Genomic DNA, 72,089 nt, shown 5'->3' with positions numbered 1-72,089 from the left:
CATGTTGTCAACCAGTGGCATGAGATCAATAATTCTTGATTTAGTTGTCCCAACTGGAAGCCCAAGGTATGTGAAGGGTACTGATCCTACCTTACAGCCAATGAAGTCAACAAGGGCTTGGAGATGCTCTTGAGAAATGTTGACAGGCAGAAGGGCAGACTTATGATAATTCACTTGTAGCCCAGTGGATTGGGAGAAGAGCAACAGCATTTGCTTGAACTGCAGCAGTTGAGTTTCTTCAGCAGGGAGGATGATAAGGGTATCATCAGCATATTGGACTATAGGGAAATCCTTATCATGGCAAGGGATGGGCAGCTGAATCAGTCCATCCACCAACAGCTTGTTAACCATGGTCTGCAAAAAGTCTGCAGCAATTGCAAAAAGCAGTGGGGACATGGGATCTCCCTGCCTGACCCCTTTCTTGCACATAAATTTCCTTCCAGGCACTCCATTGACCAGGACAGAGGAAGAGCCAGAAGTTAGGAGCTGCTGTACCCAAAGTATCCATTTATCATTGAATCCTTTGTGTTTGAGAATCTGAAAGATAAACTCTTGTTCCACAGAATCAAAAGCCTTTTCAAAGTCCAGCTTAAGAATAACTATAGGCTTTTTGGATTTATGACATTGATGCAGGTATTCAAGAGTCCAGCCAACACAATCTTGTATGGTTCTAGAATTGATAAAGCCATACTGATTCTTGTGAATACACTTCATGATCTGCAACTGCAATCTATTGTCTATCATCTTAGACAAAAACTTAAGGCCCATCCCAGTGAGGGAGATAGGTCTGTAGTCTCCCACTTGCTCAGGTGATCTCTTTTTGGGAATCAGAGTAATATAAGAAGAAATCATGTTCTCCAGCTTAGCAGTACCAGCATGGAAGGCAGCAGCAAGTTGATAAAACTCAGGAAAAATAATAGACCAGCATTTCTTAAATAATAGGCCATTAAAGCCATCAGGTCGAGGAGCTTTGTCAATTAGCATTTCCTGAACAGTTTTATCCATTTCAGACTTAGAAAAAGGTTGTGTGAGGACATCAAGACCATCCACCTTCTGGATCAGAGACTGTAGATCAAAGGCCATGTTGATTCCAAGGGAAGTTCCCATTTTGTACTTGAAGGCTGCCCAAAAACACCCAGCAATTTGGTCATGATCAGATATAATGGATCCATCATTTAACTTAAGAGAGGCAATGGAGTTCCTCCTATATCTCTCAGTTGCCATAGCATGGAAAAATTTGGTGTTTTCCTCACCTACTTTGACAAATCTGATAGTGGCTCTCTTTCCAGTACAGGAACTGAAGGTGCAGGAGGTGCTCCAGTGCAAATTTACAATGCTCCTGAATTTAGCTTCAGGTCTGAAAAGGGGCCTTAATTCCTCAAGTTCATCCAAACATAACACAGCTTGGTTGCATCGAGAGATGAAAATTTTCAGCTGGGATAAGTTTGTCTGCCATCTCTTTAGAGCCTGCCTGAGATGTTTCAACTTATCCATAATGATGGCAGTAATGTGAGCCTTCTTAGAAGGAATGACCCGGGACTTTTGGACACAGTTCATGAAGCCCTCCATTTCAACCCAGAAGTTTTCAAATTGAAAGAGGTTGCACTTAGGGATGGAGGTGTTGACAGTGACCACACATGGAACATGATCAGAAGCTGTTTTTGCAAGGGGAACACTTATGTAAGAGGGTATGAAGAGATCCAATTGGCAGATGTGAAGAACCAGTCAAGTTGCTCAAGAAGGGGGGAATCTTGCATATTGGACCTAGTGAATGATCTGCCTTTAATGGGTAGTTCCAGTAAACCAAGATGACCAATGATCTCATTGAAGATGAACATATCGTTTACATCAGCCCGAGGGAGGTTTATTTTATCAGGTGATCGAATGAAATTAAAGTCTCCAAGTAGCAATCAGTTAGCATCAGCAGGTATATGAAGATTATACAGCCAGCTAACGAAGAGATCTCTAGCTTCACCCTGACAAGGACCATAGGCATTCACTAAGTCCAGGATTCTCCAGTATGATTTGAGGTGAATGAGATGATCAATCCAAAAGGTGTGCACTCCACCAAAGCACCAGTAAGAATGGATGAATTCCAGAGTGTGATAAGACCCCCGACTGCTCCCCGGGAAGGGGAGTAAGCAAATTGATCAAAACGTTTAGGATAGAAACACCTGACTGTGCGGAAATCTATGGACTGCATTTTAGTTTCCTGCAAGCACACTACAACAGCCAGGCTCTCATCAATCTTGTTACGAACCGTGTGTTGCCTATGATCAAAATGTAGGCCACGAACATTCCAACAAAGAACACGCCAACTTCTCATAGAACGACTATCCATAGGAAGATATATATAAAGAAAAAGCAGGGATATGTAATAGCCCTTGCAATCGAGGTTCAGTTAGCCATAAAATAGAGCAAACAGTAGTCTGACGAAACATGGAGCCAGTACAGCAACAATTTAACATAAATTGACTAAACATCTGCAGATGATGGCTTTGAATCAGCTAGATCTTCCATAAGACGATCCATGGTCAGCTTCTCAGGAGCGATGCCAAGCTGCTGACCGACAGTCTGAATCACCGGGATAGGAGTGGCAGGAGGAATCTATTCATCTTGATCAGCAGACTCATGCGCTGGAGAAGGCTTGGGCTTGGCTTTGGGCTTCCGCTTCTTTGGGACGTGCACTGGCAGCTCCTACAACACAGGCTTGAAACCATCCCTCTTGATGGAGCCTCGTGTGCATCGTCGAACAGAGGAGTCGACAACAGGCGTGGCCTTCTTACGGGCCCCTCTCTTCGTCACACTAGGTGATTGGAAGGAAAATGATTCCTCAGCAGATGAAGAGGGGCTGATAGGGATTACCTCTGCCGAAGAAAGCGGTGTGCATTCTGGCGCTGTTGGCGCCAGTTCTGGGTCAGAGCTATCAAAGGCCACTATCCAAGACCGTTTGGGGATCAGAATGGGCATCGCCATTGGCATATGTAACTGGCAAGGGACATGCATGGTGCTGGCTGCCCCCATGAGTGCTTCAAAAGATCGGGACCAGGAAAGTACCGGCGGTAGAGGAGGCCCGTAAAAAATCCTGACAACCCCAACAAAAATATTCTCAGACTGAACCTGCGGGGGCTTGTACGGGACGATCGCCAGGGGATTGTTGTCAAGCGCCTCGTCCTCCAACGGCACGACTTCCTCCGGCTCAGCAGCGTGAGCTTGGACATCAGCCGCCTCCTCAGCATCAGGAGCAGTAGGGTTAGCGGCCACCATTGCAACCATATTGGGAACAGGGGGATCAGGGTCAGCGACAACCTCCTCGATGTCACCCTAGGGTTGTGGGTCTAAGTCCACCAGCTCATGAACCGAGTCCGAAGAAGAGGGACTGGGCTGATCGATCACCATGGACTCCTGGTCTTGTGCAGGAGCAGTAGGTTGTGCTTCTGGGGCCACCTCGGGTTCTCATCCTCCTCCATCAGCAGCAGCAGCTGGTTGCCCCCAGCCCCCTCCATCAGCAGCATCAGGTACTATTGGTTCAGGTTCACGGGGGTGGCACTTCCTTCCATCCCATAGCAGGGTATGGGGGCAGTGCAAACAGGAGGTTGTCGTTGACAAGATGGCCGGGAAGCGGATGTGGGTTGCCATTGAGGGGCATTGGATCTTCATCGTGGGGCATCAGCTCAGCAGGCACCGCCCCCAGGATGTAAACAACTACAGACCAAGACACCTTCGCACCACCCCAAGCAACATACTCTGAAAAGTTGTTACTGCGAGGTACTAGACGATCATCTGGAAAAGATGCAAACACGATGGAGCGAACCAAGTAGGGATCATCGCTGACCCAATGATGGAACTCTTCGAAAGTGTTGACTGCAGCCCGAAGGTCGTTGGTGTTGCGGAAATCCAGAGGGACTCCCAGGAGCATCAGACACCCCTGTCGAAAACCCTCTTGGCCTCTGAAGCCAACTCCTTCATTGTGGCGCATGAAATGAACTACAGTATTGTGCGCAATGCCTGTGGAACCATTTGAACAGCAACAAAGCTTTCGGCCGCATCTCGAAGTTTGAACAGCCCCACGCCCTCGATCCATGGCTGTGCTGATCGAACATGAAGACCCAGATGATGAAGAAGAGCGACCACCTCTTGCCGTACCTGGACCATGATATCTGCCGGAGGTGCAGGGAGCACCTCAGCGATGACGTACTGCTCATGACGCCTGGTGATTGGGATAGTAGACGTGGTGTAGGTCCGAGGTAGCCGGTCAGGACCGCCGTCGATGATGTTGTGGCCCGGCGGGAGGAAGCGCTCCGGATCAAGCTAAAAGTTCGCCATTGTGGGAGGAAGCGGCAGCGTGAGAGGCGGTGTCTCGGAGGGAGTTCGAGGATGTGACGGCGATGAGACAGGGAGGAACTGTGCGGCATGCGGTGCGGTTTCTCCAAGAGTATCGGCAGTTCCCGAGATATCAACGACAGGGGAGGTGGTGGGTCTCTTGCATTGCCAAGTAAGACAATTATTACGCATAAAGGAAGCGCATCTAGATTGTGTGTGGCCCACATCTCTGTCAATGCATCCAGGCGAAGCCGTGCAGTTGGGAGCTGGATTCCCCGAGACTTGCAAATAGAGCAAGAGAAAATCTCTTTAACCATGCCATTAATAAGCTCATCAAAGGCCAGGTGGGCTTCTTCTGAGGAGAGAATATCCATCTTAGCATTGGACTCGGGCCCAGGTGAGGAAATAACCTCGGAAGGTTCATTAATGAGCGTAGAAGTCGGCCCAGTATCGAAATTCTCCACCGAAGTTTGATTCTCAGAATTCAACACCCCATGAATCTTGGCGGGATCAGCTGCAGCTCCGTCAGACAAGGAAGAATTTCCGTTACACTTGGTAATTTGAAAATCAAGCCCGGGAGATCCGGAGGATGACTCCTGTCGAGAAACAGTACCAAACTTAATATGCAGTGTCGCCACCGTCCACCGGAGTTCAGCCGATGGTGGAGCAGATATGATGACACGTTTGGGAGAAGGCACTGCATAACTGGCCTATTCAAGCGTGAGTAGCTCCTCATGAGAAACCGGACATCAATAACCCTTGCAAACCTCATATTGCTGGAGGGATGCGAATGTTAGCTTCTTACGAACAGATGATCCAGATTTGAGAGAGGATTTGAGAGGTCTGGAATGCATTGCCATCAAACCTAGTGAGGCTCTCCTCTTGGATGGACTCACAATAATCCATTCAGCATCACATTTTTCTTCCATATAGAAAATTCTGGCGATAGCTAGACGAATGCTGATGACAACAAACCTTACCTTGCAACGACACCAGGAGAATGCTGCTAGCACTCCCCGACAACGACACTAGAAGAATGTTGTTGATGGCCCACCAACGCATGGGTTCGCAGCAGTTTTCGAGGGTAGAGTATTCGACCCAAATTTGTTGATCGCCTATAGGAGGTGAAAGAATACTCTCGAGTATTAGCAGCTGAATTTGTCAGATTCAACCACACCTGAAAGATTAGTATCTGCAAGCACAGTAGTAACAGCAAAGTAATATGATAACAACGGTGTCAGAAATGATCTGTTGACGGCAGACTATTCCTAACGATTGTATCAATGGCGCCTCCATTGCCGCATTTGGAAGTTGTCAATTCCCGTCAACGGTCAGCGAAAAAGTATAGTAGCAGGTAGCAGCAGTGTAACGAGGAACAACAGTAGTGACAGCAGTAGCAAGTAGCAACAGTAGCAAGCGACAGTAGTAGTAACAGTAGTAGCAGCAACTGTAGAGCAAGACAAATAACAGCAGTAGCAATAGTAGTAACAGCAGTAGCAGGAGAGCAAGACAAGTAACAACAACAGTAGGACAAATCGTAGGCAATGGGTCGGTGATTTGTTTGGATGATATTCATCATGCAACAGCTATAACACGGAGAGATATGTGGCTAGCTCCCGTTCGTCAATGTGATGTAGGCATGCATTCTGTGTGTCGTCATACGTGCTTAGGGAAAAGAACTTGCATGACATCTATTGTCCATCCCTCCCGTGGCAGCGGGGTCCAAAAGGAAACTACGGGATATTAAGGTTCTCCTTTTAATAAAGAACCGGACCAACGCATTAGCACTTGGTGAACACATGAACTCCTCAAACTATGGTCATCACCGGGAGTGGTTCTGGTTATTGTCACTCTGGGGTTGCAGGATCATAACACAGAGTAGGTCACTACAACTTGCAAGATCGGATCTAAAACACACATATATTGGTGACAACATAATAATTTCAGATCTGAAATCATGGCACTCGGGCCCTAGTGACAAGAATTAAGCATGGCAAAGTAGTAGCAACATCAATCTCAGAACATAGTGGATACTAGGGATCAATCCCCATCAAAACTAACTCGATTACATGATAGATCTCATCCTACTCATCACCGCCCAGCGAGCCTATGAATAGATTACTCACGAACGACGAAGAGCTTCATGGAATTGGAGAGGGAAGAAGGTTGATGATGACGATCGCGACGATTTCCCCTCTCCAGAGCCCAAGACGGACTCCAGATCTGCCCTCCAGATGAAGAACAAGTGGTGGCGGCGCCTCCGTATCGAAAACGCGACGAAAACTTCTCTTTTTATTTTTTCTGGGACGAAAGGGATCTTATAGACCTGAGATTGGGGGCGGCGGAGCCGTGTGGGCCCCACAAGCCTGCCCACCGCCACCAGGGGGGTGGTGGCAGATCAGGGGCTTGTGGCCCACTGGCCCACCCCCTGAGGTGGAACTTGGCGCAGATATTTTTGATGTTTTCCAAAACTGCTCCCCGTAAATTTTCAGGACGTTTGGAGAACTTTGATTTCTGCACAAAAATAACACCAAGGCAATTCTACTGAAAACAGTGTCAGTCCAGGTTAGTTCCATTCAAATCATGCAAATTAGAGTCCAAAACAAGGGCAAAAGAGTTTGGAGAAGTAGATACGATGGAGACGTATCAACTCCCCTAAGCTTAATACCTTGCTTGTCCTCAAGCAACTCAGTTGACAAACTGAGAGAGAAAGAAAAACTTTGACAAACTCTGTTTGATCTTGTTGTTGCAACTATGTCTAACTCATAACCAGAATTTCAGCAAGATCACAAGTTAACCACATAAGCAAATGATACAAAGGTCTCACGGTAAACTAATATCAATGGCATAATCAGCTAACGAGCAAATAATAATGAGTTTCAAATACCAACACTTCAATCAAAACAAGCATGAAGCAATATGAATAGGTGGTATCTCGCTAGCTCTTTCTGAGACCGCAAAACATAAATGCAGAGCACTTTCAAAGATCAAGGGCTGACTAAACATTGTAATTCATAGCAACGAAGATCCAGTCATAGTCATACTCAATATCAATCAAAAGCAAAGCATAAAAATGACAGAGGTGCTCTCTAATTGGTGCTTATATAAGAGGAGGATGACTCGACAGGAAAATAAATAGACAGGCCCTTCGCAGAGGGAAGCATTGATTTGCAGAGGTGCCAGAGCTCAAGCTTTTGAAAACAGAGATAATAATTTTGGGTGGCATGCTTTCATTGTCAACGCAATGACCAAGAGTTCTCAATATCTTCCATGCTACTCATGTTATAGGCGGTTCCCAAACAGAAAAGTAAAGTTTTAACTCCCCCACCACCAATCAATGAAACTCCACGGCTAGCCGAATCCTCGGGTACCGTCCATACTAACATCAATCCACTGGGAGTCTTGTTTTACACTTATGTTTTCGATTTAAGCGTGGAACTGGGCATTCCAATTATCGGCCCCTTTCTCGTGAATGACTGTGAATAAACACATGTCGAGGATAACACTCCTAGCATGCAAGATACCAATAGCCCTTTGTCACCACATGAGCGGTTCGAGCTTGCAAAACAGATTATTTCTTGAAGGTTTAGAGAATGGCACATGCAAATTTACTTGGAACGGCAGGTAGATACCGCAAATAGGTAGGTATGGTGGACTCTCATGGAAAAACTTTTGGGTTTATGGAAGTGGATGCACAAGCAGCATTCCGCTTAGTACAAGTGAAGGCTAGCAAAAGACTGGGATGCGACCAACTAGAGAGCGACAACAGTCATCAAGATGCAATGAGTTTGACTAACATTGAATGCAAGCATGAACGGGATATAAATCACCATGGACACGAACATCATAGAGGCTATGTTGATATTGTTTCAACTACATGCATGAACATGTGCCAAGTCAAGCCACTTGAAACATTCAAAGGAGAATACCATCCTATCATACTACATCATAGTCATCTCAAAATATATGTTAGCATTCAAGACAAACCATTATAAGCTCTCAGCTAAATAAGCATGGCATCAGAAACTATGATCTCTAAGTTGTCATTGCAAACATGGTTCTCTCACAATAAAGCTAAATGTGGGTCGATAAGCTAGTCATATTTACAAAAACAAAATAGGTAGAGTTCATACCAGCTTTTCAGTCTCAGTCACTTCATCATGTATCATCATTGTTGCCTTTCATTTGCACGATCGAACGATGTGAACAATAATAAGCGCATTGGACTAAGCTGAATCTGCAGGCAAACACAAAGGAGAAGACAAAAGAATATGGCTCTTTGAAAGCTAAACAGGTAAGCATGCAAGAACCAATAAACATTGTAACCAATATCTTCTACCTTGACACAAAGAAAAAGAAAACTATTTACACGGGAAAGCTCCCAAGAAGCAAAAGAAGAAAGAAAAAAAAAATCTTTTTGGGTTTTCTCAACAAGACACAAAACAAGAAAACAAAAATAAACTAGCATGGATAATACAGTGGCAAAGTGTGAACACCGGCTAACAAAGTGAAAGCATAAGCATGAATGTAAAGTCGGTGAGAACATGTACTCCTCCAAGCTTAGGCTTTTGGCCTAGCTTGGTCTACTCCCAAGGTGGGAAATAACCAGCTCCTGGATACTCCAGAGCAGACTGTGGATGCGACTGCTGTGTGAGCTCCTCTGGCTCCCACTGATAAACTGGAGTCTGGTACTCGACTGGCGGCTCGGGCACGGGTGCCTGTGGTTGGGCCAAGCCCCAATATGCATAGATGTCCGCGGGCATAATAGTGTACCTGCCTACATGAAGATCAAACAAAGAAGGAGCAGGCAAAGTAATAGTCTCTCGAGTACCCTGACTAAACACCAGGTTATAAATCATCCGTCTACTAGCATCTCTATCCAGAAAATCATGGCGAACCATGCTGTCATAATCCAGATATCTCGCATGGAGAAGCATCTCTCCTTCCTCTCCCAGTCTAATGGGTATTTCAAAGTGTCTGGCAAGACGGGTAGCATAGATACCTCCATAGACAACACCTTTAGAACGGTTCAGGTTCAACCGTTGAGCTACTATAACGCCCAAGCTATAAGTCTTATCGTTATAAAGGCCTTCGCGCAAAACCGCAAGGTCTGGAGAACTAAGTGATCCGGCCTCCCCACGGCCAATCAAACATTTTCCCACAAATAGTGAGAAATACCGAAGCACAGGAAAATGTATGCTAGCAATTCTAGCGCGAGACACTCCTCTCTCCTCTCCAACAGCAATAGAACCAATGAAATCCTCCAAGTCCCATGGACGAGGGTCACGGATATCCCCAACGGAAGGTAATTTGCATACATTGCAAAAATCCTGCAACGTCATGCACTGGGGGACATCGTATATCATGAACTCAACCATGGGAGGATTGTGCCTCGGATAAAAATTGAAGCTTTGAACGAAAATATTGGTGAGGAGGAGATATTGTGGGCACTTATCTTCAACAAACGCAGTAAGACCTGCGTTCTCCACCAAGTAATAAAAGTCTTCATAAAGTCCGGCGGCGCGCAAAAATTCATCACTTGGCCACTCGCACGCTCGAACCTCTGTGACTCGAGGTACTACGTACTTGGGGTGATTCTTCTCATCCTCCTTGGGGTTACGGCTTGAAGAGCCTCTCAAGAACCTCCTCATCTTTTCCCTTTTCTAGCTCTAAAAATTCTGAAATTTTTAGGGACTTTGAAAGGAAAGTGAATAAAGATTAACCCAACTTGTAGCAACTACTCCTACTAGTGCCTAGAGAACGTATCACGCGCTAAAACTACTTGGGACCAGCTAAAATCGACATTTCTAGCTCAAGAACAGGGTCACCAAGGTAGCAAGAATACGCGAAGGATAAAGCACTAGAGCAAAAACTAATTGGACCAATGGAGGAGTCACTTACCAAGGAGTAATTTCCCCAAAACGGTTCGGAGAATGGTGCTTTGAGCAAGGAGACCGAAAATCACAGCCAAATCAGCAAGAACACGGGTTTGAGCTGCGAAACAATTTTTCGTGGAGGTGGAAGAAGAGGCTGGGAGCTGGATTGAGTGGAGGGGGTGCCTGTGGGCCCCACAAGCTTGCACCCCGCCACTAGGGGGTAGGTGGCAGTGGAAGGGTTTGTGGCCCACTGGTCTGGCCCTCAAGCCAGCTCTCAAGCCCGGAAAATTTCCAAAAATTCCAGAAAAAATCATACTAAATTTTCAGGACCATCAGAGAACTTTTATTTTCGAGGTATTTTTCTCCGGGACGCTAAAACTAAAAACAGGAAAAACTAAACTAATTCTATCATTTCTCTTCTAAGCAAAAGAAAATGAAAGCTCAAAACAGAGGTATGTGACTGCTTGATTCATCCGTTTCATGGTCATCGAAAGAAATCCGTCAATGGGATTGATCAAGTCCTCATGACAAAACTTTCTCGAATCGCAAGAGAGAACGGAGAATTTTCGAATAGCCACTAGGTCACCTCAATGGGGATATGTATATCCCCAACAAGCAAATCATACTTCATCTTGACACGAGGAATAGGGCATTCAAAGCTCCCAATAAGAATTGATGAAGTCTTTTCGATAACATTGTTGCAATGTACTGGATATCGTTTCTTCGGAAAGTGCAGTGTGTGCTCATTACTGCTGACATGGAAAGTGACATTGCCTTTGTTGCAATCTATAACAGCCCCTGCAGTGTTTAAAAAGGGTCTTCCAAGGATGATAGCCATGGCATCGTCCTCGGGAATATCCAAGATAACAAAGTTTGTTAAGATAGTGGTATTAGCAACCACAACAGGTACATCCTCGCAAACGCCGATAGGGAAAGCAGTTCATTTGTCGGCCATTTGCAGAGAAATTTTAGTGGGTGTCAACTTATCCAACTCAAGTCTACGATAAAGAGAGAGCGGCATAACACTAACACCGGCTCCAAGGTCACATAAGGCAGTTCTTACGTAGTTTCCTTTAATGGAGCAAGGTATAGTGGGCACTCTGGGATCACCAAGTTTCTTAGGAGTTCCACCTTTGAAAGTGTAATTGGCAAGCATGGTGGAGATCTCAAGATCTGGTATTTTCCGTTTATTAGTCACGAAATCTTTCATGTACTTGGCATATGGAGACATCTTGAGCATATCAATTAACCGCATCTGCAGAAAGACGGGTCTTATCATCTCAACGAAGCGCTCAAAATCCTCATCATCCTTTTTCTTGGATGGCTTAGGAGGAAAGGGCATAGGTCTCTGCACCCATGGCTCTCTTTCTTTACCATGCTTCCTAGCAGTAAAGTCATTCTTATCGTATCTCTTAGGTTGTGGATTATCAGGATGAACCGTAGGTTCAATCTCCACATCCTCATCATTGCTAGGTTGAGCATTATTATGAACATCACTGTCCATATTGTCACCAGGTTCATGTTCATCACCAGATTGTGTTTCTGCATCAGACGCAGAAATATCATTAGGTTCTTCAGGTGTGACAGTATTTGGTGAACCCGTGTGTAGGTTTCTATCATCCTTCTTCTTCTCCTTAGGATGACTAGGTGTATCAGCATTGATTCCTTGAGAATCTTGATCAATTATCTTAGGATGACCTTCAGGATACAAAGGTTCCTGAGTCATTTTGCCTCCTCTAGTAATGACTCTGACAGAGTTGTCATTTAATTCATTGAGCAGGTCATTCTGAGCTTTAAGTACTTGTTCTACCTGAGTAGTAATCATAGAGGCATGTTTACTCAGAAGCTTCAGAGCGTTGACATTTCTGTCTACACAAGCACTTAAATGGCTAAGCATACGAGTACTTTGTTCCAAATGTCTGCTAACATAATCATTGAAACTCTGTTTTTTGGCAACAAAGTTGTCAAATTCATCAAAGCATAGGCTAGCAGGTTTATCAAAAGGAATATCACTCTCATCAAACCTACGCAGAGAATTCACTTCCACTACCTGTATCGGGTTATCGAGACCATGGATCTCTTTGATTGGTGGTAGATTTTTGACATCTTCAGATCTAATGCCTTTCTCTTGCATAGATTTCTTGGCTTCTTGCATATCTTCGGGACTGAGGAATAGAATACCGCTTTTCTTCGGAGTTGGCTTAGGAGGTGGTTCGGGAATAGTCCAAGCATTATCGTTGATCAAGAGGTTATTCAGTAGGGTCTCATCTTGTTCTATAGTTCGTTCCCTAAAAACACAACCAACACAACTATCTAGGTGGTCTCTAGAGGCATCGGTAAGTCTGTTACAGAGGATATCAAGTATCTTGTTCTTCTTAAGAGGGTGATCAGGCAAAGCATTCTGTAGCTGGACGAGCCTCCCCCAAGCTTGTGGAAGACTCTCTTCTTGGAGTTGAGCAAAGTTGTATATTTCCTGCAAGGCAGCTTGCTTCTTATGGGCAGAGAAATATTTCTCACAGAAGTAATAGACCATTGATACGTCTCAAACGTATCTATAATTATTGATGGTTTCACGCTGTTATCTTGTCTTCTTTGTATGTTTTATGTACCTTTTTATATCTTTTTGCGACTAACTTATTAATTCAGTGCCAAGTGCGAGTTCCAGTTTTTTCCGTGTTTTTGACTCTTTTCAGATCTGATTTTGGAACGGAGTCCAAACGGAAGAAAACCCCGAAATGATTTTTTCCCGAACGGAAGAAGTCCAGGGGGCTTTTGTGCCAAGCCAGGTGGGCTCCAGGGAGCCCACAAGCCCCCACTCAGCCACCAGGGGGGAGGCGGCAGTGGGCAGACTTGTGGCCTCCCTGGCCGCCCCCTGACCTAGGTCTTTGGCCTATAAATTCCCAAATATTCTGCAAAAAATCAGGGGAGCCTCGAAAATACTTTTCCGCTGCCGCAAGCTTCCGTTTCCGCGAGATCTCATCTGGAGACCCTTCCCGGTACCCTGTGGGAGGGGACTTTGGAGTTGGAGGGCTTCTTCATCATCATCATCGCCCCTCCAATGACTCGTGAGTAGTTCACTTCGGACCTACGGGTCAGTAGTTAGTATCTAGATGGCTTCGTCTCTCTCTTGGATCTTCAATACAAAGTTCTCCATGATCTTCATGCAGATCTATCCGATGTAATCTTCTTTGGCGGTGTGTTTGTCGAGATCCGATGAATTGTAGACTTGTGATCAGATTATCTATGATATATATTTGAGTCTTTGCTGATTTCTTATATGCATGATTTGATATCCTTGTAAGTCTCTCCAAGTCTTGGGTTTTGTTTGGCCAACTAGATCTATGATTCTTGCAACGGGAGAAGTGCTTGGTTTTGGGTTCTGCCATGTAGTGACCTTTCCCAGTGACAGTAGGGGCAGCAAGGCACACATCAAGCAGTTGCCATCAAGGGTAAAAAGATGGGGGTTTTATCATTGGTTTGAGATTATCCCTCTACATCATGTCATCTTGCTTAAGGCATTACTCTGTTCTTATGGACTTAATACACTAGATGCATGCTGGATAGCGGTCGACATGTGAGTACTAGTAGTAGATGCAGAAAGTATCAGTCTACTTGTTTCGGACGTGATGCCTATAGAAATAATCATTGCACAGATATCGTCATGACTCTGCACAGTTCTATCAATTACTCGACAGTAATTTGTTCACCCACCGTCTACTTACTTTCATGAGAGAAGCCACTAGTAAACACTACGGCCCCCGGGTCTATTCACATCCATCGTTTACATCTCCGCTTTTACTTTGCTTTGTTACTTTGTTGCTTTCAGTTCTCACTTGGCAAACAATCTATAAGGGATTGACAACCCCTTCATAGTGTTGGGTGCAAGCTTTTGCGTTTGTGCAGGTCTTGAGATACTCTTCCGCCGGATTGATACCTTGGTTCTCAAACTGAGGGAAATACTTATCGTCGATGTGCTACATCACCCTTTCAGCTTCGAGGGAACACCAACGCAAGGCTCCAAGGCCACGGGGGAAATCCTTTGCATACTTGCCTAGGAAGTCCCTTAAGGCGTAGCCGTAGCTGAAGGATTCCTAGTGCCATTGACACAACTATTTCTGGCGACGTTGCAAGGGATACACAGCAAACATCAGAATTATTTCTGGCGCCGTTGCCGGGGAGGAGAAATCAAGATCTATCCAAGTAGGTCTCACAAACTCTTCTCTTGCATTTACTTTTGTTTCCAGTTGCCTCTCGTTTTCCTCTCCCCCACTTCACATTTGCCGTTTTCATTCGCCTTTCTCCTTCGCCGTTTTCTCTTGACCTTGCCGTTTTCCTTTGCCGGTTTCTTGCTTGCTTGTGTGCTTGTTTGTTTGTTGAAGACATCATGTCTGAAAACACCAAACTTTGCGACTTCTCGATCACTAATAATAATGATTTTATTAGTACTCCGATTGCTCCTGCCACTAGTGCGGAATCGTATGAAATCAACGCAGCTTTGCTGAATCTTGTTATGAAAGAGCAATTCTCTGGCCTTCCTAGTGAAGATGCCGCATCCCATCTCAATACCTTCATTGAGCTTTGTGATATGCAAAAGAAAAGAGATGTGGATAATGACGTGATTAAGTTGAAACTTTTTTCCTTTCTTGTTGCGAGATGGCGCAAAAACTTGGTCTTTGCCTAAAAATAGTATCGATTCTTGGGATAGATGCAAAGATGCTTACATATCCAAGTATTTTCCGCCGGTTAAGATCATCTCCTTACGTAACGATATCATGAATTTCAAGCAACTTGATCATGAACACGTTGCACAATCTTGGGAGAGGATGAAGCTTATGATTAGAAATTGTCCTACTCATGGCTTGAGTTTGTGGATGATTATACAAATCTTTTACGCTGGCTTGAATTTCGCTTCTCGCAATATCTTGGACTCTGCCTCAGGTGGAGCGTTCACGGAAATCACGTTAGGAGACGCTACAAAACTCCTAGACAATATCATGACCAACTACTCTCAGTGGCACACTGAAAGGTCGCTCGCTAGCAAAAAGGTGCATGCTATAGAAGAGATTAACTCGCTTAGTGCTAAGATGGACGAGTTGATGAATTTGGTTGCTAGTAGAAACGCTACCGTAGATCCTAATGACATGCCACTATCTTCTTTGATTGAGAGTAGGAACGCTAGTTTGGACGTGAATTTTGTTGGTAGGAACAATTTTGGCAACAACAATGCTTTTAGAGGAAACTATGTTCCTAGGCCTTTTCCTAGTAAGTCCTCTAACAATTATGGCAATTCCTATGGCAACACTTATGGAAATCACAACAAATTACCCTCTGATCTATAGAGTAATATCAAAGAGTTCATCAACTCTCAAAAGATTTTCAATGCGTCCATAGAGGAAAAACTACTCAAAATAGATGATTTGGCTAAAAGCGTTGATAGGATGTCTTGTGATATTGATGCTTTGAAAGATAGATGCGCTCCTCCCAAGATCAACTTGGATGAAACTTTGAAAGCTATGCGTATCTCCATGAACGAGAGCAAAGAAAGAACCGCCCAAATTCGCGCTAGATATGAATGGTTTAAAAGGGTGCGTTCTAGTGATGCAAATCACGAAGATCTTAAAGTGCTTGGTGTGTCTCCTCTTGAATCTTTGTTTTCGCATGTCAAACCTACTTATGGAGGGGCTGGATATGAATCCACTTTGGTTGAAAAATGTCCCAATGATTCGGAGTCCACATATCTTGATGATAAAGGTGTGGAGAGTGGAGTAGAAGAAGTCAAAAAAATTGGTAGTAATGAAACTCCCACTTTGGATTTCAAGGAATTCAATTATGATAATTGCTCCTTGTTTGAATGCATTTCTTTGATGCAATCCATTGCAAACTCTCCACTTGCTTATAGCCAAAGCAAAGCCTTTACCACGCATATCGTAGATGCTATGATGAAATCTCTTGAAGAGAAGCTCGAACTAGAAGTCTCTATACCTAGAAAACTTCATGATGAGTGGGAACCTACTATCAAAATCAAGATAAAAAACTATGAGTCAATGCTTTGTGTGATTTGGGTGCTAGTGTTTCCGCGATTCCAAAGTCTTTATGTGATATTCTTGGTTTTCATGAGATTGAAGAGTGTTCTCTTAATTCGCATCTTGCGGATTCTACCGTCAAGAAGCCCATGGGGAGGATTGATGATGTTCTTATTGTTGCAAACTATGTACCCGTGGATTTCATTGTACTTGACATAGATTACAATCCTTCATGTCCCATTATTCTTGGTAGACCTTTCCTAAGGACTATTGGTGCTATCATCGATATGAAGGAAGGGAATATTAGATTTCAATTTCCCTTAAAGAAGAGCATGGAGCACTTTCCTAGAAAGAAAATAATATTGCCTTATGAATCTATGATGAGGGCTACCTATAGTTTGAGCACCAAAGGTGACTATACGTGATTCCATCACTTTCGCCTAGCTAAGGGCGTTAAACAAAAGCGCTTGTTGGGAGGCAACCCAACGAATCTATCCTTTTTATTTCTGTTTTGTGTTTTTCACACTCTCATAATTCTGTTATGATTGTGTTTTTTGTGTTTCTTTTTGTGTTTGTGCCAAGCAAAACCGTTATGATTAGTCTTGGGGATGATCGTTTGGTCATGCTGGGAAAGACAGAAACTTTCTGCTCACGAAAAGAATTTTCATTTTTTTTCTGTAAGAGCTTTTGAGTTGATTCTTTATTCTGCTGATTGCTACGCAAATTCTTCAGACTATCGTAGTTTTACAGAATTTTTGAAGTAACACAGGTATACGAAACATACAGATTGCTAAAGACTGGTCTGCTGTTAACAGATTCTGTTTTTTGTTGTGTTGGTTGCTTATTTTGATGAAACTATGGATAGTATCGGGGGTATTAGCCATGGAAGATTGAAAGTACAGTAACCCAACATCAGCACAAGTAGAATTTAAGTTTGCTACAGTAAAGGAAGTGGTGGTTTGCTTTCTTGTACTAATGTTATCACGGGTTTCTGTTTAAGTTTCGTGTTGTGAAGTTTTCAAGTTTTGGGTGAAGTTCTTATGGACAAAAAGATAAAGAGTGGAAAGAGCTCAAGCTTGGGGATGCTCAAGGCACCCCAAGAGATTCAAGGATGTCGTAAAAGCCTAAGCTTGGGGATGCCCCGGGAAGGCATCCCCTCTCTCGTCTTCAATCCATCGGTAACGTTACTTGGGGCTATATTTTTATTCACCACATGTTATGTGTTTTTGCTTGGAGCGCCTTGTATCATAGGAGTCTTTTATTTTTTTTGTGTCACAATAATCCTTGCTCCACACCTAGAGAGAGAGAGACATGCACACACCATGATTTTGTCGAGCTTCACTTATATCTTTTGGTAGACAATTTAGTTCACATGTGCTTCACTTATATCTTTTGAACTAGATATTTTTACTCTATGTGCTTCACTTATATCTTTTAGAGCACGGCGGTGCGTGGCTTGGTAGTTGATCTATACTTTGAAAGTAGTCTCAAAAGGGGTAGTTATCCAAAGGGATACGAAAACTTCCACCTTCATGTGCATTGAATAGTTAGAGAAGTTTGATTCATCTCAATTAGTTTTGAGTTGTGGTTATGGTAATATTGAAGTCATGATAGTAAGGTGTTGTGGATCTAGAAATACTTGTGTTGAAGTTAGTGATTCCCGTACCATGCACGTATGGTGAACCGCTATGTGATGAAGTCTGAGCACGATTAGTATATTGATTGTCATCCTTTGCGTGGCGGTCGGGATCACGCGATGGTTTATACCTACCAACCCTTCCACTAGGAGTATGAGTTGAATGCTTTGTTTCGATTACTAATAAAACTTTTGCAACAAGTATATGAGTTCTTCATGACTAATGTTGAGTCCATGGTTTAGATGCACTTCCACCTTCCACCATCATTATCTTCTTAGTGCCGTGCAACTTTCGCCGGTGCACAAAACCCACCATTAGCCTCCCTCAAAACAGCCACCATACCTACCTACTATGGCTTTTTCAAAGTCATTCCGAGATATATTGCCATGCAATTACCACCATGATATGTGCCACCACATCTACATTGCCATTGCATGATCGTAAGATAGCTAGCATGATGTTTCCATTGATGTCTATGCCATGCTAGATCATTGCCACGGTACACTACCGAAGGCATTCCTTATAGAGTCATAGTTGCTCTAAGTTTTGAGTTGAAAGTGTGATGATCATCATTATTGGAGCATTGTCCCATGTGAGGAAATAAAAGAGGCCAAAGAAGCCCATAAAAAAGAGGCCAAAGATCCCACCAAAATAAAAAAAAAATGAGTGAAAAAGAGAGAAGGGACAATGCTACCACTTTTTCCACACTTGTGCATTTTGAGAACCATGATCTTCATGATTGAGAGTCTCTCGTTTTGTCATCACCATATAGCTAGTGGGAAATTCTCATTATATAACTTGGCTTGTATATTCCAATGATAGGCTTCCTCAAAATTGCCTTAGGTCTTCGTGAGCAAGCAAGTTGGATGCACACCCACTAGTTTTCTTTAAGAGCTTTCACATACTTGTAGCTCTAGTGCATCATTTGTATGGCAATCCCTACTCATTCACATTGATATCTATTGATGAGCATATCCACATCTCATTGATATGCCTAGTTAATGTGACTATCTTCTCCTTTTTGTCTTGCAACCTCCACCACATTCCACACCATCTATAGTGTTATAACCATGGCTAACGCTCATGTATTGCGTGAGAGTTGAAAATGTTTGAGAAAGTAAAAGTGTGAAACAATTACTTGGCCAATATCGGGGTTGTGCATGATTTAAATTCGTTGTGCAATGATGATAGAGCATAGCCAGACTATATGCTTTTGTAGGGATAACTTTGTTTTGGCCTTGTTATTTTGAAAGTTCATGATTACTTTGCTAGTTTGCTTGAATTATTATTGTTTCCACGTCAATAGCAAACTATTGTTTTGAATCTAATGGATCTGAACATTCACGTCACATAAGGGGAATTACAAAGGACACCTATGCTAGGTAGCATGAAAGCATCAAAAATTCATTCTTATCACTTCCCTACTCGAGGACGAGCAGGAGTTAAGCTTGGGGATGCTTGATACGTCTCAAACGTATCTATAATTTCTGATGGTTTCACGCTGTTATCTTGTCTTCTTTGTATGTTTTATGTACCTTTTTATATCTTTTTGGGACTAACTTATTAATTCACTGCCAAGTGCCAGTTCCTGTTTTTTTCGTGTTTTTTGACTCTTTTCAGATCGATTTTGGAACGGAGTCCAAACGGAAGAAAAACCTCAAAATGATATTTTTTCCGAACGGAAGAAGTTCAGGGGGATTTTGGGCCAAGCCAGGTGGGCTCCACGGAGCCCACAAGCCCCCACTCCGCCACTAGGGGGAGGCAGCGGTGGGTAGGCTTGTGGCCTCCCTGGCCGCCCCCTGACCTAGGTCTTTGGCCTATAAATTCCCAAATATTCCACAAAAAATCAGGGGAGCCTCGAAAATACTTTTCCGCCGCCGCAAGCTTCCGTTTCCGCGAGATCTCATCTAGAGACCCTTCCCGGCACCCTGCCGGAGGGGACTTTGGAGTTGGAGGGCTTCTTCATCATCATCATCGCCCCTCCAATGACTCGTGAGTAGTTCACTTCAGACCTACGGGTCCGTAGTTAGTAGCTAGATGGCTTCTTCTCTCTCTTGGATCTTCAATACAAAGTTCTCCATGATCTTCATGCAGATCTATCCGATGTAATCTGCTTTGGCGGTGTGTTTGTCGAGATCCGATGAATTGTGGACTTGTGATCAGATTATCTATGATATATATTTGAGTCTTTGCTCATTTCTTATATGCATGATTTGATATCCTTGTAAGTCTCTCCGAGTCTTGGGTTTTGTTTGGCCAACTAGATCTATGATTCTTGCAATGGGAGAAGTGCTTGGTTTTGGGTTCTGCCATGTGGTGACCTTTCCCAGCGACAGTAGGGGCAGCAAGGCACACATCAAGCAATTGCCATCAAGGGTAAAAAGATGGGGTTTTATCATTGGTTTTAGATTATCCCTCTACATCATGTCATCTTGCTTAAGGCGTTACTCTGTTCTTATGGACTTAATACACTAGATGCATGCTGGATAGCGGTCGACGTGTGGAGTAATAGTAGTAGATGCAGAAAGTATCGGTCTACTTGTTTCGGACGTGATGCCTATAGAAATAATCATTGCATAGATATCGTCATGACTCTGCATAGTTCTATCAATTGCTCGACAGTAATTTGTTCACCCACCGTCAACTTGCTTTCATGAGAGAAGCCACTAGTAAACACTATGGCCCCCGGGTCTATTCACATCCATCATTTACATCTCCGCTTTTACTTTGCTTTGTTACTTTGTTGCTTTCAGTTCTCACTTGGCAAACAATCTATAAGGGATTGATAACCCCTTCATAGTGTTGGGTGCAAGCTTTTGTGTTTGTGCAAGATCTTGAGATACTCTTCCGCTGGATTGATACCTTGGTTCTAAACTGAGGGAAATACTTACCCTCGCTGTGCTACATCACCCTTTCCGCTTCGAGGGAACACCAACGCAAGGCTCCAAGGCCACGGGGGAAATCCTTTGCATACTTGCCTAGGAAGTCCCTTAAGGCGTAGCCGTAGCTGAAGGATTCCTGGTGCCGTCGACACAACTATTTCTGGCGCCGTTGCAAGGGATACACAGCAAACATCAACCATCTCTTGGGGACTACGCACACATCCAGGAGCAAGAGAGGTGAACCAGACTTTAGCGTCATCCTTTAGAGAGAAAGGAAACGGCTTAAGGATATAGTAGTGGCGGATCTTCTCCTCACTAGTGAAAAGGTTGGCTATTTCGGATAGTTTATCAAGATGGTCTATGACCGTCTCACACTCATAACCGTGAAAAGGATCAGATACGACTAGAGAGATTATCTCAGGGTCGACGGAGAATTCATAATCCTTATCGGTGACAAAGATAGGCGAAGTGGCAAACTTCGGGTTATTTTTCATCCTAGCTTCCCAAGATTTTTCCTTCCACTTGAGAAGTAATTTCTCAGCGTCATAGGCATCCTTACACGCAAGAAAATCCTCAACTATCTCTCCCTCCATAACGTAACCCTCAGGTATATCAGGCAATTTATTTCTAGGAGAGCTAGATCTAGCAGGAGCAAAAGCAGGTTCTATCTCAATAGTATCGGTAGTTTCAGAAGCATCACAAGCATTGGCAGTAACTCTAGCAATATGAGCATCAAGGAACACCCCTAGTGGAACATCGGGCAAAGGAGTATCTCTAGCAGTATCAAGCATAGCATCATCAGGAAAAATAGCATCTCTAGCATCATCAGGCAAAGCAGTATCAAGCATAGCATCTCTAGCAGTATCAGGCATAGTATCAAGCATAGCATCTCTAGCAGTATCAGGCATAGTATCAAGCATACTATCATCAGGCATAGTATCAAGCATAGTATCTCTAGCAGTAGTATCACAAGCATCATCAAGCACAGGCGACATATCATGATTTCTAGCAGGAGGTGATGTCGCAAACTTACTCATAACTGAAGGTGAATCAAGTGCAGAGCTAGATGGCAATTCCTTACCTCCCCTCGTAGTTGAGGGCAAGACTTTGGTCTTCGGATCCTTCAGATTCTTCATAGTGATCAGTAGATATAAATCCCAAGTGACTCAGAGAATTTAGCAATACCTCCCCGGCAACGGCGCCAGAAAAATGCTGATTCCAATCTCTCGCGATAGCTAGACGAATGCTGATGACAACAAACCTTCCCTTGCAACGGCACCAGGAGAGTGCTGCTAGCACTCCCCAGCAACGGCACTAGAAGAATGTTGTTGATGGCCCACCAGCGCGTGGGTTCGCAGCAGTTTTCGAGGGTAGAGTATTCGACCCAAATTTGTTGATCGCCTATAGGAGGTGAGAGAATACTCTCGAGTATTAGCAGTTGAATTTGTCAGATTCAACCACACCTGAAAGATTAGTATCTACAAGCACAGTAGTAACAACAAAGTAATATGATAACAACTGTGTCAGAAACGATCTGTTGACGGCAGACTATTTCTAACGATTGTATCAATGGCGCCTCCATTGCCGCGTTGACAGAAGTTGTGAATTCCCGTCAACGGTCAGCGAAAAAGTATAGTAGCAGGTAGCAGCAGTGTAACGAGTAACAGCAGTGGCAAGGAACAACAGTAGTGACAGCAGTAGCAAGTAGCAACAGTAGCAAGCGACAGTAGTAGCAACAGTAGTAGCAGCAGCAGCAGAGAAAGACAAGTAACAACAGTAGCAACAGTAGTAGCAGTAGTAGCAGCAGAGCAAGACAAGTAACCACAGCAGTAGGACAAACTCGTAGGCAATGTGTCGGTGATTTGTTTGGATGATATTCATCATGCAACAACTATAACACGGAGAGATATGTGGCTAGCTCCTGTTCGTCAATGTGATGTAGGCATGCATTCTGTGTGTCGTCATACGTGCTTATGGAAAAGAACTTGCATGACATCTATTGTCCATCCCTCCCGTGGCAGCGGGGTCCAAAAGGAAACTACGGGATATTAAGGTTCTCCTTTTAATAAAGAACCGGACCAACGCATTAGCACTTGGTGAACACATAAACTCCTCAAACTATGGTCATCACCGGAAGTGGTTCCGGTTATTGTCACTCCGGGGTTGCCGGATCATAACACATAGTAGGTAACTACAACTTGCAAGATCGGATCTAAAACACACATATATTGGTGACAACATAATAATTTCAGATCTGAAATCATGGCACTCAGGCCCTAGTGACAAGCATTAAGCATGGCAAAGTAGTAGCAACATCAATCTCAGAACATAGTGGATACTAGGGATCAATCCCCATTAAAACTAACTCGATTACATGATAGATCTCATCCTACTCATCACCGCCCAGCGAGCCTATGAATAGATTACTCACGAACGACGAAGAGCTTCATGGAATTGGAGAGGGAAGAAGGTTGATGATGACGATGGCGACAATTTCCCCTCTCCGGAGCCCAACACGGACTCCAGATCTGCCCTCCAGATGAAGAACAGGTGGTGGCGGCGCCTCCGTATCGAAAACGCGATGAAAACTTCTCTTGTTATTTTTTTTGGGACGAAATGGATCTTATAGACCTGAGATTGGGGGCGGCAGAGCCGTGTGGGCCCCACAAGCCTGCCCACCGCCACAAGGGGGTGGCGGAGCAGGGGCTTGTGGCCCACTGGCCCACCCCGTGAGGTGGAACTTGGCGTAGATATTTCTGATATTTTCCAAAACTGCTCCCCGTAAATTTTCAGGACGTTTGGAGAACTTTGATTTATGCACAAAATTAACACCAAGGCAATTCTGCTGAAAACAGCGTCAGTCCAGGTTAGTTCCATTCAAATCATGCAAATTAGAGTCCAAAACAAGGGCAAAAGAGTTTGGAAAAGTAGATACGATGGAGATGTATCAACCACCATTACCCCATAGATGGAAGAAGCACTTAAAATTTGAACACTTATATGAACGAAAATCTAGAATATGAAAGCCAACTTGCATGCAGGACACTTTGAAAGAGAAAACCGAGTCTGTAATCTAAGAGACACGAAACTCAATGGCAGAGCCCCCAATCGCAGATTCCAGCGCTGCAGCGACAGTATCCTCAGAGAGACGGAAAACATGACGACCAAAGGAAACCACCATGATGAATGGGCGGCGGTGCTTCATAGGATGCACCGGAAGGCCAAAATGACGATAATCCTCATCGGCAAAGGCCAAACCAGGAGAAAAGTCCGGATCCAACATGGAACCACCCATGCAAGCCATGCACGACCACGTGAGGGGGGTCGGGAGGGTTCACCTGAGTAGATGAATGGCGAGGAAGGAGAAAACGCCGGCTAGAACTCCATATCGCCATGGGATCGCGGAGGTGGGAGGTGGGAGGTGGGAGTCTCCATCTTCCTGCGGCGCTAGAAATTAGGGAGTTGGTCTAATCCTAATCATCATTGCAAACATCGCATAGACAATGGCTAATGTGAGAACCACAACTACACATGCTATTTCCTTCTTGTCTCTTGCTTTCATGTATTGCCTATGATTGATTCTTTCTTGCTTCATCGTATTGACTGTACACTCCAGATGAGTCAGTTTCTTCTTCAGCTTTACGTTATCTTATGCGAGTTTGGTGATAACACTCCGAGCCCTATCATGCCATTCTTCATCTAGCCGGTTAACAAAGGCACAATCCTCATATCCCTGCCAATGTTAAATAGTATTCACAATGAGCAGCGGCATTAACTCATAAAATGATGAACTTAGCACTAACCTGTAAGGGGCAAGTGAGAAGTCATTTACCAATGTCGAATCCATGCATACACGTCGAGCAGTAGTATGTCTGTGCACAGAACTCAGCTTTTGGTACTTCTCGATGGCGCAAAACTCAGAGTCGAACTCATGCTACGGTATTCTGTAGTAATACTCCGGATCCGGGGCTGTCTGCTTTCCTGGAGGGGGTCATTCAGGATGGATTGAGAAGCGAGCTACTTTGGACGTGCTAAAAATATCGAGATAGATTGGAACCTGACAGGATGATGCGGATTCGTAGTTCACCTCCCTTCTGATGACCTTAAGCAAGTGCTCGGCAGTGTCCGCCGTCGAGGCGGCGCTGCCGAGAGCGGCGATACGAGCAGGAGGAGCCGCGCTGAAACCAGCAGCACCACTCATTCACATTCCCCCGATGTGAGCGCCACGTGAGGGAATTTGGAGGCTATCTAGGGATTTGGGGGGAAATTGGAAACTGGGGGAATTGTTATCGGGAACTACTTATCACACTATGTTGTATATAACGCAAGGTTTATACATGTCGTTTGTGTTAGGTATTACAACTTCACACGCAATTTCTGCACCAAACCATGTGAGAAGACAACGTAGGTGAGACACGGTCGCTGTGACATAACCGTATGTGATGTACTACCCTATACATATGGGGATGCAATGATTGATTTACAATAATACTGGTAAACGTCCGCTCTACGGATACCCGTAAGAAAATAGTCGTTCTGCAGATAGAGATGGCGGCGGCGGCCGAGGTAGCGTCTACCAGATAATAGGTCAATCCTTGGTCAGTGGGCGGTGGCAGCATCATAGGAGGCCAATCCTCGGTTTACGGCGGGAGATAGGAGGATCTCAACCATCAAGGTCGACGGCGACATGATTAGAGCACCTCTATCGTTGTTGATGGCGGGATAGTGGAGGTGGAACTTCACGCGGTTGCCCTACTAAGCTTTGCTCCTCGATCTTGTTGTCTTTGTGTGCCACCGCATCACGCTTCTCTATCAGCTCGGTGGAGGTCGCCATGCAGCTAATTAATTAAGTATTTTTTGTTGAGTGGCTTAATTAAGGTATTCAATTCACAAGGGTAGTGTTGTACTACTCTGCATATAAATTGACTGGCTATTAAATTTTGTCATCGCACGGCAGGATAACAATATGTAGCACCCTCAGTAATTATGAAAATAAAATCTTGTGATTTAAGCACGCATCTTTGGGCATCAGTTAATACGTGTGTTAATTACACTGTTTTTTTTTGTTACCCTTCGTGTGGTGGAGATGGAACGATCTGAATGGATGAAGAATCGGAGAAGCTCATATTTTGTCAGTGGGGTGACGGAGTTCACCAATTTGGGTGGAAGTACTACAAAGAAGGGCATTGGTAATGATGATTACATCATGTGTCCATGCAGTCGTTGTGCCAATACAGAGTCGCATAAAGTTACACTTGTCGAGTACCACTTAGTCACTCGGGGATTCATGGATGGATATACATGTTGGACCAGACACGACGAAGAGTAGGTCACGTATGAATATACCCAGGGCTGCGAGATGCCAAACCCCGGTGAGAGTCACATGTATGTTGAATATATCATCAGGGTTGAGGCATCAAGCTAACAATGGAACACCGGAAAGCCGAAAATCTCATTGGAAAATCAAGACGGCGACCAAGACGACATCGATGACTGAAAGCACAATTGCTCCCTAGGGTGGTTTTGATAATTGATCAGAACATATGCATCATTGGACTAATGTGTTTTCCAAGTATATTTAAGAAAAGTTCAAAAGATGATATCGCTTAAGGTTTATTATGGAGATACCCCTTGATGCAAGAAAGGAATAATATTTTCTCAAGCTTCAAGCTAGAAGACTCTTCATTTTATATTTTTGAGAAATCAATTTTGAGTCGATAGGAAAGCCAATACTATTAAAGGGGGTTAGGTAGTAAAATGAACTGATTGCTCAAATACTCAAAGTTAGCCACCAAACCACTTAGTCATTTTTCCCACATATCCACTCGGTCAAGTTCCACATTCAAAAATTTGGTGTCTCCAATATTGCCACATCGGATCCACCCAGTTTGAACCTCACACACAACCCTAGCCATTCCCACTAAATCGGTGCAAACAAAACTACATCGGTGCTACCGAGTTTAGTGTGACCAACATTCTGTTGCCAAGATACACAAAATTGGAATTTCCGATTTTGAGTATCGGTGCTATCAAGTTTGGTCATCTGACCGTTAGTCACCTTTTCGGTGCCACCGAGTCTATATATCGGTCTCATCGAGATTCAAAAGTTCACACTTTTAGTACTAGTCGGTACCACCGAGTTGTCCACTTCCGTGTCACGGAGTTTGCACTTTTGTGTGTAACGGTTGGATTTTGGCTGCTACCTATATATACCCCTTCACCCACCTCTCATTCGTGGGAGAAGCACTCAGAACACACTCTTCATTTTGACATCCATTTTCTGAGAGAGAACCACCTACTCATGTGTTGAGACAAAGATATTCCAATCTTATCATTTGAAACTTGATCTCTAGCCTCCCCAAACTTCTTTCCACCAAATCAACCTCTCCTACCCATTCATATTCTGTGAGAGAGTGATTTGTGTTGAGGAGACTATCTTTAGAAGCACAAGAGCAAGGGTTTCATTGATCTACCCCATCTATTACCTTTTGGAGGGTGGTGCCTCCTATATTGCTTAGGTGTCTCTTGGGAACCTCCTACTTCGTGTTGTGGAGTTGAACCAAGATGTTTGTAAGGAGAAGGATGTCACCTACTTCATGGAGATCTACCGTGAGTGAGGCTAGTCCTGTGTGGACGAAAGTCGTGGTGGAATAGACAAGGCCTCTTCTTTGTGGACCCCTTGTGGGTGGAGCCCTCCATGGACTCTCGCAACCGTTACCCTTCGTGGGTTGAAGTCTCAACTAAGATGGTTGTACGATAGCTCAACGTATCAGAACCATGCCAAAAATCGTTGTGTCAACCTCATGCATTTGATCTCCCTACCTTACTCCTCTACTTTACACTTGCATGTTTACTTTCTGTTGTTATACTATTAGAACTGCATGTGTAGGGTGTACTTGACTTGTTATAACTGTCGTAGCTGCCTCTCAAGTAAAATTGGGAAAAGGCAAAAAAATTAATTTGTCAAGTAGTCTAATCACCCCCCCCCCCTCTAGACATACTTTCGATCCTACAACGACCTTGACATGCCTAATTTTGCTGCTATGATTGCAAATTTCGGGAGCCCTCAAAAATATATGATTGGGTACAAGGATATGCCAACCATTGGTGTGGACTCCAAAAATGATTTGTAGCTTGGTTGCAAAAAGAAATATTCCAAGTTGACTGCCACACTGGTGCTTCTCAGATTTAAAGCAGCAAACGATCTATCAAACAATAGCTTCATAGAGTTGTTAGATTTTCTCAAAGAAATTCTTTCAGAAGATAAGGTGCTCCCCAAAAGAAAAAATGAAGCAAAGATAATTGTTTGCCCATTGGAACTTGAAGTACAGAAGATACACGCGCGTGTGAATGATTGTATATTGCACCATGGTGAGTACAAAGATTTGTGTGCATGTCCCATATGCAAGCATGCACAATACGAGCGCGGGAGAGCAATGGACAAGTACAATTGGATGACAAGATCAAGAAAAGAATCTCATTCAAGGATGTTTGATACTTGCCTTTAGTTCCAAGGTTGAGGCGTTTGTTTGCAAACCCTATAGTGGCAAAGAGGTTGCGGTTGCATCATGATGAGAAAACTGTGGATAAATATATCAGGTACCCAAAAGATGGGCTCAGTGGTCATTAATCTACAACAAGTTTGAAGACTTTGCCAAGGATCCTTGAAGTATCCTTTGGCGATATGAGCACCAAACACAGCACATGGTCGGTGCTTGTGTGCATATATAACCTTGCTCCTTGGTTGTGTATGAAGAAAAAATACATCACGATGTCAATGATTATCCAAGGCCCGAAGCAATCTGGAAATGACATCAACATTTACTTTCAGCTACTCTTAGAAGAACTACTGACACTGTGGGTAAAAGAGCATGCTATAAAATGTTATGATGTTTACAAAAAGGAGTTTTCGATCTGTATGTGATGCTTCTGCACACCATTCAAGATATTCCGACATTCGGCAACACATCAGGGAAGAAAACAAAGGGAGATGTAGGGAATGTCACATGCATGGATAGGACAGCTAGCATATTCCTTCCCAACTTGCACAAAACCGTGTATTTGCATCATTGTACGTTCTTACAGAAAAGTGACCCATACCAAAAGATGAAATCTAAATTTTATGGTACCACAGAGGTAGGTTTGGGCCCAAGACCTTATGTGGGGGAGTGGATCCACAACATGGCTAAACAAATTAATGGTGTGCTTGGCAAGAAACACACTTTGACGGTGAAACAAACACCCAGGAATCAAGTGTTCAATTGGAAATCGGTATTCTGGGAATTAGCATACTGGGAGATTCTACGTGTACGTCACTGCATCGATGTCACGCACATAGAGAAGAACGTATGTGAAAGCATCATTGGTACTCTGCTCAAGATTAATGGTAAAACAAAGGATGGTGATGGTGCACGACTCGATATGCTTGGTTATCAATCAAAATGAAAGAGTGAAGCATAACATGACAACAAGTTCCTCCACGCTCTCCAGGGTTACAATTTCAGTACAAAAGAAGCTATAGAGTTATTCAACTATTTGTTGTTAGTTAAGACACCCTCTTCCTACTCCAAAAACATCAGAAGTCTCGTGGATGTGAGCTCAGGTAAAATGAAGTTGGGACACATGAAGTCACATGATTGCCACGTATTGTTGACACAAATCCTCCCGGTGGCCATCATAAATCTGATGGACATAGATATAAGAAACACACTCATTGAGCTGTGTGATTTCTTTAACAAACTATGGCAAAAAGTTGTAGACCTTGAGGACTTGGATTATATGCAAGAGGATATTGCAAGAATATTGTCTAGCCCAAAGATGTTTTTCCCATCGCCATATTTTGATGTCATGGTCCATCTCACTGTGCACCTTGTCGATGAGATAAAGTATTGTGGTCATGTGTTTCTTCACAACTTGTATCCCTTCGAGCGGTTCATGGGAATACTGAAGCGCTATTATCGGAACCGAAGACATCAAGAGGAAATCATCCTACAAGGTTATACTGCGGAGGTGGTGGTTGAGTTTTTCACCGAATACATGACACAAAGACCTATAGGTTTGCCCCTCTCTCGCCATGAGGGAAGGCTGAAGCCAGTCCTTGCTCAAATGCAAAAGGCTGCACCCGGAGATTTGGCCGACAAAGCCCAATTGACGGTACTGCTTAAGAGCCAAGTTCTCAGCGCTTATGCTGACGAACACTTGGCAGAGATATGCCAAAGCTTCTTACAAATGGTGTATCCATCAGATATCAAGACGAAGGAGCACAATAAGTAATACGCCAGATGGCTGGGGAACTATTTAGCACAAGGATCCATGGATGACATTGCTACGTGGTTGGCACAAAAGCCATGACCCACAATGTAGATGTACCAAGCGTATGACATAAATGGCTACATGTTCTACACTGAGGAATGTGATGCGAAGACCTCATCTTAGAACATATTTGTTCGATTAGAATGCATGAGTGTAGACGAAGCTGATAAAAGGGTATACTATGGAACAATCAAAGAGATTTGGGAGCTTAACTATGTGAAAGTTAAGGTATGATACGTCTCCAACGTATCTATAATTTTTGATGGTTTCATGCTATTATCTTGTCAAACTTTGGATGTTTTGTATGGCTTTTATATATTTTTTGCGAATAACCTATTAACTCAGTGCCAAGTGCATGTTCCTGTTTTTTCAATGTTTTTGACCCCATTCAAAGGAGGATTTTGAACGGAGTCCAAACGGAATGAAACTGTCAAAAAGATTTTTCCGGAACAGAAAAAGATCGAGAAGCCGGAGAATCAGGGCACGGGCCCACCAGGGAACCCACAAGCCCTCATGGCACGGCCAGGGGGGCGCGGCCCTCTGGCTTGTGGGCTCCCTGAGGCTCCTTTTCCCAAGTTTTTGCGCCTATATATTCCCTAAAAATCCCAAAAAAATCATGAGATCATCGAAAGTACTTTTCCGCCGCCGCAAGGTTTTGTCTCCGCAAGATCCCATCTGGGGCACGTTCTGGTGCCCTGTCGGAGGGGGGATTCGGATACGGAGGGCTTCTTCATCAACACCATGACCTCTCCGATGATGCGTGAGTAGTTCACCATGGACCTACGGGTCCATAGCTAGTAACTAGATGGCTTCTTCTCTCTCTTGAATCTTCAATACAAAGTTCTCCATGATCTACATGGAGATCTATCCAATGTAATCTTCTTTTGCGGTGTGTTTGTCGAGATCCGATGAATTGTGGATTTATGATCAGATTACCTATGAATCTTATTTGAGTTTCTTCTGATCTATCTTACGCATGATTTCATATCCTTGTAATTCTCTTCGAGTTGTGGGTTTTGTCTGGCCAACTAGATCTATGATTCTTGCAATGAGAGAAGTGCTTGGTTTTGGGTTCATACCGTGCGGTGGCCTCACCCAGTGATAGAAGGGGTAGCGAGGCATGCATCGTGTTGTTTCCATCAAGGGTAAAAAGATGGGGTTTTCATCATTGGTTTGAGATTATCCCTCTACATCATGTCATCTTGCTTAAGGCGTTACTCTGTTCGTCATGAACTCAATACACTATATGCATGCTGGATAGCGGTCGATGTGTGGAGTAATAGTAGTAGATGCAGAAAGTATCGGTCTACTTGTCTCGGACGTGATGCCTATATGTATGATCATTGCCTTAGATATCGTCATGACTTTGCGCGGTTCTATCAATTGCTCGACAGTAATTTGTTCACCCACCGTAATACTTGCTATTTTGAGAGAAACCTCTAGTGAACACTATCGCCCCCGGGTCTACTCCACACCATATTTTCAGCCTTACACTTTTTACTTCGTTGCACTTTCCGCCTTCATATCTCACTTTGCAATCAATCTTGAAGGGATTGACAACCCCTTTAAAGTGTTGGGTGCAAGCTCTTTTATGTTTGCGCAGGTACTCTGGACTTGACGAGATTCTCCTACTGGATTGATACCTTGGTTCTCAAACTGAGGGAAATAATTACTGCTCCCGTGCTGCATCACCCTTTCCTCTTCAAGGGAAAAACCAACGCAAGTCGAGACTCTGTCAACGTGTCAATTTCTGGCGTTGTTGTATGTTGCCGTAGCAGAAGAATTTCTGGCGCCGTTGCCAGGGAGGATCAAGTCAAGAACTCATCCAAGTAAGTGTCGCAAACTCATCTCTTGATTTTACTTTTTTGCCTCTCGTTTTCCTCTCCCCCACTTCTGAAAATCAAAAATTTACAAAAAAATATTTGCCTTTTTCATTTGCCTTTTTCGTCCGCCCTTTCTTTTGCTTGCCTTTCCTTTGCTTGTGTGCTATGTATCTTCAATATGCTTGCATCTTCGCTTGCTGAAAATCTAGTGATATGGATCCTCATCCAGTTGCTAATCTCTTTAAGAGATCCAATTATGTTGATCCAATTGCAAGTGAGTTGAGTGCACTTGACTATCTTTACGGAGTTTTGCTTGAGATGCGTGAATCTGAAAATTGTGAGGAAGATATTTATGAAGTGATTCACGAGGGCTCCTTGGATGAAAAGCATGATTGCAATGGTTTCACTACAAATTATATTAGTGACAATCATGCTAAAAATATGGAAAACCCTAAGCTTGGGGATGCTAGTTTTGCTATGTCCACTACTGATTGCAATGATCATGATTGGGGTGATGATTTTTCTTATGATCTTGAAAAATTGTCTAAGCCTCGTGATGAATATGATATTTGCAATATTATTGAAAATGGGTTTGGAGAAGTCCTCACTTTAGTTCATGATAATCCCACTATTTTTGAAGAGCGTCAACTTTGCATGCATGTGGATCATGAAAAGAATATCCTATGTGATAGTTACATTGTTGAATTCGAATATTATCCCGCATGTATATGCTATGAGCGAGGAAAATATTGTGGTAGAAACTTTCATGTTACCAAATTACCTCTCGTTTTGTTGAGATTGATATTGCCTCTTTCTTCTTCCTTGCATATGGTAACTATTGGTTGTCTCGACAATCTGTTTTCCTATAAATTGCCTATGCATAGGAAGTATGTTAGACTTAGATGTGATTTTCACATGCTTTATGATGCTATTGTTGTGCTTCAATTCTTTTCTTTTGTGTGAGCATACTTGAATTATCAATGCCTAGCTAAGGGCGTTAAACAATAGCGCTTGTTGGGAGGCAACCCAATGAATTTAGCTTTTGCTTCCTTTTCTGTTGCATCCACACTATCATAATTCTGTTATGATTGTGTCTTTTGTGTTTATTTTTGTGTTTGAGCCAAGCAAAACCTTTATGACTAGTCTTTGTGATGGTTGTTTGATCGTGGTGGAAAAAGACAGAAACTTTTCGCTCACGAGATGATTTTTCATTTTTATTAAGAAAGAGATTTTAAGTTGATTCTTTTTGCTGCTGGTTGATATGCCTTTTTCTCATGCAGTCGTAATTTTTCAGAATTTTTGAGCTACCAAAAGTATACGAAGTATACAGATTGGTACAGACTGGTCTGTTTTTGACAGTTTCTGTTTTTGTTGAGTTGGTTGCTTGTTTTGATGAAACTATGGTTAGTATAGGGGGGTACTAGACATGGAAAAGTGAGAATACAGTAGCCCAATACAAATATAGATAGAATTCAAGTTTGCTACAGTACCAAAAGAGATGGTAGTTTGTTTTCTTCTGCTAATGTTATCACGAGTTTCTGTTTAAGTTTTGTGTTGTGAAGTTTTCAGGTTTTGGGTGATGCTATCATGGACAAAGAGATAAGGAGTGGAAAGAGCTCAAGCTTGGGGAAGGCATCCCAAGACAAATTCAAGGACATCAAAAAGCCTAAGCTTGGGGATGCTTCGGGAAGGCATCCCCTCTTTTGTCTTCAATCCATCGGTAACATTACTTGGAGCTATATTTTTATTCACCACATGATATGTGTTTTTCTTGGAGCGTCTTGTATCGTAGGAGTCTTTTCCTTTTGTTGTGTCACAATCATCCTTGCTGCACACCTTTTTGAGAGAGAGAGACATGCACTCATCGTGATTTTGCTAGAATGCTCATAGTGCTTCAGTTATATCTTTTGAGCTAGATAATTTTTCTCTATGTGCTTCACTTATATCTTTTAGAGCACGGCGGTGCGTGACTTGGTAGTTGGCTTATGCTATGAAAGTAGTCCCAAAGGTGATAGGTACCCGAAGAGGATACAAAAACCTCCATCTTCATGTGCATTGAGTAGAAAGAGAAGTCTTGATTCCTCTCAATTAGTTTTGAGACGTGGATTCGTTAATATTAAGAGTTATGTTAGTAGGGTGTTGTGAATCTAGAAATACTTGTGTTGAAGTTAGTGATTCCCGTAGCATGCATGTATGGTGAACCGCTATGTTAGGAAGTCGGAGCATAATTGATCTATTGATTGTCATCCTTTGTGTTGAGGTCGGGATCGCGCGATGGTTAACACCTACCAACCCTTCCCCTAGGCGTATGAATTTAGCACTTTGTTTTGATTACTAATAAAAACTTTCGCAACAAGTATGTGAGTTCTTCATGACTAATGTGAGTCCATGGTATAGATGCACTTTCACCTTCCACCATTGCTAGCCTCCCTAGTGCCGCGCAACTTTCGTCGGTACACAAACCCACCATATGCCTTCCTCAAAACAGCCACCATACCTACCTACTATGGCATTTTCATAGCCATTCTGAGTTATATTGCCATGCAACTCCCACCGTTCCGTCTCATGACTTGTGTCGTCACTCTCATAATGCCAGCATTATTCAGGTGCACATGGATCCCTCTTAGTCAGGTAAATGTTGATGGTTACAGGAAGACATGTGTTAATAAGACAACAATGGCATATCACGCAGACCCGTTCATTCTTGCCAGCGATGCTACCCAGATTTTCTATGTCAAAGACCCCTTGCATAAGAACTGCCATGTAGTGATGCATGTGAAGAGGATGGTACTGGGCGTCAAGGATGTTGCTGATGAGGACGAGTACAAGGAATTTGCTGAGTTGCCAGCCAAGGGATGACGCACCATCCAAACAGAGAAGCGTAAAATCATTAGAAAACCTAAGTTCATTCGAGATCAACCTAATGATCCCAGTTCCCCCATGGACATGGGAATTAAGTCACAATACTAGTTATTGTGCCTAACCTGCAACTTAATTTGTTTAATTTAGGCTTGTCGCATGTATTGAATTTGTGAGTTATGCCCGGTCTTCAGTTGATGTAAGAACCCTTAATATGTTGACCTTTATATGCTATCAGCTCACACAATGAATTTGAACTATTTATTATTATTATACCCTACAGGTAGCACACTCAATTAATATCACTCCAGTATGTATCAACAGAAGATATGCAAACTGGCTTGCAAATAGCACACGGTTCATTCATCAAAGTCATGGACAATTGGGGGAGACCTGGATTAAGGGGTCCTCGGGGCGCTGGCCCATGGACCGAATCATGAGAGTCCGGATAGTTGACAACTTCGTACACGGGATGGAAGGCTCTGAGAACTGGCGTGTACTCCAAGCTTAGAAGGACTAGGTCGTCTCATCTATCCCCGACTAATAGTTGGTAACTTGTAAACCCTAGGGTCCCTGGTGTCTATATAAACCACAGACTCCTATCCGTCTAGAGGAGGCTGGATCATCTAGGGTTTAGCATATACGATCTCGAGGTACATCAACTCTGTAATCATCTTCATCAATACAATCAAGCAGGACGTAGGGTATTACCTCCATAGGAGGGCCTGAACATGGGTAAACTGTTGTCTCCCCCTTCTTCCTACAACCCGTCGATCCAAGGTCCATAGTTCGGGACCCCCTACCCGATATCTGCTGGTTTTGACACAGACATTGGTGCTTTCATTGGGAGTTCCACTACAAGATCAACAAAAGGTTCGATAGCACATTTGGTGATCAGCGAGGAGGTCCACAACACGGACTTGTTCGTCCCTGGACAAATCTTCACGTTCGGAAGCATCATCCTGCACACTGATCTGGCCGGCCACCTCGGTCAGATAAGAAATTTTGCGCCCGGTCAGGAAGTGAGGTTCGGGAGCCTAGAGTTCACCGCCGACCCCCGGGGAGACCTTGTGTTAATAAGGCTTTTTGCTCCATTGAAGGAGCACACGGACCTTGACGCTTTGTCCTCCGAGGCCGTGAACCCAATCATCAAGACAAGCTTCATCCTTGATCCGGCCTTAAAGCTCGACAAGCTCGGGGCGTCCAAACTCACGTCAACCGAGTTCTCCCCAAGTGTGATCTCAAGTACCGCCAAGGGATCAGGGACACCAGCTGCCCCCAAGCACTCAAGCGGTGCAAGCACTGCCGAAACCCAACATTGCGCAGATTGCTCGACCGCATCCAAGCTTTGGGCATGACTAATGGTCAGGGCACAATCTATGACGGGATCGGGATCAGACCTGACAACAGGGAAATCCACATCTTGCCCATCACGCATCTAGTTAGTACTATCGAATGCCCACTCGAGGGCTCGTCATACCAATCATCGGAACTAAGAACGGTGCACATCCCAGTCGCCAACTGCCCGAACAAATTCAACGACTCGGAGCTTCTATCCAGCTCCGAGAATGATCCAGGGCTGATGGCTGGTTCGGTACGCGAACCCGTCAAGGATGCAGCAACCGAACTCGCGAGAGCACACCAAACGGGAATCCAAAAGTAAAACCCACCCGCCACCCAACCTAAACATCGGTTGAGAACATGGTTCTGTTCAAACCCGTCTGTGGTAACTCAAAGACCGCGTGAGTCGGTGCACCACTTTTGGGCGAGATTCCTCCTTCTTCAAAAGAAGGAAGGAAGCAGCGAATATGAGATAATAGGTGTCTTCTGGATACATTGTCGGGACGAGGGCATTCTCAATACCCTAGCCCGTCGCCAGGTTCAAACCTTCGCGGAACTATAGAACCTGGTACTCAAGTACTGTGCCATGGAGAGCACGTGGGAAATGCAAAAGATGTGCATCGAGCCTTATTACATCGAGCACAACACGCGAATTCGGATAAGGCAGTCACCCCCATTTATGGGACAAGCTACCTCCGAGCATGCGGAAAATACAAATAAGTCAAAACCAAGGGACAAGTCGATCCTCAACACACTACTGGACAAGCCATGCCCTCATACACTTTGTCCCACCGGACACACTTTCCACACACAGCCTTCGAGCATGTTGGGTTGTTCGACAAGTCGCGAAAAGTGGGGAAATAATCCTCCACACATCAAGACACGAAGGGCCTGGGGCACTGTCGAGCAATAGTACGGAGGTCCTCACGATCTACAAAACATTCTCCTCAGCAAACTGGAGAAAGTGAACCTGTCGAGAGTTCAATCAAATCAACCATGTAGTGGAGACAAACCCCTCGTCAAACAAACCTATTACCTTTGACCAAGATCACGAGCCGGCAATGAACACTGGCTAGACACCTGCCGCCCTAGCCCTGAACCCCATCATAGATGGCTTCCAACTAAGCAAAGTACTCATGGTCGGGGGCAGCGACCTTAACCTCATTTATGAGGATACGCTGGATAAAATGAAGTTTGACCAATCATGGATCAGGCAAAGGTCAATCACCTTCCGAGGCATTGTCCCGGGCAAAGAGGCACGCTGCATAGGACGAATTACACTCGACATCATATTTGGTACCCCCGATAACTACCAATCCGAGGAGCTCCTGTTCAACATCGTGTCATTCCACACTGGATACCATGCCCTATTAGGACGGGAGGCCTTTACAAGATTCCACGCCATACCACACTACGAGTATACGAAGTTGAACATGCCAGGGCCAAATGGTATAATCACAATAGAAAGTGATCCCCACATGGCGCTCCGAGCCGAAAATAAGATGACATCCCTAGCCTTGGAGGTACTGGCCGAAACCCAGGTCGCTGAAGAACTAACAGCCCTGCGGGCCATGGTGGACAAAGATGACGTAGTCCTCGGAAAATGACCAAAATCTACGTCTTTCAAGCCCGCGAACGAAACTATCAAATTCCAGGTACACCCAATGGACCCCAATAAAACCGCATCCATTGGAGCTCACCTCGAACCCGGAGTAGATGAAGCACTACACATCTTCCTATGCGAGAATTGGAAAATATTTGCCTGGCATCCTTCAAATATGCCACGGATCCCCAAGGGGTTGACCGAGCATAGCATGAACATAATAGCAGGTTTTAAGTCGGTTAAACAAACCCTGCGATGATTTTCTGAACCTAAGCGTCAAGCCATGGATGAAGAACTAGCCAAATTATTGGAGGTCGGGTTCATCATGGACATCAAACACCCTCACTGGTTGGCAAATCTGGTCATGGTACCAAAGAAGTATAAATCCTCGCGGCTATGCATCGATTTTAAAGACCTTAACAAAGCATGCCCAAAGGACCCTTTCCCTTTACCCTGAATATATCAAATCATCGATGCAACAGCTGGACACGACTCCCTATGCTTCTGCGATGCCTACTCCAGATACCATCAGATCAAAATGAACGAATTCGATCAGGCAACAACTGCCCTCATAACCCCATATGGGCCATTCTACTTTAACACAATGCCTTTCGGGTTAAAAAATGAAGGTGCCACTTACGAGCGCATGATCTAGACATGTCTGGAAAAACAAATTGGCAAAACCAAGGAGGCATACGTGGACGATGTAGTCGTTAAGACCCGCCACGTCAGCCAACTGGTAGATGATCTCACAGAAACATTTGTCAGTCTACGGGCATACGACATACGGCTTAATCCGGATAAATGCGTCTTCAAGTCCCAGTCGGCAAACTCCATCGGTTTATAGTGTCACAGCGCAGAATCGAGGCCAATCCGGCCAAAATCCAAACTCTGTACGAACTCGCTATCCCAATAGAGCTACAAGACGTCCAAAAATTTGGAGGTTGCATGGCGGCTTTAAGCCGGTTCATCGCACGCCTCGGCGAGAAGGACCTCCCGCTCTACAGGTTGCTGAAGAAGACTAAAAACTTCAAATGGACCGAGGAGGCCGCGACAGCCCTTGAGGAAATCAAAACGCTACCGGCCAGTAACCCTATACTCGTCGCACCTTACCGAGGGGAACCAATGCTGCTATACATCGCAACCACTAATCAAGTGGTCAGCGCACTCCTCGCCGTAGAACGAGGAGCCGAGGGTCACCAGTTATGGATACAAAGACCTGTCTACTACGTATCTGACGTACTTACCCCATGCAAGACCAAATACCCACACTACCAGAAAATCGCTTACACACTGTTCATGGCGTCATCTAAACTGAGACACTATTATGAGGAGTGCGCCGTCACAGTGACATCGGAAGTGCCCCTGAACGATATAATTAACAACAAGGATACCACCGGCCGGATTGCCAAGTGGGCCATTGAGCTCCTACCGTTTGAGATCACCTATAAGCTGCGAATATCTATCAAATCTCAAGTGTTGGTCTACTTCGTTATCGAATGGACGGAGGCCGAACTCCCCAAAGAGTATAGCACCTATGCTCATTGGATCATGTACTTTCACGGATCCAAAACTGTTGTCGGTCTAGGAGCCGGGGTAATCCTCACATCTCCTACCAGGGAGAATGTCTGGTACATGCTACAGATCATGTACACCGACACTAACAATGGAGCCGAATACGAAGCATTGTTGCATGGTCTTTGGATGGCAGTCTCAATGGGTATACAATGGCTTGAGGTACGAGGAGTGTAACACCCCGGACACACCCGCCGGCGGTCGTTACTCCTGGCGAGATCTAGACTGGCCCCACATATCAATACTAGTCTGGGAGTTCTGTTCGAATGGGCTACCGGAAAAGAAGGAATTCCTTATATATATGAGTAGTCTATCATCCCTAATAAGCCAGGCTATCACATACACCACCACTCAGAGGAACCAACGTCCTCGTCGGGCCACAGGATTCCCTCTTGGTACAAACGTCTGTGCATCCAGTCCAGTACATGTACCATGCCGTGTGCCACGACTGGTCACAAACGTCATGAACAACATGACCGCAAACCTGTCCGCAAACATCCATGTAACCGCGAGGGTCGGCTCTGATACCAAACTTGTAACGCCCCGGACACACCCGCCGGCGGGCGTTACTCCTGGCGAGATCTAGACTGGCCCCACATATCAATACTAGTCTTTTCTGCGCACTTTGTGCTCACTCATGCGCACCCGGGACCAACTTCCCGGTCGGTCACCCATCCTAGAACTACTCCAAGCTAAGCACGCTTAACCTGGGAGTTTTGTTCAAATGAGCTCTCAGAAAAGAAGGAATTCCTTATTGATATGAGTAGTCTATCATCCCTAATAAGCCAGGCTATCACAAGGAGACTTCAACCTCGCTATATCACAAATTAACGACGAATTCAACGCAAAAAAACCCGAAGATGGAAGCATACAGAGACGCCGTACTCAAGATATCGGCACGATTCGAGGGACTGTAATTCCACCACATCTCAAGAGACATAAATCAAGCTGCGAACATTCTCGCTCACTTAGGCGCGGAACACGACCCCGTCCCCAATAACATATACCTGGAAAGGCTCTTTAAACCATCTATGGTATGGCAGGATGAGTCTTGGAGCAGAATAGCCGACGGTGCCGAGAAAACCATACCCCCCCCCCCCCCGCCATAGCCCAGCAAGACGATCAACTCATCGGCGGGCCTTCCATTGAGGAAACATCCTCAGCACATGAGGTCATGGCAGTAATCGTTGCATGGACTGAACCATTCCTTGCCTCATTATTATGCAAGGAGCTTCCCGAGGACCAAACTGAGGCATGGCGCATTATCCACCAATCTAAGGCCTATAAGGTCCATTAGGGTGAGCTATATAAAAATAGCACCATCAGAATACTTCAATGGTGCATATCCGAAGACGAAGGGAAGCAATTGTTGGATGACGTACACTCACGCATGTGCAGCCATCATGCAACATTCCAGGCCTTGGTCAGCAAGGCTTTCCGAGCTGGTTTCTTTTGGCCCACAACTCGAGAAGACGCCCAAGCACTTTTCCAGCACTGCACGGGATGCGAACTCTTCGCGAATCAAAGCCATATGCCCCCCATAGCCCTTTGTACGATCCCGATCACTTGGTCCTTTGCGGTCTAAGGTCTGGACATGGTCGGCCCACTTAAAGGGAGGACCAAGAAATGGAAATATTTCCTGGTGATGGTCGATAAATTCGCCAAGTGGATCGAGGCAGAGCCGATCAGTTCCGCGAAGGCCAAGCCGGTCATCGATTTCATATGTGGTCTCGTACACCGTTATGGTATCCCGCGCAACATAATAACCGACAGTGGATCCAGTTTCACCGCCCAAGAGGTGAAGGATTGGTGTGCTAATCTAGGCATAAAGCTCGATTACGCCTTAGTTTACCACCCACAAACTAATGGATAGGTCGAACGAGATAATGGGCTCATCATGAGTGGTATTAAACCACGTCTGTTATGCTCTCTTACAGAGTCCGACTGTCATTGGGTGGAGGAACTCGATTCTGTACTATGGGGCTTGCATACCACCCCGAACCGTTCCACAGGATACACACCATTTTTATGGTATACAGAGCCAAAGTGGTCCTTCCCTATGATATCGTCCACGACGCACGCCGTGTGCGTATCTACGAGGAAAAGGAAGCTGACCTAGATCGGCAAGATGACCTGGACGCCTTAGAAGGTGAGCGTGACATTGCTCAGGCCCGATCAACCTTTTACTAGTAGCAAGCTGGGCGCTACCAAAGCAGAGAAGTTTGGGCCAAGACATACAATGCGGGCGAACTAGTGCTTTGCCTCGTAGAAAAGCAAAAGCATAAACTTCACCCAAAATGAGAAGGCTCCTTCATAATCGACACGATTTTAATAGGAGGAGCTTATCATCTGCGCATTCCAGGAAACAATCACGTGGAGCCAAACCCATGGGACGCAGCTCGCCTTCGGCATTTCTACGGCTAGACCATAATAGTTACCTGTGTATTTTTCCCTTTCTCTGTCTTTTTCGAACATTTTCTGTTTCTTTTTTCGTTGTAGGATCTTCCTAGATCATCTTCAGGTGAGTTCGGCTTAACCGAACACTGTTGTTTTCCTGAATACTCATGTAAAATCAAATATTCAAATATAACACCTGGGGGCTTCGTAACGAAGCAACCGGATATGCTTAAAGAATACATGTCCCGTATAAACCTTGACTCAAAGTAAATTCGTGCTATGGTATGCATCAATTGGACTTAAGATCTTTGCAAAGCTGGCTTACCTCGCTCCTATGCTTACTCTCTATGTTCCCGACCTATTCGGCTATAGAGTAAAAGGAGCACCTCTGTGATTGATACGGCCAGTTCGCCTGGACTCGTACCTCAGACGGGTGAAACCGAAAGATGGCGGTCTTAATATACAACTTGGTCGGCATCGAACGAGGTTAATTTAATTGGCAGTCCTCGCCATCGCAAATTCATGTTAATCGGAAATACATTATCAACAATTATAGATTATGTAGCAATGCGAAAAAGGAACCCATAAAGGAACGATGTTTCTTATGCTTCATCGAAATATAACATAATACCCTCATACCGTCTTGTATGTTCGTACCACATGGCTGGATTGCCTTGTTCTCGGAAATTGATTCCTGCTATCATCGGGAATAAAGTATGAAACACTCTCGGGTTATTTTAACATGGGAGGTAGAAGCCGATGGTCGATTTATGACAAACGCTACAAATTTGAAGGTAAGTTTGTTGGTACACAAGATATAAACATTACACATGGTTACCCCCTTCGTTGGTCCAGATCATCTATTATAGTATCCAATGCACAGTCTTCCTGCGATAGATGGGCAGTCGACATCACTTTGTCTTACACCAGATGTAGAGGTATCTTCGTGCCATTAAGTCCTACTCGACCAACTTGGGCCATGTGCTCGGGATCAAGACAGGAAAAGCGGGTCTTCACCATGGCCCATGCTTCCCGAGCTCCTTCTCGGCAGATTGAAATCTTCCATAGCTCGAAATGGCTCCTGACTCTTTTGAATAGTTCGGATAGTTCAGCCATCCCGTGTGGCGTAGTTTGGTCCGGCCATAAAGCTTGAATCATATTCCACATGGCTTTTTGAGCCCGCTCGTGAATAGCGGAAAGCTCTTGTAGCATATTCTCCCTAAAGGAATTGGCTTATATCATGGGACGCCCGGTCAAGATACCTTTAAAAAAATGACGGAAGTCTTTTAGTATACTGTCATCAGAGAGTGATTTATTAAACAAACAGGTCAGGGATTTTTACTTACAATGTAAACCACTCTTTAAATGTTGATTCTTGTTGTTGCTATGTGCTAGTTGAGCTCTTAACGCTTCAATCTCTTCGGCTTGATTTTTCTTCTCCTCCTTGAGATGGTTGTTTTCTTGGTGGCATCTTGCTAATACGCGATGACCGGCTTCAAGCTAGGATTCGGCATACCTTGGAGAATCACGAGCTGAGTCTAGATCCTTCTGTGTATGGCTTATGGATTCGCCTGATATATCAAAAAATCCTATGATAAGTAAGCGACCCTATGTAATTCGCAACACCATCGACCAAATAACCCTTACCACGAGCTTCCCTGGTAAGTTTCTTTACATTCTCGAGCTGTGTCCTGCTAGCTTGAAGTTCGACTTGCATTCATTGCATATCCTCGGACAATTTGATATTCTACTGCTTCAAAGCCTGGAAAAGCAAAATCAACGGTCAGGTCGAGCCTTAACTCAGTCGTTCCGACCAAATTAAGGCTCGGGGGCTACTAGGGCTGAACTTCGGTTCAATTACCAAAAATCAACGAATACCTATAGTTTGGCTGACGTCTGCAAGGCCACTACTTTGAGGTTGTTCCGTGCAGCGCCAAGATAAGCATTGGTCGAGTTTAGAGCATTAAACTCTTGCTCCGAGAAGATAGGGTGTCGTAAGGACTCCTTGCACTACCGATGATTCATGGTGCTCTCAATTTCAAAGTTTTTCGTTGAAACGTCATCGGCAGGTCCGGGCGCCGGGCAAGTGTTCAGAGCCCCGGTGTTGGTCAGATACCATGGGTTGGGCTGGCTTTCCAATACCTCGTCCATGTTTTCGGACGAGGAGGGTCGCGCTCGTTTTCTACGATTATCGGCAAAAGTATTGTAAGTACACCAAAGAAGCCGCTGTTATTGTAAAGGCAAATGGTGAGTATGTGCACCTGGCTAAAGGGATGGTCAAGGTATTGCCTGCCACCTCCTGTTCGGGAACTTGTTCCTCAGTCAATGTAACCCTGGCTGGGGGGGGGCACTGGACGCTGTCCTCGTGGAATCGAGGGTCGCTGTCCCGAGCAAAGTTCTCGGGCTGGGGACAGGGCATTTCACTGTTTTGATCCAACACCTCCTATCCTCAAGCAAAGGGTCAAGGGGTTTACGTCTATCGGTAACGAGATAACTATAAATGTGTCCATACTTACCCATGGAATGGGGTTATACGACGCAAAGCCTTCCCTGAAGGCTAGATGGGTGAAATCTTCCTTTTCCCACTTGAAAAAATCAGCCAGAATAACTGCTAAGACTTCTCAAGTATGCGGACCTTGCCGCTTGGAGCGCGTCGAGTCATTCGTCCCGTTGTATTCCACAAAGTGTATATGTGTTGCTGAAGTTGTTGGACGCACCTCGTGATTACGGTGGCCATCACTTGTACGATGGTCACACCACCGTGATACAACATTTTTACCTTGGCAGCTAGGTGCTTCACTTCCGAGCTCTCCTCCTCGGGCGAACTCTTCAGACGCCAACAGAATTATTTCTTCAAATGAGCCACAGAGTACTTGAGAAGGCCTTCCTGAACTAGCTCAAATAAAGGAACATCGCCGATATAGAACCACTCTGAAAACCATTCGTCGTTCTCCTCATTCGGTGTACCGACTGGGTATCCGACGGCTACTATACGCCACACCTCGGCCCCGCCTACTTCCTGGATGGATGTGCCATCGGTCCGGGGGACAATGAAGAAGTATTTTCTCCACAAATCGAAGTGAGGTTGGCAACCTAAAAATATGTCACACAAGGCTACGAAGCCTGGGATGTGGAGAATAGAACCTGGGGTCAGATTATGGAGCTGCAACCCGTAAAACTCCAACAAACCCCTCACAAACGGGTGAATGGGAAATCCAGACCCACGCAGCAGGAAAGAAGTAAAATAGATCCTATCGCCTCTTTGCGGGGCAGGGGATTTTTCTGCGAGGGCCTCACCATTATAGGCGGTTAGTCCGGCGTGCGTAGGCGCGAGATCAGCTGAGGGAAGATACCCTTGTACTTCAAGGTCTCGCAACCAAAGGTGGGAAACGGAGCAACTAGCCCAATTGCTAGGTTGAGGGCCAAAGGGACGAGAGGAGGAGCCCTCCATGGATCTAAGTGCTAGGATTCTGGGGTTCCTTGGCAGCACTTGTGGAGGAGGGAATGGCGATAAGGCCTTAGACCTGAGTCCCCGTTTATATATAAGAAAGGTCACCTCCCCCCACGTTTGTAAGAGACGGTTCCGCTGAATTGTTGGGATGTGTGCTTACTTTAAGAGTCATGGTGACCAATGATTATTATTAAAATTTAAGGGCAGGATTGAAAGCTATGGGTCCCGCGACGCTTCGATATTCATGGATTCGCCGAAGACTAGTTCGCCATGTTACAACTCGGAGGAGGAACTCGCCTTTCAAGCCAACTACCAGAGACGTGTGGAAGTTGCCGAAGACTATACACAATGGCGTGGAAGGCTAGTTCGGGGGCTACTGATGGAGTCCTGGATTAAGGGGTCCTTGGGGCGCCGGCCCATGGACCGAATCATCAGAGTCCGGATAGTTGTCAATTTCGTACACAGGAAGGAAGGCTCCAAGGACTAGCATGTACTCCAAGCTTAGAAGGACTAGGTGGGCTCACCTATCCCCGACTAATAGTCGGTAACTTGTAAACCCTAGGGTCTCTGGTGTCTATATAAATCAGAGACCCCTATCCGTATAGAGGAGGCTGAATCATCTAGGGTTTAACATATACGATCTCGAGGTGGATCAACTCTATAATCATCTTCATCAATACAATCAAGAATGACATAGGGTATTACCTCCGTAGGAGGGCCCGAACCTGGGTACACCATTGTATCCCCCTTCTTCCTACAACCCATCGATCCAAGGTCCATAGTTCGGGACCCCCTACACGAGATATGTCGGTTTTGACACCGACACCGATGCCCCCACTCCCCTTGTTGTGCACGCAATGTGAGTCGTGCGTTCTGATTGGCCAAAACCCAAACCTCATGGATCGTACGTCTGCACTGTTGGATGCTCCCAATTCGAACGACGATCCCCATCCCTTTCATCAGCACATGCAGTTGTGGTCGGATTTGATTTATATGCACAATATTCATGTTAAATTCAAAAAATGTCTTAAATATAGCAAACGATACCTGAAATGCGCCAGAAAATCAAACCCATGGTATAATGGTGATTGCGTACCGTGGAAATTTTTATGAGGCCAAATGATGAAGTCACCAGCCACTCAAATTTGAATTGACACGTCTCCTTTTGGAAACCATGATCCTTCTTGTGAGATGCTCCAGTTTCCATGGAGCGATCATCAAAACTTCTGCCAAACTTTATCATTTTTTCCATGAGGTCGTGAGAGCACACCACGGTGACACATCGATTTTTTTTTGTCCGGACTCCATCTGAATTTCCTGTATTTAAAATATCAAATAGGACTACGCCGGTTGCCGCACCTCATACCCTAAAATGTTTCAAACTTCTCCCCGCTTCTCGGACAATGGATGAAAACTCGCAAAGCGACACAAAAATGATTTTTACGCCTTCTTTGCTCACACCCACATGTAGTTGTAGGAGAGTTTTGATTTTATATGCATTAAATGCAACGGAAATGTAAAAATGGCTTAAATATAGCAGACGAGACCTGAAATGGGCCAGAAAATAAAACCTAGGGTATATCAATGCTTGTTTACCGTGAATTTCATTTTGAGGCAGAACGATGAAGTCACTAACGATTGGAGTCTGAAGTGCCGCTTCTCCTTTTGGAAACTATTATCCTTATTATGAGATGCTCCAATTTTGAAGGTGCGAGCGTCAAAACTAATGTCAAACTTTACCAAAAAAATTCCATGGGGTCGTAAGAGCACGCCACGGTGACACATCGATTTTCATGATTTCATGTTTCTATATGCATTTTCTGTAATTAAAATACGAACAAGGTCTATGCCTCTCGCCGCACCCTTCATCCAAAATGTTTGAAAAACAATTCTGCTTCTTGAACAATGAATGAAAACTCGCAAAGCGACACACAAATGATCTTGCTAAAACCCATGACCATATATGTATATATAGGGTGGCTCTATTCTAATAACTTTCTTAAGAGTCTTATTCTCATAACACGTCTTATTCTAAGGCTGCCTGTAATGAAAGTATCATAGGTAGTATCATGCATGCCAACTAGGCAATTTTGATGAGGTGGCATATAATTAAATGAAGAAAGAGAGGGTTGAGTATCATATCATGATACCGTATCATATTAAATGATATGTTACTATGTGTCTTGCATGATAATAAATAAACTACTATATAATATTAACATATGATACTATACATTATAGATGTGGTATCATAGACTAGTATCATACTGGTATATGATGCTATTCATTACAACTTACAACCAGACTAACGCCACTTCCTCCTTCCGCAGAACCGCACACAGCAGCAACCCAAAAAGCATCAGAAAATAACCCCTCCCCGCCCACCTTCTTCCTCCCGCACCACACCCCACCCACACCTCCACATTCTCCCAATGACCATAACACACTCCTCTCCCCCCGGTGCCCACTTTTTTCCCGGCCCAACCACCTCCCGGCCGCCCTACCTTCCTCCTACCATGGCAGTGCCGTGCCGCACCCACCTAACCTCCCTGTGCCTCACCTTCCTTCCCGGAAGGCGTGCTAGCCGCCGCCGCACCCATCCCGCGCAGCCACGCAGACCCGATGCATGTCACCGTGCCAGCGACCACAACCCCCTCCAAAATCAGTCGGGCGCATGCCGGAAGTGTCGAGCTACGGCCGGATCCATGGAGGCAACCGGAATCACATCGTCCCCGAGAGATGGCTGCATCAGGCCTGTTGGATTCTGGTGCCGTGCATCGCCCACTTTCCTCTCTCCCCTCACGGGATTTGGCTCCATGGTGGTCGGCGGCACCACCCCGCCACCACCTTCCCCAACCCCGGCACCCACCACAACCTGTCGGGTCCCTCGACCAAATCACCACGCCACCTCGCGCGATTCATAACCATGGGTAACACGAATCCCCTATCACCCCAATCTCTCAACTCATTGGGGGTCATGTCGCCACCGTGTGTTGCCTCGCCGGCAAGCTCCGGCCACCAAGACAACATCGATGCGTGGCCATGTGAAGGGCCCCTATGGTGCTCAACGAACCAGTACAGTGGCCGTCCACAACGGGCCAGCGGCCTCTTCATGGTCGGTAGCACAAATGACCTCTGACAGCGTGCTACAGCGCACCCTCGGCGTGCAGTTCGCCAGATTCAGACACACGGTCCGGTTATGCTTGTTGCACTGCTCGACAGTAGGGCCCTAGTAAAGGAGATGTGCCGAACACCGCGGCTCTGGTGAGGGATGGGATCGATCCGGGGAAAGAACCCCGGATCCATTCTCAGTCAATGTTATCTTGCTCCGCTGCTCGCCGGTGGATGTGCACTCAACTATTGCAGTTCGTTTGTTTTTCCTTGAAGCTCACTATATTTTGTTTTGCAGTTAACCGTGGAATATAATATATGCAAAAGTTCCTGCATAGCGTCGGCCCGTTCGGCAAGTCGTGTCATGCAGTACGCTCGCGTGAATGGAGCTTCACTAGGTTCCTGAGCCCATGAGCGGTGGCTCCCCATGATTTTAATGCTTGCGGCCACTCCATGCACTCAAGAAACTATTTTTTTTTCAGATTTGGCTGCCAGTTTACCTGCAGTTTGGTGCAGCCGGGTGCATGGAAGATTAGTTCGTTTCAAAATTTGAACATAGTTTGGCTCCTTTTTTGCAGTCTATTATTTCAGTTTGTTGCATTTTCATATTCCTTATGCAGCTCACTATGTGATCATGTGTGACAACAAAATGTGATAATGAAAAATGAATTAAAAGAGTATGTGGTTCACTTGGTCAAAGAGGATACAAAAATAACTCAAAAGAAGCTCACTTCTTGTTACATGTAATTTACTTGCTCTGTCCATGCGATCCACTTACTTTCAATGTGAACTGCAGAAAAATGTTAAATCAATAAAAAGAAAAGTAATGTGGTTCACTTCTTCATATTGTTGCGGTTTACTTAAGCCCGATGTGAAGCGCACTTCACTCCATCGTTTGAGAAAATACATGTCTGATAAAAGAAAAACCAAAACCATGCAGTTTGCTTTCCCGTTCGATGCAGTGCGGTCTTCAATCCGATACAATGTGTTCTTCTGTCTGATGTGGTTCACGCGTCGATTTGGGTGTCATGAAAGTTGTTCTTAATCCTTAATGAATTAGAGAGAGTGTTCTACCTGAAAAATATGTGCCTCGTCAATATCTTTCCAACGCAGTATCATTTGCTTCGTTCCGACAAGCGGTTTGGAGAAATTTACGAAAATACGCTCGCTACAACTCGTAGACAGCGGCACTGTTTTCAAAATTTGTTTAAACCCATGAGAAAATTCAACAAATGACCAAATATAAAAGTTGCTCCTATTCCACAGTTTTTCAACGCCGTATCACATGCCCCGTTCCAACAAACGGTTTAAAAATGCAGCAAAATACGTACTGAAAAAATCGAATTTTTTGAAAAACAGAATTTCATTTTTTGGTAAATTTGAAATTACTCTCAAATCGTAAGGAATTAGAGAGAGAAATATACATAAAAAAGATGCGTATCAATGATATCTTTTCAACGCCATATTGTTTGCTTCATTTCGAACAGTGGTTTAGAAAAAATAGAAATTACTCTCATATCGTAAGGAATTAGAGAGAGAAATATACATAAAAAAGATGCGTATCAATGATATCTTTTCAACGCCATATCGTTTGCTTCATTTCGAACAGTGGTTTAGAAAAAAATAGTGAAAATATGCTCTCTGCAGACCATCATGCGGCCACTGTTTTCGAAAATGCTCTCAAACTGCGAGGAATCTCGAAAAGTGTACAACATGACGAAATGGAGAATATTCTGTAGCAATCGAACGATATATTATATGCCTCATTTCGACGAACGGTTTAAAAACTAGAGTGAAAACGGTGTCGGAAAAAACGCGTGCAGTTTTTTGCGACGGGAAGTGCACTCGCGTCAGTACTGTACTGTTGTTGCTTCAACAAATGACATGCATTTGCATTGAGCGTGCAGTTTGGAATTGTTATTAGAATAACTATTCTGCTAATATTAGCAGAATAGGTCGGTTTAACAAATGATTGCACGCGTTTTTGACAGTATTTTCGCTCTAGTTTTAAAACCGTATGTCGGAATGAGACGTATAATATACCGTTGGATTGCTATGAAAATTCTCAAATTATGTTGAACACTTTTTGAGATTCCTCTGTGTTTGAGAGCAATTTCCAAAACAGTGGGCGCATGACGGCATGCACGAGCGTATTTTCACGATTTTTTCTAAATCTCTCGTCGGAATGAAGCAAACGATATGGCGTTGAAAAGATATCATAGAGTTGTATCTTATTCATGTAGATTACACTCTATGATTCCTTAAGGTTTGAGAGTAATTTCAAATTTACATAAAAACGGAATTCTGTATTTTGAAATTTTTCGTTTTTAGGACTGTTTTCGCTGCAGTTTTTAAACCCTTCCTCGGAACGAGGCGTATGATATGGCATTGAAAAGCCGTGGAATATACACAACTTTCATATGCTGGCCATTTTTTAGATTCCATGCGGTTTTGAATGAATTTTCAAAACGATGTGGCTGCCTACAAGTTGCAGCAAGCGTATTTTCAAAGAAAAAAAAATCCAAAACCGCTTATCAGAATGATGCAAATGATACGCCGTTGGAAAGATATTGACGAGGCGCATCCTTTTCATCTACAACACTCTCTCTAATTCCTTACAGTTTAAGAGCATCTTCGAAATTACCGAAATGCGGATACTCTCTTTTTCGCTACACCAAATTCGAGGCGTGAACCGCATCAGACTGAAAAGCGTACTGCTTCACGCTGAAGACCGCACTGCATCCAACGGGCATGTAAACTACATGATTTTATTTTTCGGGTCCAAATTTTCTCAGATGGGGAAGTGTAGAGCACTTCACATCGGAGATAAGTGAACCGAGACACAATCGAGAAGTGAACCATATGAGTCTTTTTTATTGCAAGGAAATAAACCGCGTTCTTTTATACCTACAATGAACTTCAACACTATTAGAAATGAACCGTGAAGGCGAGTAAGCTATACTGCATTGACGCATCTATACTACATGGTCAAAGCTAGTAAACTGTAATATTTTTCTGTTTTAGTGAATTCCATGTTTCTATACACCATTTTCTCTCCGTGTGGCCTTTTTTCAATCTTTCTCTTTTACCGAAATGAGCTACTGAAGAAGCGAATCACATGGTCGATTAAAATGAACCGCAATAGAATTCGGGATGAACTTCTTTTGTACACAATATCATATACACACACGCATGAAAAACAACACAACCATATTTCTTTCACACACATTAATATTTCTCTTACACATCCATGTCATCTTTTGTCCCGCACCTAAACCCATCCCCTCAAGTTGTACACAAGAGTATTGCATGGCCAATGGCAGGTGAACACACAAATTAGCCATCCTCGCTAACTGTACTTCACAGCGCAGTGCATCGAATATCTTGCCCAAATCAAAAGAGCGAGCTGCACAAAACCAATTATGGGCGCCATGAACTACAAGTGGATAGTAGCAAAACTACATCACCATCTTTGCGCCGTGCTACACTTCATCACCACCTGAGACGAACTTCACTCTTGAGAAGATCCCCACAGCCGAATCTCGTTGGGTCCAATGATTTTTTGAGGCGCCGCCACACAAGGAGAGTTTGGTGGGGCAGGCGACTAGCCAGAGGGGTAGATTGGAGCGGCGGGGTAGGCAGTGTTGAAGGGGAGCCATCGGTACTAGAGATCTGCGATGGCTGATTCGAGGCTCGGGCATAGAGATGAAGGAGTTGGAGTTGGAGAGGCTCGGGCGGGGGAGAAGAAGGGGGGCCCGAGAGAATAGTTGTCGCGTCGGACCTCACCGTGGGGACTTGTGGAAGTCAGCACCACTGCAGCTGTCCAAGAGCCGCCGCATGAGGAAAGGAGAGAGGGGCGCGCTGGTGGCCAGCAGGAGAAGCCATCAGTGCGACGTCGGTCGACGGAGAAGAGTGGAGGGGACTCGCCGACGCTGTTGTGGAGGGGCAGCATGACCAGGGCGCTCCAATCTGAGGCCGGTTGGCTAGATCGAGGGTGGTTGTGCGGCGTCGGTGCGTCGGTAGGTGACCGGACCCAGGGTGGTGCCATGGCGGTTTGCTGGATGGTGCGGCACTGGGGGAGGGGGCGACGCTTTTGTTGTAGGTGGTTGGCCGGGGTAGGAAGAAGGTGTGGAGAGGGGTGGGTGGCACGATAAGGGGTGGGGTGGCCACGCGCGGGGTGGGGCGGGGCTCCGGCGGTGGGTTGTGAGGCGGGCTCTGGCAGATCGGGGTTGGAGGCAGGAGGAAGAAGGTGGAGTTGAACAGGAGGGGTTGGAGGGGATGGATGGGTCGTGTTGTGGTGGGCCGGGTTTTTTTATGCACCACGGGTGGGTTTGAGCAGTGGGTTCGCATGATGAATTTTTGAAGTACAAAACTATTAGCAGAATAAGTCCAAGTGTTAGTAGAATAAGGTCTTAAGGGGTGTTAGCACAATAGACCCATCCTATATATATGTACAGCTCGTCAATATGCTAATATTAGCAGAATAGTTATTCTACACAAACTTCTCAACTACACACTCAACGTTAGTGCACTGCATCCGTATCAAACGAAACACTACAATGTCACTAGAAAAACCTGCACGCGGTTTTTCGATACTGTTTTGGCTCCAGTTTTGAAAACGTTTTTCACAATGAGGCGTATAATATATCATTGGATTTCTACACGAAATCCCCAACTCCGTCATATTGAACATTTTTCTAGATTCGTCGCGGTTCGAGAGCAGTTTTGAAAATGGTGGGCGCATGACGGATTGCAGCTAGCGTATTTTTGTGATTTTTTTCTAAATCCCTCGTCGGAATGAATCAAACAATATGGCGTTGGAAATATATCATCGAGCCGCATCTTTTTCATGTAGATTCATCTCTTTAATTCCTTACGTGTTGAGAGTAACTTTATATTTACTAAAAAATGGAATTCTGTTTTTTCAAAAAATTCAATTTTTTTGTTACTGTTTTTGCTGCATTTTTTTAACCTTTATCCGAACGAGGCGTGTGATACGGAGTTGAAAGGCTGTGAAGTAGGCGCAACTTTCATATGTTGATCATTTGTTGAGATTCCTCGCGGTTTTAAATGAATTTTAAAATCGGCGTGGCTGCCTACTAGTTGCAGCGAGGGTATTTTCAAAAAAAATTCCAAACCGCTCGTCGGAACGATGCAAATGATATGGCATTGGAAACATATTGACGAGGTGAATCTTTTTCTTGCAGAACACCCTGTGTAATTCCGTACGGTTTAAGAGCAGTTATAAATTTATCGAAACATGAACACTCTATTTTTCACGACACCAAAATCGACGCGTGTACAGCATCAGATAGAAGAGCGCACTGCTTTTTGACAGAAAAACGCACTGCATCCAATGGACAAGTGCACTGCACAATTTTTTTTTCTATTTGACATGAATTTTTCAAGACGAGGGAGTGGACCAAACTTCACGTTGGGCGTAAGTGAACCTCAACTCTACCAAGAAGTGCGCTGCAATTTTTTTGTAATTTTTGCAACAATTTATTACGCGAGATGAATAACATTAGACGGCCCGCAGTGCTTGAGAAAAAAATGCACTGCATGAAACGGCCAATAGAGCTGCTTGATTTCTTAAGATTTTTTTAGCAATACAACAACAAACTCAACACAGAAACAACGAACAATGAACTGCAGTACGGAAATGCTCTCAAAATAACCAACGTTCAATTTTTTTTGTCTATGCATTTTTTAAAATTGCAAAGGCTGCCAATACAAGCGGCGAGGATGCTGGAGTTGAAAGGTATAAACACCGAAACATACAACAAGATAAACATGTCTATCCAAAATATACACAGAAAACACCGGCATGTTGCACCGATCTCCATGGACTACACGCACATGGGATCAACACTTCACGCCCTCGCCCAACAGACTGCGACATGTCATGTCATGGACTGCACAAGCGGGGCGCCCAGCGGGTGTGGAGCTGTCGAAGCCGTAGTGAAATAGAAGCCCATCCTAGTGGTTATTGGCATTTGGGGTGGGCTGCCTTACTGCTGTCGTCGCCAACACGGCCACGAACTGCACGCACATGAGCATTGAATATGCTTCTAATGTCGACGCGCCCACAAACTGCACCAACATACAACCCAACTAGAGAACCTCCTGCCATGCGCATCCATACAACAACGTCACATGGCTTAAACTGAATTGTGTGCCAATCAGTCCTCTCACGTGTTTGCGTACTGCACTGATGAACCAAATGACCTGCAACGATGGCAAGCTACACTGCTCACCTTCAATGGAGACCAACACTGAAAAGTGAACAGCCTTAAGAAGAAACGGGGAGTTGTGCCCATGAGAAAATTATATCGACATAACAAACTGCATGGGGGCGGACTTGGTGTTCAGCGAGGCATGTTGCTTACCATCCCGACATGAGGTGGAGCTCCCCATGTCCTCCCTCCGCCTATTGGGCTCGGATTCATCGACGGGGGCTGCTTACTGATACGTCTCCAACGTATCTATAATTTTTGATTTTTCCATGCTATTATATTATCTGTTTTGGATGTTTTATATGCATTAATATGCTATTTTATATTATTTTTGGGACTAACCTATTAATCTAGAGCCTAGTGCCAGTTTCTGTTTTTTCCATGTTTTTGAGTATTGCACATAATGAATATTAAACAGAGTCCAAACGGAATAAAATCTCCGGAATGATTTTTCTTGGACCAGAAGAAACTCAGAAGACTTGGAGTAGGGGATAGGGCACCTGCCGGGAGGCCACAAGCCTGCAGAGCGCGCCCTAGGGGGGCACGCCCCCTGGCTTGTGGGTCCCGTGCAGGTCTCCTAACCCTATTCTTTGGCCTTTAAATTTCCAAATATTCCACCATCGCTAAAAAGAGCCACGAAAATACTTTTCCGCCGCCGGGAGCCTCTATTCCCGTGAGATCCAATCTTGGAGCCTTTTTCGGTAATCTGTCGGAGAGGGAATTGATCACGGAGGGCATCTACATCAACTCCATTGCACCTCCGATGATGCATGAGTAATTCACCACACACCTACGGGTCCATAGCTGGTAGCTAGATGGTTTATTCTCTCTCTTTGATCTTCAGTACCATGTTCTTCATGATCTTGATGGAGATCTATCCAATGTAGTACTCTTTTGCGGTGTGTTTGTCGAGATCCGATGAATTATGAGTTTATGTTTAGATTATCTATGAATATTATTTGAATATCTTTTGAATTCTTATATGCATGATTTCATATATTAGCAAGTCTCTTCGAGTTATTGGTTTGGTTTGGCCAACTAGATTGGTAATTCTCGAAATGAGAGAAGTGCTTAGTTTTGGGTTCAATCTTGCGGTGTCCTCATGATGTCTACGCATGCTTCTATTCTTGGAGACTATGTTGAGCCTCCAAGCGCAGAGGTTTGTAGGACAGCAGCAATTTCCCTTAAGTGGATGACCTAAGGTTTATCGAACTCATGGAAGTAGAGGTTGAAAATGATCTCTCTCAAGCAACCCTGCAATTAAGATACAAGAAGTCTCTTGTGTCCCCAACACACCTAATACAATTTTCAGTTGTATAGGTACACTAGTTCGGCGAAGAGATGTTAAAAGTCAAGTGATATGGATGGTAAAACAAGGTATTGTAAATATGAAATAAAAATGGCAGCAAGGTAGCAAGTGACAAAAGTGAGAATAAACAGTGTAACAATAGTGGGAAACAAGTCCTAGGCTTCATGCTTTCACTAGTGGCAACTCCCAACAACATTAACATAGTCTAATCACATGATATTTCCACTAAAACATGCAACGGAGATGTACTCGGAGGTCATTCCTTTGTGATCAAGAGAGGACGAGAATTATGTAGGGCTACAAAAGCACACCTCGGAGTTCGTAGTTCTCATCTATGGATTTCCCAATGTCACGCGGCTGTCCATAGGGAGTACCACAATCACCACAACGTATCTCAAGGATAGTCAAAGACAAGCACCAAGAAACTATCAATCTTCAATCAATTCAGAAAAGAGGAAATCACTCCTGAAAATATTCTTCTAATCCATGTCCAATAGACCGTTGTCACCATGGTCTCGGGGATTATACTAGATAAGACCAAGTGAGTACATCAATCCAATACATAGAAGAAGGGGAAAAATCATGGGATCACCCTAGATTAACATAGCCCATGATCACAATCAAGATCACATCATCGGAGAGAGAATTAACCACATAGCTACTGTAGAAGACCTCAGCCCGAGGAGGAACTACTCCCGCTACATGGAGGGAGGACGCTACGTCGATGGAAATGAATCCGGGGGCATTTCCCCGTCCCGGCAGGGTGCCGGCATAGGAATTCTGGTCCCTCGAAACTTGTTGGCGATGGTGGCGGAGATCGGAGTTGATTCTAGAGAAAAGGTTTTCGAAATCTGCGTTTCCTCCACGGGGGTAAAAATAGGAGCCAAGGTAGGGCACTAGAGGAGGTGGGCCCACCCAGGCGACCCGTGGGCGCGTCCAGGGGGTAGGCCACACAGGGAGGCTGCCTGGGTAGGCCCTGGCCCCCCTCTCGCCCATCCTGGTGCCTCTCGAAGCTTCCGTCACGCTGATTTTTATATATTTTTCTCAGGATTTTTGGAGCTCTGGAAATTGGGATAAAAGCCCCTACAAAAAAGACATCGGCACACAGAAACTGGCACTGGGTACACTGAGTTAGTAGGTTAGTCCAAATAAGTGTAAAAAGATATAAAAGTGTAGCAAAACATATAACAATGTCACCAAAAAGATCATGGAACAAACAGAAATTATAGATACGTTTGGGACGTATCAACATCCCCAAGATTAATTCCTGCTCGTCCTCGAGTAGGTAAATGATAACACAAATAATTTTTGTGGTGACATGCTAACACACATATAAGAACTTCAAAGTAAAGTAAGTAAGATGTGCAATTCAAGTCAAGACAATAACAAGCAAGAGTCTATATTTAGTACTGAAAATAGCAAAGTAAGAACATAAAGGTGCAAGAGCTCTCGCTGTCCATGACTCGAATGTCTCCAAATGGTGTTTGCGTGCAAGAAGTGGGAGATGGTTTTAGAGCATAAAATGTTATTTTTTAATTGAGAACTCAATCTACTAAACTTCACACTTGGTCTCCTTCGGAATCTTATTTTGACTCATCCCCAGACCACTAGTCAGGCACAAGTCAAAATGATCCTCTCCCTTTCAACTTTGCGCACTCATGCAATGGATGAGCGTAAGCAAGATATGTTGGCACTTTGGATGGAAAATAGAATAATTATGGGGAAGGAAGACAAAAAGGTGTGAAAGGCTCACATCAATGAGGACAACCATGGGGAGAGAAAGCCAAATGATAGATATGATGTGAGGAGTAGGTATTACCATGCAATGGATGCACATATGAGCTAAGGTAAGCTCTCCGATGGAACTAGTGGGGGAGCATCCAACTTGCTTGCTCATGAAGACCTAGAGCTCATTTGAGGAGGCTCATCATTGGAATATACAAGCCAAGTTCTATATTGTAAAGGTCCCCACATAGTTATGCATGAATGATAATCTCTATGGAGTACAAATATAACAATGGAGTACGAGTGTGGATCTTTCAAAAGAAATAGTAGTGTTGCCCCCTTCTCTCTTTTTTTCTGTTTTTCTTTTTCTTTTTTTGTGGCATGTTTGTCTCTTTTTCTTTTTATCTCTCATTGTCCTCTTTGGGATGTTTTCATTTGTCCTCTTTGGTATATTTTCCTAACTTAAGGGCAACAATCTATGTTTTACAAGAATAAAAAGAAATCTTCACACTTTATGAGAAGTACTCAACATAAAGACAAGTGAAAACTATCATGATGTACGCAAATGTATGCCTCTGCCAGTGTAGCAGGATATGCAATGAAACTAGTGCGTCATGTAGCAATAATAAGGGCAAGGCCCAACTAGCATGCGTCTCCTCGATCAAGCAAAAGCATGTATGACATGAAAATCAAGTCATGAGATGGTGGATGTTGCATGTCAATGTATCTCGGAAAGGCTATGGAAATGCCTTAATAGGTAGGTATGATGGTAGTTTTGAGGAAAGATATAATGAGGCTTATGATGACAGAGCGTATCATGCCAAGGGTTTGGATCCACCGTCGAATCTTGCACCAACTCTCAAGATGAGAAAGGGCAATGCACGGTACCGAAGAGGCTAGCAAAATATGGATGGTGGAAGTGCCAACAATCGAATACTCACATTAGTCCAAAGAACTCATGCACTTATTATCGGTAACTCTCTACCTAGATAGTAGATTCACAAAGAGACAAGTACCCCGAGGAGGAGTGTTTGGGGGCTTGATTATCCTTGCACATCCTTGACCCATGGTAACGTGAGGGTACTCTATATATTCCAACCCCTCCAGAGGTTAGCGATGAATCTAGTAGCTAGAGTTCTCAACTAATTTTTTTAGTTTTTGAAAAACACACAGATTTGCCAAAATACGACACCTATCACTAATAATCTCAAGCTCTTGACACCAATAGTCCAAACATTACTCAAATCAATACCTCAAAACTATCGCAAGTTACTACTATACTTAAACCTACTCATGCAAGACACACAACTCAGTGCAACAAGCCAACTCTCTAAACAAAACAAGCATGATAACTCAAGAGAGTCCCGAAACCAACCTAAATAAAAGGTCTTAAAAAGAAAAAGCATGAAAACTAAGAGCTAAGCATGACAGCAACTATGAAAATATAAAGAACGCACAAAAAAGATAAGCATGAAAACCTATGTTGTGTTCTAGGGTGGAGTGGAGCGTGTTTCTCTCCCAAACAAAGAAGGCTAGGTTCCAGCTTGTTATGAACAGCAAGCAAAAATAAAACAAAACTAAAAAGTAAAGAGCGGGACGCTCCAAGCATAGCACATAACATATGAAGTAATAAAAATATAGCATGGAGAAGGACGAACTGATGATTGTTGATGGAGAAGGGGATGCACGGGGGCATCCCCAAGCTTAGGCGCTTGAGTCTCCTTGAATATTTCTTGGGGTGCATGGGGGCATCCCCAAGCTTGAGCGCTTGACACTCCTGGATCTTCTTTCATCATCTTCCATCGCATACTTGAAAACTCCCTTCATACGAATCTCATCATAAGTTGATTAGAGTGGTTAGTACCCATAATAAAATATATTTTTCTCCACTGGAAATAAAGATTTTCATGAATAGCTTTTGTTTCTCAAGATTGGCAAAAAGTTTTTGCAAAGGAAAAGCAAGCTTAAGATTTGCAAAATGATGAAAACGCAAAACGTGGCAGAACCTGTGAAAAACAGACCAGCAGGTAGTAAATATATTTTTCAGGGTACTTCTGCAACTCAAATAAAAAAACTCAAAACAGACACCAGAAAGTAAATTGTATAGAGCATACTGTCAAGCAAATTCAGATAAAAAGATGATCTGGTGATTTTTGGTGAACTTTTTCGTCAAGCAGACAGAATCTGTTTCTGGACATCATGTCACAACTTTTGAACTTTCTTGCAATCGAAGGCTAAAACTTGGCACAAAGCTTAAAAATAAAGATACAATGATGTTGCTACAATAGTATAACACATCTAGACCACTAAAAACTGAAAGTAAAAACTCAAAGGAAAGATAACAAGGGTTGTCTCCCTAGAGCTCTTTCTTTATAGCCATAAAGATAGGCCTAATATTTAATGATGCTCTCATAGGAATAAGAGTTGTAGAACAAAAGAGAGAATCAAGAAGAAATACCAAACACATTAAAGTATAACGTGCTTCCTATGCATAGGAATATTGCAATAGAGTAATTCATTGAAGCACAAAGCAATAAGCATAGGAAGGCAAAACAAGTGCAACTTCAAAACCTTCGACATAAAGAGAGGGAACTTGATATTGTTGAAATATCTATAAGCATATGTTCCCTTCTCATAATAATTTTCAGTGGGATCATGAATAAACTCAACAATATAAGTATCACATAAAGCATTGTTACCATGATCCACATGCAAAAAGGTACTCTTACTCTCCACATAAGCATAATCTTTCTCATTGGTAATAGTGGGAGTAGGACTATCATAAACAACCTGAACACTATAGATTAATTGTGTATTGGGGAGATGGTGTTCAGCAAGGGAGTAATTCCCTCCATGATTATGACAAGTTTCATATGGATAATTTCTCCTTATGTCATAGGTATCTTTACAATCACTACAGATAGGAGTTATAACATCATTATGGTAGAGAAGAGCATTATTATTGCTAGCAACTATATTTGTAAACATGTTGTCTTTATTCTTACTAGCAAAAGAACTATCAATTATCACATCACTAATGGGTAAAGGACTTCAATCCTATCATCCCCAAGCTTAGAGCTTTCCATATCATCATTTTCAAAGTTGGTACCAAAAAGATTTTCAAGATCATAAGTAGCATTATCATCATCTTCCCAATCACAAGAAGTAACATGCATATCATAATCAAAATAATCTTCAATAGTACCTACAGACTTATCATCAAGATAATAACAATCAAGCTCAGCATCCTCCATAAATTTATGTCTGTTAGGATAAAAGTTGATGCGAGAAATATGCTTAGGACAGGTTGATACCCATTATTCTTCCTTCTTGTTCCTCTTCCTCCTCTTCTTTTTTCTTCTTCTTCACCTTAGGAGGGAGTGGTTGGAAAGGAAGCTTCTCCAAATATTTTGGTTTATCATTAGAAACAATAGGGGAAACTTGGGAGAAACTCTCCCTTTTATTAGTGGAAACATAAGAGACATTTTTATGCTTTGGTAAAGTTCCCTCCTTTGTAATCTTACTTATGTAATCATTTTCATGGCAATTAACAACACAATAGAGTTGGCATTTTGGCAAAGTGTTGTTTATTCCTAAGGCATTATCATCTAGCCAAGAAGTTTTCTCTAATAACTCTTCACACATCAAAAATAACACGAGTTCATCATAAAGATGAGAAGTGATAATGTTATCACACAACTGGTTAACAATTATGTTTTGGAAGTTCATGCATTGAAAATTAAAGTGACCCTCTATACCACAAAGTTCACAAGTAAAAGGATAAAGGTCACACAATTCTCTAGCAATTTCATTTAAATCTCTAACCCAAGTGATTGTTCTTTCATGCTTATGTTGCTTACAATACTTCCCTTCTTCAATCGTAGGACTTTCACAAGGTCTATCCACTCCACCAAAACTAACATGCTTATATAAAACTTCATTTTCAGGAATTGGATCATGCATGTTGCAATTATCATTAACAATTTTATTTTCTTTGCAAATCTCTTTAAAAGGTTCATGATGCTTGATCCAATTCTGATTAGGCATATTAAGATGTGAAGCAATAGATTTGAGGAAATCAACAAGGAGGTGAGAATCAAGCCCAAACTTAGCACTAAACTTATTAAAACTTGCAGTTTCACCAAAGGCCTTAATGCAATCATACTCATAATTTATACTTGATCTTTACCTTTGTCGATCTCCCAATCTTGAGTATTGCGTTGAATTCTTTCAAGGAGTTCCCATTTAGCTTCAATCCTTTCGTTTGTGAAAGAAGCCATAGAGGAAGCATCGAGCATCTCTTTATCTTGACGAGAAAGCCTTGCATAAAAATTTGTAAGAATAATTTCCTTAAGGAGCTCATGATTGGGACATTTGAGCATTAGTGACTTTAATCTCCCCCAAGCTTGAGCGATGCTTTCTCCGTCATGAGACCAAAAGTTATAAATATAGTTCATGTCTCGAAGTATTTCATGAAGAGGATTAAAATTTGCATAAAAGAGAGGTATAAGATCTTGCCAATTTAGCAAATGAGAGTTATCAAGAAGCCTATACCAATCCAAAGCCTTATCTTTTAATGATAGAAAGAATAGCTTTCTCGTAACAAAATCCATCGGTATACCTGCAACCTTAAATAAGGAGAATAGTTGTGAAAGATATAGCCACTACTAGGAAAAGGCTTGCTAATGGTGCACCTATTTTTGCTACTAATGGCGCAATGTAGGTGCGCCACTAGCATCACGCCATTAGATTTTTTTACTAATGACGCACCACAAGTGCGTCATTAGTATCTGGTATACTAATGGCGCACCAAGTAGTGCGTCATTAATATTGCTCACGATGCGTCATTAGTGTGCCTCCCAGGTGCGCCATTAGTATGCCTCTCAGATGCGCCATTAGTATGCCTCCCAGGTGCGCCATTAGTATTCCTCTCAGGTGCGCCATTAGTATGCCTCCCAGGTGGGTGCTCCATTAGTATAGCCCATGGTGCTCCATTAGTATCTGGTATTCTAGCATATATATATTTTTTTTCAAAACCACAAATTCAACAACACATAACATATATATCAAATATATAATACATAATATGTGCCCAATAGTTTTACTGATCCACAACACATAACATATATGCAAAGTTGCATAACAAATTTCATGATCCATATATCAAAACTCCATAGCATCCATACATCCAAAATTCCATAGCATCCATATATACATATAGTTCCATAGCATCCATACATACATAGCTCCATAACAAATATAGTTCCATAGCATCCATTCATTATTCACATACAATTTTTTGAGCTACAATATTATTTTGTTTGCATTAATATGTTACCATTATTATTTTAGATGACAAAAAGGACAATTATGGCTCCAAAGGTTTGCTTTATGTCTTCACGCCACATAAGTAAACGAAGTAGAAGGGGCACACATTTAGGAGCTCCAGCGCGCGGTCCTTTTGAACTTTCCCTCGCAAAAGAAGCATGAATCAAAAGCGTTAGAGAAAGAAAACAGATGATTCAGAATTACAAATTTTGATACATATTGACTTCTAACATAACAACACCAGCAATGTTTGTTACAAAATTTAGGAGGTATCAAGATACTTAAATTGTCAACTAGTGACGACTACACACACACACACAGAGATATATACACATAAGCTCCAAAGAATACAGCTAACATTTTCAAGAGAACATTCACATACAAGAATAAGCACATGATGTTTGGTTCCAAATTATAAATATAAGCTGCCGATGTTGCGCTGAATCCAAAGTAATCCCAGCTACATAGGTCACACGCTCGCTCTAATGAGATGTGATACCAAATGCTTAAGCCTGAAGGAAAGAAGCAATGGTATAGGCACAAACTTTCCAGTCATGGAGATGATACTACGATCATAGTATTCACCCTTGATTGCAAACAAAATCTAACTAGTAAACGCACACAATCAGCAGCCCCTATATATAACTCCATAAAAGTATTAGAACAGATGCATCAGAACTGAATTACCTGTGAGCAACAGCAGGAATGAGCCTTCAGGCTGCGCGAGGAAGGAGACCGTCTTGGCAACCTTCTCCAAGCACTCCTGACTCTGCACCAGCAACGAATCGCCATTCCTCTCCACAATTCAGTCAAACCTGTAAATTCTACTCGGGAGCTAAGCAAATGAAAGGGTTAACAATCCCACTGCATTACGCCAAAAGAAACAGCGTTGAGTAAAGAGATGAAAACAAACTAAAACTGCAAGACAATGAAACCACTACAAGAAATATGGTCGATTATGACTCTCCTTTTTGGTAGTCGACAAAAAGCACATGAGAATATAATGATAATAATATAATTCTCAAAATAACACAACAATATCATTACACCACATGATCTCAAAATAATATAGCAGAATGAACAAACAACATAGTTTTTCATCAAGTTACTCGATCATAAGGCATGTGAGCAGGATGCGATGAATATCGCATGAGACACCAGCAGTGTGAAACTGGAACTACGCAAAGAACATAAAGCAGAGTGAAAATGTTTAACAAAGGGAAAATGGGCACCTTTGTCACATCAGGGTCAATATATTTCTATCATCATAACCCTGCAAAGAATAATGTGCCATCAGACAAGAACCACCATAGTTAAAACATCAAGACAAACCAGATATGGTGTCTACTTTATACTACAACATTATCATCAGTATTAGAACAACATATGGATACTCAATGTTGGATGAGACCATATACAGTACCACTACAAAAAAAATAGGCCACCACATGCCGCAGTGCACCATCATACTTGATCCGACCTCGATGTTCATGAGCATGCCGTCCTCCCACTCTGCGGTGGGCAGCTCAAAGCTGAACCAAACTGGCCAGGTCACAACGGTTAAGTGACGCTGGACCAGACCGTCGACGAGTGGGAGGAGCCTAAGGCGAACCACACCTCATGCACTTCTGCACCTCACATATTAGAAGTTTGCATATTAGAAAAGGAAGGAGGATATTAAGCTACCGTGTAAAAACATTAGATCAATTGCAGATTAAAAAATTGATAGCAGCCCATATTAATTTACATGAAACATGTCATATGATTGCATACTAGAAATGACATCAAGAAATATAAACAGAGGGAGTACTAGAACGTGAATACCTAAAAAGATAATATTTAGGAACGGAGGGAGTACTAGAACGTGAACATCTAATCCAAAGGCTAACAGCGTATGACACGTGCATGCGACAAAACATGTGTTGTGGACGGGCTGCAACTATGTGAAGAAGGGCAATCCTTTCGGCAAGAAAAAAAATCTCAATCTATATATTCGAACCCAACCACTACACATGATTCTGTACAAGCTTTTGTGATGCTTCAAGCCTCAGCATTACGTACAAATCTGGCCAGATCATATGCAAAGGCGCAAAATAATTTACAAAGCCAAATTCCTGTTTGTTTATACTATAAGTATGTGGTAAGCTATCAAAAGAAAAACCAACATATCAAAGGAAAAAAAGTAAGCATAATAATTAAGTAATAACTCATTATAGTATTTGTTTGCCGTCGACATAAACCAAGAATACGACTGCGGTGCGATAGGAGCTCAGCGTGACTAACCTCTAGACGCCTTATTACAAGTTAGTTTACCTCATCTCATGACCTGCGAACCCTAGCAAATGGAGCTCCGCTTTGTTAAATGGCTTAAATAAATGTCCAATTAATTTCAGTAACTATAATAGTTTGGATTTACATGAAAGTAATTATAACAAAAATACTATAAAGTGTATCAGGATTTGTACCATGTGAAGGATATGACCGCTAGTAGGTATAATCAGAGGTAGATAATGGAAAGGTGGTATGACTGCATGTGTAAAAATAATGTCCACAAAAATAAAATCGAAAGCCACACCAAAATTCATAATGTAATAAGTTATGTGCTAAACAATAGTATTACCTAATACTTCAACCTCGATATGAGGAGAGACTGGGAGTAAGCTAAGCATTTTGATGCATCGAATTTTCTCCAAAATCCAATAATGTAAATCTAATAACTCAAATAAGATGGGTGGCGTAAGAAAACATGACATTTAGGTATGCACGAACCAACAACATTTGGATAAAATCATTCGGTAGTAGTATATAACATCTATTTATTTTCTATAAAGTGCATATATTACCTATATATTTATTTGTATTATACCGCATCAGGTATGACAGATACTACATATATTGTGTCAAACACATGTGGGAGCAAGTCCATGTTTTAAACATCTATAAAAAACATATGTATACTGATTTTCAGAAAAAATCTAGCGGGTTAACCTGCTAATTCTATTGATTTAAATAGACATTGACTAAAAACTGCACATACCCTTTTTTCACTACAAACAGAAGCTCCATGTAATCAAAATTTGAGCACCTATATATACAGTGAGCATCTAAAAGATTTATCATATAGTATATGATAGCATGTATGATGATAAGAGATGGATTGATAGAAAAAAGGACGTTCATGCACACAACGGAAATCTTCTCACTGTCCAATGGTTATGTATATAAATAGCAGGAAAACATTAGTGCACGTTCAGACACACAATGGAAGTCTTGCCACTGTCCAATAGTTATGTATATAAATAGCAGGCGAGCAGATTTTATTAAATAGTCTATCTGTTAAAATGTTTTAATCTGGATTGTTATTTAATATAGCTTGTTGTTGAACCGTATTTGTTAAAAATACCAAGTTAACTCGGCATCCTTTACACTTAGAATAAGTAGCACTAATCTAAAAGATTATGTTCATTATCTGCACAGGTTTCTGTTACTTCATGTGCAGATCCTAAAAGTTTCCTAATAACTGAACATAGCCAAATAGTATAAAAGTTACATTGTAGTAAAACTCATAAAACAATAATGTACACAGGGAAATTCCTGTTTGAGAGATGCATGGATTGAAAACTCGATGATGTAACTAAGGATCTGCAAAGAGAAAATAAAATATTGGTATGCAGAAGTACGTCCTTGTGAATTCATTGCACGAACTGGATACGGTCTGGGCACCACTTTCCGTCAGTTATGTCCACGCTCCTATGAGGCTCGACCATCACGTCTAGAGGTTCCTGCAGATAGATTGGTCAACCCCCGTGGTTTGGCTGGGGGGGGGGGATCCGGCGCCCCCGTGGATTGGTCAACCCTGCGCGCCTCCGCCGTACTGGATTTGGGAGGGGGGGATCTGGCGACACAGATGCTAGATACGACGCCCCCATGGATTGGTCAACCCCGCGCGCCTCCGCCGTACTGGATTTGGGAGGGAGAGAACATGAGCTGAGGATGTGAGGGAGGGTTGTGAGGAGGAGGAGATGGAGTGGACGGACGCACCTGAGTCACCGGGGCCAATCCTACCGAAACCCTAGTAACAAGAGACGGTTGCGGATAGCATTGGAGGACACGCGTGCTGGATCTCCCATGATAGGAGGGAGAAGCAGAGTGAGGGGATCCATGTGGTGTGCGTGGCACCATCCATTCTGGCCGGTAGGTCGCCTGGATCGAGCGTCGTTGATGGTGGCGGCGATGAGAAGAGTTGTTCGGGAGAGAGATGTCGAGTTGTGGACGAGGGAGGAGGAGTGCGGGGCTGTGGGTTGGGTGAGAGGGTCAGGGGGATGAGGGCGGTCGTTGGATCCGGTAGCAATGTGCGCCGTTAGATTTTTTTTATAGCAATGACGCATCCCCATGCAATGCGTCATTAGTAAATATTTTTTTATATAGCAATGGCGCATTTCACAGAGGTGCGCCATTGGTAATCTTTTTTTTGGATAGCAATGGCGCACCCCAAAGAGGTGCGCCATTAGTAATATTATTATTTTTGGATAGCAATGGTGCTCGGGGGGGGGGGGGGGGAGGGAGGGGGTGGGTGGTGCGCTCGGCCGATTTTGTTCGGGGGAACCGAGCGAGGAGACAGGGGAGGGTGCGGGGGGTCGTCGGCGGCGGTGGAGCGGGGGAGGGTGCGGGGGGTCATCGGCGGCGGTGGAGCAGGGGAGGGTGCGGGAGGTCGTCGGCGGGGGAGGGTGCGGGGGGTCGGCGGCGGCGGTGGAGCGGGGGAGGGTGCGGGGGGTCGTCGGGGGCGGTGGAGCGGGCCGAGGAGGGTGCGGGGGGTCGGCGGCGGCGGTGGAGCGGGGGAGGGTGCGGTTGGTGCTCGGCGGCGGTGGAGCGGGAGAGGGTGCGGGGGGTCGTCGGCAGCGGTGGAGCGGGGGAGGGTGCGGGGGGTTCTCGGCGGCGGTGGAGTGGGGGAGGTTAAAGATGGTCTCTCTCAAGCAACCCTGCAATTAAGATACAAGAAGTCTCTTGTGTCCCCAACACACCTAATACAATTCTCAGTTGTATAGGTGCACTAGTTCGGCGAAGAGATGTTAAAAGTCAAGTGATATGGATGGTAAAACACGGTATTATAAATCTGAAATAAAAATGGCAGCAAGGTAGCAAGTGACAAAAGTGAGCATAAACAGTGTAACAATGGTGAGAAACAAGTCCTAGGCTTCATACTTTCACTAGTGGCCACTCCCAACAACATTAACATAGTCTAATCACATGATATTTCCACTAAAACATGCAACGGAGACGTACTCGGAGGTCATTCCTTTGTGATCAAGAGAGGACGAGAATTATGTAAGGCTACAAAAGCACACCTCAGAGTTCGTAGTTCTCATCTATGGATTTCCCAATGTCACCGCGGCCATCCAAAGAGAGTGCCAAAATCACCACAACATATCTCAAGGATAGTCAAATAGACCGTTGTCACCATGGTCTCGGGGATTATACTAGGTAAGATCAAGTGAGTACAAAAATCCAATACATAGAAGAAGGGGAAATATCATGGGATCACCCTAGATTAACATAGCCCATGATCATAATCAAGATCGCATCATGGGAGAGATAGTTAACCACATAGCTACTGTAGAAGACCTCGGCCCTGAGGAGGAACTACTCCCGCTTCATGGAGGGAGGAAGCAACATCGATGGAGATGAATCTAGGGGCACTTCCTCGTCCCGGCAGGGTGCCGACATAGGAATTTTGGTCCCCCGAAACTTGTTGGCGATGGCGCCGGAGATTGGAATTGCTTCTGGAGAAAAGGGTTTCAGAATCAGCGTTTCCTCCATGGGGGTAAAAATAGGAGCCAAGGTAGGGCACCAGAGGAGGTGGGCCCCACCCAGGCGACCTGTGGGCGCGGTCAGGGGGTAGGCCGTGCAGGGAGGCCGCCTAGGCAGGCCGTGGCTCCCCTCTCGCCCATCCTAATGCCTCTCGAAGCTTCCGTCATGCTGATATTTATATATTTTTCTCGGGATTTTTGGGGCTTTGGAAATTGGGATAAAAGCCCCTGTAAAAAAGACATCAACAGACAGAAATTGGCACTGGGTGCACTGAGTTAGTAGGTTAGTCCAAATATGTGTATAAAGATATAAAAGTGTAGAAAAATATATAACAATGTCACCCAAAAGATCATGGAACAAACATAAATTATAGATACGTTTGGGCCGTATCACCTCACCCAGTGACATAATAGGGGTAGCGAGGCACGTATTGTATTGTTGCCATCGAGGATAAAAAGATGGGGTTTTCATCATATTGCTTGAGTTTATCCCTCTAAATCATGTCATCTTACTTAATGCGTTGCTGCGTTCTTCATGAACTTAATACTCTAGATGCGGATAGTAGTCGGTCGATGTGTGAAGTAATAGTAGTAGATGCAGAATCATTTCGGTCTACTTGACACGGACATGATGCCTATATGCATAATCATTGGCTTGGATATCTTCATAATTATTCACTTTTCTATCAATTGCTCTACAGTAATTTGTTCACTCACCGTATTATTTTCCTTTATGAGAGAAGCCTCTAGTGAAACCTATGGCCCCCGGGTCTATTTTCCATATTATACTTTCATATCTATAAACCAAAAATACCAAAAATATCTTGCTGCAATTTATTTTCTTTTGTTTACGAATCTTTATTATCTATCTCTATGAGTTCTCATCCTTGCAAATAACTCTTAAGGGATTGACAACCCCTTTTTAGCGTTGGGTGCATGTGTTTGATTATTTGTGTAGGTACTATGATTGGGGCCTTGCTTGTTCCTCCTACTGGATTGATATCTTGGTTCTCAACAAACTAAGGGAAATACTTATCTACTTTGCTGACCAATGCAAGCTCAAGAAGTAGCACTTACACCCACACAGTGGATTGCACGGCAACATCGATGTGCAGCCGTTGACCACCACATCTTGCCGAGAGGCCATCCACCATGCCTAGAGTTGGGAGGAGGCTGGAGTGCAGCACGACCATTAGGTCGTTATGGTAGGGGATCTATGGCCCAACCGCCGTGGAGGTTGGGGAGACAGCGAGGTGGTCAAGGAGGCCCCGGGCCTCGATGAGGTGCGGTGCTGGAAGAGCCCTGTGGTCGGCGTAGGATCCCCGTGGTCACAACAAATTACATGAAGGTGGATCTCGTCGAAGGTGGATCCGGCTTGGAGGTGGATCCCGTTGGATCTAGTGGCAAGAGGGTTGTGGTGGTGGCAGTGCATGGATGCCTGGATCTGGTGGAAGCCTAGGGATGGGCAGGCGGTGGGTGCGCTGGGGACGAGCGGGCCGACACGGCGGCATGGGGATGGGCGGGCATCACGGCAGCGTGGGGAGGGGCTGGCGGCACGACAGCGTTGGGAGGGGCGGGGCGGGGCAGCATGCTGGCTTGGGGAGGGGCGGGCGGCACAAAGGCATGGGGCAGGACGCGGCGGGGTAACACACCGACGTGGGAGGGGCGGGGTGGCACATCGTCCTAGGAGAGGTGGCTCCATGGCCTGCGATGGTGGAGCACTGGGATAGAGAGGAATGGTTGGGTGAGGAGAGAGAATAAGGTGGATGGGTGGTTTCTTTCCTTTGCCACGCAGTTCATTCGGTTCCTTTTGCGGTTTGTTCGTAGCTACAGGAGTGGATCGAAGGTGTTTGTAGAAGAAGCCCAAGTGTTATGAGACTAAGGTCTTAGGGGGTGTTTGTAGAATAGACCTATTTATATATATATATGGTAAATGCAAAAAATGGCTCAAATATAGCAAACGAGTTCTCAAATATACCAGAAAATAGAACCTTGATACGTCTCCAACGTATCTATAATTTTTTATTTTTCCATGCTATTATATTATATGTTTTGGATGTTTTATATGCATTTATATGTTGTTTTATATTATTTTTGGGACTAACCTATTAATCTAGAGCCTAGTGCGAGTTTCTGTTTTTTCCATGTTTTTAAATATTGCAGATAAGGAATATTAAACGGAGTCCAAACGGAATAAAATATCCGGAATTTTTTTCTTGGACCACAAGACAGGCAACAGGCTTGGAGTAGGGGGGAAGGCACGTGCTGGGAGGCCACAAGCCTGCAGGGCGCGCCCCGGAGGGGTGGCCGTGCCCCCTGGCTTGTGGGCCCCTTGCACATCTGCTAACCCTAATTCTTGGCCTATAAATTCCCAATTATTCTCGTATTGCCAAAAAGGCAACGAAAATACTTTTACGCCATCGAGGGCCTTTGTTCCCGAGAGATCAAATCTGGAGCCTTTCCGGTAATCTGATGGAGAGCGAATTGATCGCAGAGGGCATCTACATCAACTCCGTTGCCACTCCGATGATGTGTGAGTAGTTCACCACAGACGTATGGACCCATGGCTAGTAGCTAGATGGCTTATTCTCTCTCTTTTATCTTCAATACCATGTTCTTCATGATCTTCATGGAGATCTATCTGATGTGATAATCTTTTGCGGTGTGTTTGTTGAGATCCGATGAATTGTGAATTTATGTTCAAATTATCCATGAATATTATTTGAGTCTCTTTTGAATTCTTATATGCATGATTTCATATCTTTGCAAGTCTCTTTGAATTATTTGTTTGGTTTGGCCAACTAGATTGGTAATTCTTGCAATGGGAGAAGTGCTTAGTTTTGGGTTCAATCTTGCCGTGTCCTCACCCAGTAACAGTAGGGGTAGCGAGGCACATATTGTTTTGTTGCGATCAAGGGTAAAAAGATGGGGTTTTCATCATTTTGCTTGAGTTTATCCCTCTACATCATGTCATCTTACTTAATGCGTTACTCTGTTCTTCATGAACTTAATACTCTAGATGCAGGCAAGAGTTGGTAGATGTGTGGAGTAATAGTAGTAGATGTTGAACAGTTTCGGTCTACTTGATACAGACGTCATGCCTATATGCATAATCATTGCCTTGGATATCTTCGTAATTATTTTCTTTTCTATCAATTGCTCAACAGTAATTTGTTCACCCACCGTATTATTTTCCTTTATGAGAGAAGCCTCTAGTGAAACCTATGGCCCCCGGGTCTATTTTCTATATCATATTTTCAGATCTATAAACCAAAAATACCAAAAATACTTTGCTCAATTTATTTACTTTAGTTTTACTTTCAGATCTATCAATATTTTATACCTATCTCTATCAAATCTCATCCTTGCAAATAACTCTGAAGGGATTGACAACCCCTTTATAGCGTTGGGTGCAAGTGTTTGATTATTTGTGTAGGTAATACTATTGGAGCCTTGTGTGTTCCTCCTACT

General features: G+C 43.8%; 1 long non-coding RNA gene across 7 annotated transcripts; it reads right to left on the bottom strand.

Annotated features, from left to right (window-relative positions):
* Nucleotides 1-62,734: 62,734 nt before the first annotated feature.
* LOC123403889 lies at nucleotides 62,735-67,139 on the bottom strand. 7 transcript variants are annotated; one of them, XR_006611581.1, is made up of 5 exons: nucleotides 66,853-67,139; nucleotides 64,235-66,771; nucleotides 64,044-64,084; nucleotides 63,499-63,646; nucleotides 62,735-62,949 (listed from the first exon to the last, which is right to left on the bottom strand). It is a non-coding gene; the product is annotated as an uncharacterized LOC123403889 (long non-coding RNA). The 7 variants fall into 7 exon arrangements; XR_006611582.1 differs by having other exon boundaries at nucleotides 63,499-63,635; XR_006611583.1 differs by having other exon boundaries at nucleotides 63,499-63,626.
* Between the last annotated feature and the right edge of the window lie 4,950 nt (nucleotides 67,140-72,089).

The sequence above is a fragment of the Hordeum vulgare genome, chromosome 6H (assembly GCF_904849725.1).
Source record: "Hordeum vulgare subsp. vulgare chromosome 6H, MorexV3_pseudomolecules_assembly, whole genome shotgun sequence".
Lineage (NCBI taxonomy): Eukaryota > Viridiplantae > Streptophyta > Magnoliopsida > Poales > Poaceae > Hordeum > Hordeum vulgare.
The sequence above is the reverse complement of the archived record's forward strand: the minus strand, read 5'-3'. Positions and strand labels throughout refer to the sequence as shown.